The 72,089-nt window shown below is 47.4% G+C and overlaps 3 protein-coding genes across 3 annotated transcripts; 2 read left to right on the top strand and 1 right to left on the bottom strand.

Annotated features, from left to right (window-relative positions):
- The first annotated feature begins 45,885 nt into the window (after window positions 1-45,885).
- Window positions 45,886-48,446, top strand: LOC109750256 (uncharacterized). Its single transcript, XM_020309214.4, has 2 exons — window positions 45,886-47,999; window positions 48,290-48,446. Exon 1 carries the CDS (start codon window positions 45,951-45,953, stop codon window positions 47,994-47,996), a length of 2,046 nt encoding a protein of 681 aa, XP_020164803.1. The 5' UTR covers window positions 45,886-45,950; the 3' UTR covers window positions 47,997-47,999; window positions 48,290-48,446.
- Window positions 48,447-51,515: 3,069 nt separating this feature from the next.
- LOC109750252 (protein RKD1) lies at window positions 51,516-52,684 on the top strand. The gene is made up of 3 exons (XM_040396595.3): window positions 51,516-51,737; window positions 51,812-52,179; window positions 52,290-52,684. The coding sequence occupies exons 2-3, from the start codon at window positions 51,979-51,981 to the stop codon at window positions 52,497-52,499; spliced, it is 411 nt and encodes a 136-aa protein (XP_040252529.2). The 5' UTR covers window positions 51,516-51,737; window positions 51,812-51,978; the 3' UTR covers window positions 52,500-52,684.
- Window positions 52,668-55,201, bottom strand: LOC109750254 (ATP-dependent zinc metalloprotease FTSH 6, chloroplastic). Its single transcript, XM_020309213.4, has 2 exons — window positions 53,435-55,201; window positions 52,668-53,348 (listed from the first exon to the last, which is right to left on the bottom strand). Exons 1-2 carry the CDS (start codon window positions 54,898-54,900, stop codon window positions 52,766-52,768), a joined length of 2,049 nt encoding a protein of 682 aa, XP_020164802.1. The 5' UTR covers window positions 54,901-55,201; the 3' UTR covers window positions 52,668-52,765.
- Between the last annotated feature and the right edge of the window lie 16,888 nt (window positions 55,202-72,089).

The raw sequence follows: 72,089 nt of genomic DNA, 5'->3' as shown, positions 1-72,089 counted from the left end.
GATTTGGTGGTCCAGCAGTCATCTGGCGACTGGGACGCCAAGGACGCAAACATGGCGAGCTATCGATTCCTCGTCCAGCAAATCAGCGGATACTTTGAAGGGTGCGAGTTCCTCCACGTGCCACGGGCCGACAACGAGCAAGCAGATGCCCTGGCACGGATCGGCTCCACCCGACAAGCTATACCAACCGGCGTCTCTCTCCAACGCCTCCTCAAACCGTCTGTCAAGCCGTCTCCAGAATCGGACTCCATCTTCGTACCGCCTGCCCCTGATGCAGTCGGATCCGACTTGGTGAACCCAGCAGGCGGCTCGGGGACTTTGACAAGCGGCCCGGGGACTGCCATAGTCGCACCCGGCTCGGGGACTTCAGAACTCGGCCCGGGGACTGCAGCAGTCGGCCCGGGGACTGCAACGACACAACAGGCGGTGGCCGACTCCAACTCTTCACCACCCAACCCACCCACCCGGGTCACAGTAGCCGTAACAACAGAAGAAGTCACAGCTCCATCATGGGCCCAGCCCATCCTCAACTTCCTAGTAAACAGAGAGCTACCGATTGATGAGATCTTGGCAAGACTAGTTCAATGCCGAGCCGGAGCATACGCAATAATAAACAGAGAACTTGTTAAGCGTAGCATCACTGGAGTCTTCCAGCGCTGCGTCGAGCCAGAGAAGGGCATAGCAATCCTCAAGGATATCCACCAAGGCGAATGCGGCCACCACGCGGCCTCAAGATCACTTGTCGCCAAAGCTTTCCGCCGTGGTTTCTTCTGGCCGACTGCTTTGGAAGACGCCAAGGAATTAGTCAAATGCTGCAAAGGATGCCAAGTCTTCAGCTCCAAGCAACACCTGCCGGCCTCTGCACTCAAGACCATCCCCCTCACCTGGCCCTTTGCCGTTTGGGGGCTGGACATGGTGGGCCCATTCAAGACAGCCCGCGGCGGCATGACACACCTGCTTGTCGCCGTGGACAAATTCACCAAGTGGGTTGAAGCGAAGCCAATCAAGAAGCTGAACGGGCCGACTGCCGTGACATTCATCGCAGATATCACCACTCGGTATGGTATACCACACAACATCATCACCGACAACGGCACAAATTTTGCCAAGGGAGCACTGGCATGTTTCTACGCGACACAGGGCATCCGACTGGACTTAGCGTTCGTTGCCCACCCGCAGTCAAACGGCCAGGTCGAGTGAGCAAACGGCCTCGTCCTCTCCGGCATCAAGCCCCGACTGGTCGTACCACTGGAGCGTTCGGCCGGCTGCTGGCTCGATGAGCTGCCGGCTGTCCTTTGGAGTCTGCGTACTACCCCGAACAAGTCAACCGGCTTCACTCCTTTCTTCCTTGTATATGGTGCCGAGGCTGTCATCCCAACTGACATCAAGTTCGACTCACCTCGGGTCACCATGTACACGGAGGCGGAGGCCAAGGAAGCGCGAGAAGACGGTGTCGACCTGCTGGAAGAGGGCCGGGTGTTAGCACTCAGCCGGTCCGCCATCTACCAGCAGGGTTTGCGCCGTTACCACAACCGGAAGGTCAAGCCAAGATCCTTCCAAGAAGGCGATCTTGTGCTCCGGCTGATCCAGCGAATAGCCGGCTAGAACAAGCTCTCGGCCCCTTGGGAAGGCCCATTCGTCATCAGCAAGGCCCTAGGCAACGACTCCTACTACCTGATCGATGCACAGAAGCCGAAGGCACGCGAGAGGGATGATTCCGGCAAGGAGTCGGAACGACCATGGAACGCCAATCTCCTGAGAAGATTTTACAGTTAAAAGCAGTATGTATCACGCTACCTTTTTGTATTAAGTACAAGACAACGCCCCCCCCCGAGGCGCACTCGGGGACTACCCTCCTTTATCTATGAATGACGAGTGTCATACCCATGAATGTACTATTACATTTGATTTCCTATCTGGCACCGGGTTCAACTAGTCGGCCTGGGGACTGGCCGCCTTGAGTTATATTAAAAGTTCTATCTGAAGTTAGACAAATAGTGTGCCGGCACCCGAGCCCTCTCTTATTGAAAGTCGCAGCTCGAAGAACCAACTGCCCGACTGGCAAGAGCCAAAGGCAGGAAAGGATGCCCACACGAAAAATGGCTAAGGACTAATGAACCTATATAACACAAGCCGGGCTCCCAGCACGCCTACCGGCTGTCAGAACAGCCGGCTGGCCGGCTTCCCAGTCACTTCGCTACAATCCAAGAAAGCTAGAGTACTTGCCCTCCCAACCGGCCAAGCACTTCTCCAGCCACAGACTGCAGAGCAGCTGTCCGGCTGGGAAGGCGGCAACCAAGAGAGGGCGGCAAAGGAAACAGCCAAAGGATGAAAAGCAAGAACAATGAGAAGCCAAACACATGCATGATTATATTTACACATAAGGCCTTCAACAGGCCGGCAGTTAACATAGTTTGAATACACCCCCAGTGGGTGGAACTGCGCAAATTTAACAAATTGTTCAAAGAGTAATAAAACAGGAAAGTAAAGGCGGCAGATTAGGCTAAGGGCGCAACAGGCGAGCCGGGCTGGTCGGTGGAGACGGCAGCGCCGGCTGGAGGAGTGGCTGGCTGGCGAGTCTCGGCTTGATCATCGCCGGCTGTAGGCGGTGCGCTCGCACGCGCCTTGTTGCTGGAGGCACGGTCAAGCTGAGGCTGGCCGGCTGCTCCACCATCTGGCACGGCGTCTTCACCATCCTCCTCCTCCTCCTCGCCCTCGTCGCTGGAGTCGATCTCCTCCGCCGAGTCCTCGCCATCTGCTGGTTCAGCCCGAACCACTCCTCCGGCTGAGCAACGCTGTTATCATCCACCTCAGGAGCAAAGGCGCTGGTGTAGGTGTAGTCGGCGATCGCCGAGGCACGCTGGATGATAGCCGGCCGCGCCGGCTCCAGCTCCGTGTCGGCCTCCTGCCGCCAGGTGGCCAGCTGGTCCAAGCTCAGCTCAGGATACCAGGCTTTGACGAACTCCAGCGCCCGCCTGGCGCCTGACCGAGCTGCAAAAGCCTTCCAGGCCTCGAAGCGGCCGGCCGCTACCTCCAGCCAGTCGGCAGTCCGAGTGGGGGTGTGGGAATCACCTCGCTGGGCCAAAGAGCGGCCAGCACTTGCGCCCCAACACGTTGAAGCCGGTGGAGCATGCGGTGAGCCGGCTGGAGGCAGGCTTGAATCGCCAGGAGCTGTTCCTCAAGCGACCGGCGAGCGTTCGGCGCGATCTCAGCGCCAGCCTGCCTTTGCGCCTCGCGGTGGGCCTCGACGACCTGGTTGGCGGCAGTAGAGTAACCAGGAAAGTACTCTGCACAAGAAAGAAAGAAAGAAAGAGAAAGAAGACAAAAATACAAAGTTAGAGAATGAACCAAACGGCAAGCGGCAAGCAAGGAACGAAGAAGAAGAAGGCCTACCGTCAACTAAGTTTTCGATCTGGCCGTAGCCGTTGATCAACGACTGCCTCACCTCAGCCCAGCTCGCCGCCTCGGTCTCGTACTCGGCTTGGAGGGCGGCCTCGCTATCCTGCACCGCCTTCAGGGCCGCCTTGTGGCTCTCCTCCTGGTCGGCCAGCTTCTTGACCAGGCGGTCACGCTCCTGAGCCAAGGCGTCGAACTCGGCTTCCTTAGCGCGAAGGGCGGCCTGGGTCCCACCCAGCTGCTCCCTCAGTTTGGCGTTGGCCGCTGCAGATATGGCAGAGAAGAAAAGAGCAATAAGAAAGAAGTCGTCAGGAAAGAGCCGACCCGACTGCTCAGCAGTCGGCCCGAATCTCGGGGACTACACCCAGTGGGTGCGCTGACGCGCCCCCACATGAGATAAAAGATGAAGCACTTACTCCGGCTCTCAGTTAGATCAGCAGTCTTCTGGGTCAGCTCCCGAGCCTGGGAGTTGAAGGCAGCCGCACGGAGGTTGTGGTAGTCCTGCAAGTCGGACAGAGAAGCGAACAAGATCAAGATAAGCAATCAAAGTCTACTAAGAAGTTCCAAGCCGCCTGCTCAGCAGCCGACTCGGAACTCGGGGACTACACCCAGTGGGTGCGCTGACGCACCCCCACGGAAGAGAGCAAGATCAAGAAACAGAAAAGCGGGAAGGCTCACCCGAATGGCCGCCCGTGTCGCGAGGAACTCATCATTGTACTGCCTCAGCATGGCGGCCTGGGACTGAAGCCGGTTCCGGACTTCTTGCGCCGCCACATTCACCACGGCCGTCCCGCCACCCGGCGTCCACCCCGAGCTAGCGCTGGCCGTCTCCACGTCCTGGGCCGGCGAGCTGGAGCCCGCGGCCTTCTGCGGGTCCGGAGCCGAAGTTGCCTTCCCCGCGCGCTGGCGCGATGGCGACCGGACCACCAGGTCCGTCCTCACAGCCGGCTCGCCTCCAGCCGATTGCGCAGGCGGCGCGTTAGGCCGGCTGCCTTGTGCCGCCCCAGTCGGCGATGGCGGTGCCGCCTCCCTCTCCTGGACGACGACGTCGTCCTCCTCCCTCTCCATCCCCGGCAGGTCGCCGCCGGCTTCCTCCGGCGGGGGCTCCGGGATCTCGGGCGCCGTGACACGCAGGGGGGTGACAAGCAAGGCCCCCTCCGCTGCGGCTGCGGCTGCAGCCTCTGCCTGGGCCTTGGCCGCCGCGTCGGCCTGTGCCTTCGCCGACTCCTCCGCCTCCTCCTGCGCCGCCTTGGCAGCAACCGCCCTCAGCTCTTCCGCCTCCTGCTCCTCCCGCGCCTCCTGCGCATTTCGCTCTGTCGCCGCTTAATGCTCGGCACGGGGGTCCATGCGGCGGGTGCTCCCGGATCCTCCCGGCGATCCAACCACGGAGGCGGCAGCAACCCGCTCAAGAGAAAGCGGAGCCCTGTTTTTTTGAGACAAGACAAGGATTCAGAAATCGACAAGAAAAGAAGAAGGAATATGCAAGAGAATCTACACTTACGCCGAAACCGTTTGCGGCTGCTTCACCACCTTGCGGAAGTGGGCCGCCTTCGCGGCCGCCTCATCCCGCCTGGTCGCCGCCGACCCGCCCTTGGGCTTCTTCGGCCGACTGCCGAACAAGCCCGACGCGGCCTGGCGCTTCTGCGCGCCGCCTCGAGCAGGCGGCGCGGCGGAGGAATCCGCGCCATGGTCGGATGCCGGCTGGCGGCGCGGGACGATTTCCGCCTCGTCGTCATCCGGCCAGTCGTCGAAGCTGGCTCCAAGCCCGGAGCCGCTTGCTTCGCCGCCTCCCGCCTCGGTGTTGTCGTCCATGGCGGCCGCCCCCAAGTCGGGGTCCGCCAAGTCATGCACCGCCCGGTCGAGGAGAAATCGGCGATCCACCCCCGCTGTCCCGGCCGCAGGTCGAAGGAGAGAGCTCTGCAAAGACGTGCCGACTGGTCAGAGTCGGCCAAGAAAAACTTGGTGACAAAACTAAAAGAAGAGAAGATAAAGAAAGCATACCGTAGGCGGGGGATTGGCACGGGAGTACGGCTACTTGCCAAACTGCCACTCTGCGAAGAGCTTGCAGTTCGCGAGATAGTTCACCATATGAGCCACCTCGTCATGAGGCATCTCCTTGGTGCACATCCGACTCGGATCGAGTTGGCCGCTCATTTGACTGATCAAATGAGGGCGGCTTTGAAGCGGGAGCACCCGGCGCACCATGAAGGTGGCCAGCAGGTCGGACCCAGTCAGGCCCTCCGACTGGATCATTACCCGGAGTCGGGCGACGGCGGCGGCTCCAGCCGGCGACAACGTCCTGGCCCGATAGAACCACTGGGGCCGCCTCCCAGCCGGCGGGCCGGCTACGTAAGCCGGCAAGTTGACGTAGTCGCCTTGCGGGGCGACGTTCTTCATGTAGAAGTACGATTTCTGCCAGCGCTTCACCGACTGGATCAGCTTGATGACAGGGAAGGGGTTGTCGGCTGCCGGCCTCCGCATCGCGATGAAGGCGCCGCTCTAAGCCGGCACGCCCTGCATGCGGGTGTCGAGCTTGGATTGGAAGAATTCCCCCTAGAGCTCGAGGGTGGGAAGAAAGCCAAGAAAGCCCTCGCACAGAGTGACGAAGGCGGACAGCGGCACCACCGTGTTTGGAGTGAGGTGGTGCGGCTGGAGCTGATAAAAGTCGAGGAAGGAGCGGAAGAAGGCGCTCGCGGGCAGACTGAGGCCGCGCAGGAAGTGCGAGCGAAAGATTACCCGCTCGCCTTCCTCCGGCGCCGGCGTGATCTCCTTCTCTGGCGCGAGACGGACCTGCACCTGGTCCTTGCCGGGCAACCGCCGTGTCTTGCGGAGGAAGTCGATGTGGTCCGTGTGGACGTTGGAGCCGTCCCAGTCTCCGCCGTACTGCATGATGGCAAGAAGCTGACGAGAAAGGGTGCGGCGGCGGAGAAACCACGGCCCCGCGGCGGCGAGGTTGTGGGGTAGTGCGAAGATTGGTGGGACGGCACGGCGGCAAGAGGCTGCTGCGATGGGAAGGAGGAAGAAGATGGCGGAGAGAGGATGAGCGTGCGAGCGTCTGCCGCTCCCCCTCCTCCCCTACTTATAGCCTCGTGCGGCGAAGCCGAGGAGGCGAGGCGTGGGGGGAACGTGGGATTAACTGCGGCCACTCCCCCACGTCCCGCGATTATAGCGCCCTAACGACGTGCAGAAACTGCCGTCGGAAGGCGAGCGGCCCGCTTTGGGCCACAGAAAATCGGCGCCTGGGCCTAGGCGTGGAAGTGGTGGGCCCCGGCCTGCGGCGGCGTCCCGTCGCGTGCGTGGGTTGGCAGGCTTTTTTCAGCCGGAAGGTGCCACGTGGCGCGCGGAAGGCAAGCGGCCGTCCCGTAGCCCGGCGAGCGCACCGGCTGGCTCCCGCCTTCAGACTTCAAAAAATTTGCCAAGACGGCGCACCCAACCGAAGCCGGCTCCTAGCTGCTGGCTCGTCAAGATAAGAAGCTGACCGAGCTTCTCGACCTCCTCTCAGCCTCGAAGCCCAACCAGCTTCGGGGACTACTGTCGGAGTAAATGGCCACGGGTAGCCTAACGGACTCCCCCTGGCTCTTCGAGAAATTACTAGGCCAATCGAGCCTTCAAGCATCCAGAGCACGGGGCCGCCTTCCTCTGGCCGGCTATCACCAAGGCCGACTACCAGAAGGCGACCTGGCCTCAAAAACCTTCCCGAAGAGAGCTACGAGATGGCCGACTCCAGGAAGCTAGCCCCAAGAGGACCGACTCCCGGAACCCGGCCATGAAGAAGGCCGACTCCCAGAAGCCGGCCAAGACTGCACCCACCAGGGCTGCACCCACATAACGTGATAAGACGGGGCGTGGCCGCAGTACAGCCTGCCACCCCCGAATCCCGGAGCATGCATGGCCACAGTGCGCTGTACGGGTCAGCCATCCGCCGTCCAGCGCGGCACTGTAACCATGTTGACCGTGATGTCACCCACGACAGGCGCCAGTACGGCCCGCAGGCGGCGGGCCCCTTCAGCCAGAGAGACGCTCGAAGGCGGCCCGGCCACCCCTAGTCGGCCTGGGGCGTAGCCGGCTCCCAATAGCCGGCTACCTCCCTCCCTCGAAGTATGTGCATCATTAAGGAGACAAGACGAGGTGAGGCTACAGTGAGAGCCCGCCAGGCCGCGGCACTGTAGCCATGCTTACCTCGACAAAGCCCTCGTCATCAGGGGCGAGGCAACAGTAACCAGCCGCCGACAAGGCCCCAAGGCGGTGGGGCCGGCCTGCCGGCCAAGAGGCCGGCAGCCAGCGGGCCCCAACGGCCGGCGGAGAAGCCGCCGAGCACAGACACTGACGGCTGGGACCCGCACCCAGCCGGATTACGATTGTACCCCTGGGGGGTAGGCCTATATAAACCCCCCAGGGCACCCATGCAAAGGGTTGTTCTCTAAGATAGTTTTAGCCACCACATAGAGGGAAGAGGAGAGCTAGCCTTGCCTTTCTTCCTCCTCTAGCCAAACAGCTCAAGGAGCACTTGTAGCTACTTGTGTTGATATAGTGATCATGCGGAGACCCCGCAGAGCAGGACTAGGGGTGTTATCTCCACGGGGAGCCCCGAACCTGGGTAAGATTCGCCGGCGTGCATGTCTTCGCCTTATCCCGTTTTCAGGCACCGGCGATGTCTTACTGGCTCCCACAATGATAAGCCACCCGTTGGCATATGTCGCACCTACCACCCGACACTTATGCAGCAAAATAGTGGCCAATATTGTAAAGAAAACAAGCAGTTTTCTGATAGATCCATGCTAATTATCTGTAGGCCTAATTAATTGTTGCCTAATATTAGTTGCATTAATGATTTAGTTTTTAAATTGATTTGGCACGAAAATCCCTATTTAAATGTACCTTTCTTTGGAGTTGTATTTAAATGTACCTAATTAATTGCACATGTAATTAACCGTCTGACTAATTGATTGTATTAATAGCTTGATTTTCAAATTGATTCGGCGCTAGATTTTTAAATTGTTTTCACATTAATGTCTGGGTGGTTGATTCGGTGTGACTAATTTTCTGCCTAATTAATTCGGCGCCAGTTTTATGTCGATTCTGATAGTATCCCGAGTACGAAATAATAGTTTGGTCATAGAAAAAATAAAACATAGAAAAGAAACGAAAAATAAAAACGCGTGCACGCGTCAAATGAGCCGGTCAACTTTGATTATAGTTGATGTGTTGGCAAGATTTTATTTGAATATGAATAGTGGAAGGCAAGGAAAGTTTAGATTTAGTTGAGATATTCGTAAGATTTGATTTGAATGAGTTAATGCATGACGTTGTTTTGGGGAAATGCCGATTTGATTGAGTTAACGCACGCGTCAAATGGGGCGGCCCATATTGGTTGCGCTTGAGCGAAAGGTCGCCTGTAAGACGCTTGTGAGCGTAATATATGGTTGGTGGGAGGTTGAGGCGACGTTACCAACTCTTCTTTAAGAGTAAGGACTAGTAAATGTGTACGTGCAATGCACATTATTATTATTAGGCGATGCAAGTTGACAGTAGGCAAATAATAATTGCACATTGATATTAGACAAATATTAATTGCACATCTCTACTATTAAAGGAGAATCGAACGTCGTGATGGTTCGACCTCGTACTCCCACCTACGATCGATAGTTTCTTTCTCCCGCTCGTAAAAAGGCAGCCCACCCGGCATAGGACGTGGCTCGGAAACCAGCCCACACTTCCTCCCATCCCCGACCGAATACAGAGAGAGAAAAAACTGTCGCTAACACGTACTCACGTCTTCGCCTCCCACAACTCCCAACTCGCTCCCAGTTCCAATCCCGATCCCATCTCTCTCCAGGAAAAGTCGTTGCCGACGCCGACTGTGCTCGTCGCCCCACCACCTCTCCATCCGCTGATGCACGCCTTCTGGATCAAGGTGAGGGATGCCTCCCGTCCCTTGTGCCCGCCTTGGAAGAGAGAGGGGGGAGAGAAAGAGAGAGGGAGGAGCGGCCAGCGGTGGCGCTGGCCTAATCACCGATAGAGGAAGATGATGTCATGGTTCTTCGTGCTGGTGCGCTCTCCCGTCGGCCTCCTCTCCCCTTTGCTCGGGCACGCACTAGCCAATCATCGACCAACGGCAGAGTGTCCGAGGAGTCTCCAGACGCGTGCTATAGGCTACAGCCTTAGGTTTGGTTGTCTCTTCTACCTTAATCATGTTTAGACCATTCCATTAGTGGTAGTAGTTATCACGAGGAATCCCTCATATCTGGAGTGAGAATTTGCTACTATGGGATTTTCATCCGTGTGGTGCTCTGCTCAATTGGCATATTAGGCAACCTGTACATGGCCAAAAAAGCGCTGAGCGCCGAACCCCGTCCTGGAGCAGGCATACGAATTGAAGATACCTAGACTCCCATGAGTTGAGTATCATCGGGTAAAGCTGTGTTATGAACAGCGTCAACTCATATGAGGATGCCAATGAGATCAATTGGATTCCTTTATTGCTATTGTTGCACGACAATATCTATTATTCGCTATTGTTAGAAAAAATATCCCAGTGTACACACTGTATTTGCCAATGTAACAGCATGATTAATCTCAATCTAGGACAATGCATTATTTTCTAAATATAGTCAAACATCACAGGATATATACTTTGAACAGTCAATGGAACATGCTGTTGGGGAACGTAGTAATTTCAAAAATTTCCTACGCACACGCAAGATCATGGTGATGCATAGCAACGAGAGGGGAGAGTGTTGTCCACGTACCCTCGTAGACCGAAAGCGGAAGCGTTAGCACAACGCGGTTGATGTAGTCGTACGTCTTCATGATCCGACCGATCAAGTACCGAATGCACGGCACCTCCGAGTTCAGCACACGTTCAGCCCAATGACGTCCCTCGAACTCCGATCCAGCCGAGTGTTGAGGGAGAGTTTCGTCAGCACGACGGCGTGGTGACGATGATGATGTTCTACCGACGCAGGGCTTCGCCTAAGCACCGCTACAGTATTATCGAGGTGGACTATGGTGGAGGGGGGCATCGCACACGGCTAAAAGATCAAACGATCAATTGTTGTGTCTTTGGGGTGCCCCCTGCCCCCGTATATAAAGGAGCAAGGGTGGAGGCGGCCGGCCTAGGAGGAGGGCGCGCCAAGGGGGGAGTCCTACTCCCACCGGGAGTAGGACTCCTCCTTTCCTTGTTGGAGTAGGAGAGAAGGAAAGAGGGGGAGAGGGAGAAGGAAAAGGGGGCTGCACCCCTTATCCAATTCGGACCAGAGGGGGGGTGCGCGCCTCCTTCCTTTTGGCCTCTCTCCTCTATTCCCATATGGCCCAATAAGGCCCAATACTTCTCCCCGGCGAATTCCTGTAACTCTCCGGTACTCCGATAAATACCCGAATCCCTCGGAACCTTTCCGAAGTCCGAATATAGTCGTCCAATATATCGATCTTTACATCTCGGCCATTTTGAGACTCCTCGTCATGTCCCCGATCTCATCCGGGACTCCGAACTACCTTCGGTACATCAAATCACATAAACTCATAATATAACCGTCATCGAACTTTAAGCGTGCGGACCCTACGGGTTCGATAACTATGTAGACATGACCGAGACACGTCTCCGGTCAATAACCAATAGCGGAACCTGGATGCTCATATTGGCTCCCACATATTCTACGAAGATCTTTATCGGTCAGACCGCATAACAACATACGTTGTTCCCTTTGTCATCGGTATGTTACTTGCCCGAGATTCGATCGTCGGTCTCTCAATACCTAGTTCAATCTCGTTACCGGCAAGTCTCTTTACTCGTTCCGTAATACATCATCCCGCAACAAACTCATTAGTTGCAATGCTTGCAAGGCTTAAGTGATGTGCATTACCGAGAGGGCCCAGAGATACCTCTCCGACAATCGGAGTGACAAATCCTAATCTCGAAATACACCAACCCAACAAGTACCTTCGGAGACACCTGTAGAGCACCTTTATAATCACCCAGTTACGTTGTGACGTTTGGTAGCACATAAAGTGTTCCTCCGGTAAACGGGAGTTGCATAGTCTCATAGTCATAGGAACATGTATAAGTCATGAAGAAAGCAATAGCAACATACTAAACGATCGAGTGCTAAGCTAACGGAATGGGTCAAGTCAATCACATCATTCTCCTAATGATGTGATCCCGTTAATCAAATGACAACTCATGTCTATGGCTAGGAAACATAACCATCTTTGATTAACGAGCTAGTCAAGTAGAGGCATACTAGTGACACTCTGTTTGTCTATGTATTCACACATGTATCATGTTTCCGGTTAATACAATTATAGCATGAATAATAAACATTTATCATGATATAAGGAAATAAATAATAACTTTATTATTGCCTCTAGGGCATATTTCCTTCAGTCTCCCACTTGCACTAGAGTCAATAATCTAGTTCACATCGCCATGTGATTTAACACTAATAGTTCACATCACCATGTGATTAACACCCATAGTTCACATCTCTATGTGACCAACACTCAAAGGGTTTACTAGAGTCAGTAATCTAGTTCACATCGCTTATGTGATTAACACCCAGAGAGTACTAAGGTGTGATCATGTTTTGCTTGTGAGAGAAGTTTAGTCAACGGGTCTGCCACATTCAGATCCGTATGTATTTTGCAAATATCTATGTCTACAATGCTCTGCACGGAGCTACTCTAGCTAATTGCTCCCACTTTCAATATGTATCTAGACCGAGACTTAGAGTCATCTAGATTAGTGTCAAAACTTGCATCGACGTAACCCTTTACGACGAACCTTTTGTCACTTCCATAATCGAGAAACATATCCTTATTCCACTAAGGATAATTTTGACCGCTGTCCAGTGATCTACTCCTAGATCACTCTTGTACTCCCTTGCCAAAATCAGTGTAGGGTATACAATAGATATGGTACACAGCATGGCATACTTTATAGAACCTATGGCCGAGGCATAGGGAATGACTTTCATTCTTTTTCTATCTTCTGCCGTGGTCGGGCTTTGAGTCTTACTCAATTTCACACCTTGTAACACAGGCAAGAAACTCTTTCTTTGACTGTTCCATTTTGAACCACTTCAAAATATTGTTAAGGTATGTACTCATTGAAAAAACTTATCAAGCGTCTTGATCTATCTCTATAGATCTTGATGCTCAATATGTAAGCAGCTTCACCGAGGTCTTTCTTTGAAAAAACTCCTTTCAAACACTCCTTTATGCTTTGCAGAATAATTCTACATTATTTCCGATCAACAATATGTCATTCACATATACTTATCAGAAATGCTGTAGTGCTCCCACTCTCTTTCTTGTAAATACAGGCTTCACCGCAAGTCTGTATAAAACTATATGCTTTGATCAACTTATCAAAACGTATATTCCAACTCCGAGATGCTTGCACCAGTCCATAGATGGATCGCTGGAGCTTGCATATTTTGTTAGCTCCCTTTGGATCGACAAAACCTTCCGGTTGCATCATACACAACTCTCCTTCCAGAAATCCATTCAGGAATGCAGTTTTGACATCCATTTGCCAAATTTCATAACCATAAAATGCGGCAATTGCTAACATGATTCGGACAGACTTAAGCATAGATACAAGTGAGAAACTCTCATCGTAGTCAACATCTTGAACTTGTTGAAAATCTTTTGCGACAATTCTAGCTTTGTAGATAGTAACACTACTATCAGTGTCCGTCTTCCTCTTGAAGATCAATTTAATCTCAATGGCTCGCCAATCATTGGGCAAGTCAATCAAAGTCCATACTTTGTTCTCATACATGGATCTCATCTCAGATTTCATGGCCTCAAGCCATTTCGCGGAATCTGGGCTCACCATCGCTTCTTCATAGTTCGTAGGTTCGTCATGGTCTAGTAACATAACCTCCAGAACAGGATTACCGTACCACTCTGGTGCGGATCTTACTCTGGTTGACCTACGAGGTTCAGTAATAACTTGATCTGAAGTTCCATGATCATCATCATTAACTTCCTCATTAATTGGTATAGGCGTCATAGAAACTGGTTTCTGCGATGAACTACTTTCCAATAAGGGAGCAGGTACAATTACCTCATCAAGTTCTACTTTCCTCCCACTCACTTCTTTCGAGAGAAACTCCTTCTCCAGAAAGATTCTGAATTTAGCAACAAAAGTCTTGCCTTTGGATCTGTGATAGAAGGTGTACCCAACAGTCTCCTTTGGGTATCCTATGAAGACACATTTCTCCGATTTGGGTTTGAGCTTATCAGGATGAAACTTTTTCACATAAGCATCGCAACCCCAAACTTTAAGAAGTGACAACTTTGGTTTCTTGCCAAACCACAGTTCATAAGATGTCGTCTCAATGGATTTATATGGTACCCTATTCAACGTGAATGCAGCTGTCTCTAATGCATAACCCCAAAACGATAGTGGTAGATCGGTAAGAGACATCATATATCGCACCATATCTAATAAAGTACGGTTACGATGTTCGGACACACCATTACACTGTGGTGTTCTAGGTGGCGTGAGTAGTGAAACTATTTCACATTGTTTTAGCTGAAGGCCAAACTCATAACTCAAATATTTTACCTCTGCGATCATATCGTAGAAACTTTTATTTTCTTGTTACGATGATTCTCCACTTCACTCTGAAATTCTTTGAACTTTTCAAATGTTTCAGACTTGTGTTTCATCAAGTAGATATACCCATATCTGCTCAAATCATCTGTGAAGGTCAGAAAATAACGATACTTGCCGTGAGCCTTAACACTCATCGGACCGCATACATCAGTATGTATTATTTCCAATAAGTTAGTTGCTCGCTCCATTGTTCCGGAGAACGGAGTCTTAGTCATCTTGCCCATGAGGCATGGTTCCCAAGCATCAAGTGATTCATAATCAAGTGATTCCAAAATCCCATCAGTATGGAGTTTCCCCATGCGCTTTACACCAATATGACCTAAACGGCAGTGCCACAAATAAGTTGCAGTATCATTATTAACTTTGCATCTTTTGCCTTCATTATTATGAATATGTGTATCACTACGATCGAGATCCAACAAACCATTTTATTGGGTGTATGACCATAGAAGGTTTTATTCATGTAAACAGAACAACAATTATTCTCTAATTTAAATGAATAATTGTATTGCAACAAACATGATCAAATCATATTCATGCTCAACGCAAACACCAAATAACACTTATTTAGTTTCAACACTAATCCCGAAAGTATAGGGAGTGTGCGATGATGATCATATCAATCTTGGAATTACTTCCAACACACATCGTCACCTCGCCTTTTACTAGTCTCTGTTTATTCTGCAACTCCCGTTTCGAGTTACTACTCTTAGCAACTGAACCAGTATCAAATGCCGAGGGGTTGCTATAAACACTAGTAAAGTACACATCAATAACATGTATATCCAATATACCTTTGTTCACTTTGCCATCCTTCTTATCCACCAAATACTTGGGGTAGTTCCGCTTCCAGTGACCAGTCCCTTTGCAGTAGAAGCACTTAGTCTCAGGCTTAGGACCAGACTTAGGCTTCTTCACTTGAGCAGCAACTTGCTTGCCGTTCTTCTTGAAGTTCCCCTTCTTCCCTTTGCCCTTTTCTAGAAACTAGTGGTCTCGTCAACCATCAACACTTCATGTTTTTCTTGATTTCTACCTTCGTCGATTTTAGCATCACGAAGAGCTCGGGAATTACTTTCGTCATCCCTTGCGTACTATAGTTCGTCACGAAGTTCTACTAACTTGGTGATGGTGACTAGAGAATTCTGTCAATCACTATTTTATCTGGAAGATTAACTCCCACTTGATTCAAGCGATTGTAGTACCCAGACAATCTGAGCACATGCTCACTGCTTGAGCTATTCTCCTCCATCTTTTAGCTATAGAACTTTTTGGAGACTTCATATCTCTCAACTCGGGTATTTGCTTGAAATATTAACTTCAACACCTGGAACATCTCATATGGTCCATGACGTTCAAAACGTCTTTGAAGTCCCGATTCTAAGCTGTTAAGCATGGTGCACTAAACTATCAAGTAGTCATCATATTGAGCTAGCCAAACGTTCATAACGTCTGCGTCTGCTCCTGCAATAGGTCTGTCACCTAGCGGTGCATCAAGGACATAATTCTTCTGTGCAGCAATGAGGATAATCCTCAGATCAGGGATCCAATCCGCATCTTTGCTACTATCATCTTTCAACATAATTTTTCTCTAGGAACATATCAAAAATAAACACAGGGAAGCAACAGCGCGAGCTATTCATCTACAACATAATTTGCAAAATACTATCAGGACTAAATTCATGATAAATTTAAGTTCAATTAATCATATTACTTAAGAACTCCCACTTAGATAGACATCCCTCTAATCCTCTAAGTGATCACGTGATCCATATCAACTAAACCATGTCCGATCATCACGTGAGATGGAGTAGTTTCAATAGTGAACATCACTATGTTGATCATATCTACTATATGATTCACGCTCGACCTTTCGGTCTCCGTGTTCCGAGGCCATATCTGTTATATGCTAGGCTCGTCAAGCTTAACCTGAGTATTCTGCGTGTGCAACTGTTTTGCACCCATTGTATTTGAACGTAGAGCCTATCACACCCGATCATCACGTGGTGTCTCAGCACGAAGAACTTTCGCAATGGTGCATACTCAGGGAGAACACTTATACTTTGATAATTTAGTGAGGGATCATCTTATAATGCTACCGTCAATCAAAGCAAGATAAGATGCATAAAAGATAAACATCACATGCAATCAATATAAGTGATATGATATGGCCATCATCATCTTGTGCTTGTGATCTCCATCTCCGAAGCACCGTCATGATCACCATCGTCACCGGCGCGACACCTTGATCTCCATCGTAGCATCGTTTGTCGTCTCGCCAACTATTGCTTCTATGACAATCGTTACCGCTTAGTGATAAAATAAAGCAATTACATGGCGATTGCATTGCATACAATAAAGCGACAACCATATGGCTCCTTCTAGTTGCCAATAACTCGGTTACAAAACATGATCATCTCATACAATAAAATTTAGCATCATGTCTTGACCATATCACATCACAACATGCCCTGCAAAAACAAGTTAGGCGTCCTCTACTTTGTTGTTGCAAGTTTTACGTGGCTGCTACTGGGCTTAGCAAGAACTGTTCTTACCTACGCATCAAAACCACAACGATAGTTTGTCAAGTTGGTGTTGTTTTAACCTTCGCAAGGACCGGGCGTAGCCACACTCGGTTCAACTAAAGTTGGAGAAACTGACACCCGCCAGCCACCTTTGTGCAAAGCACGTCGGAAGAACCAGTCTCGCGTAAGCGTACGCGTAATGTCGGTCCGAGCCGCTTCATCCAACAATACCGCCGAACCAAAGTATGACATGCTGGTAAGCAGTATGACTTATATCGCCCACAACTCACTTGTGTTCTACTCGTGCATATGACATCTACGCATAAAACCAGGCTCGGATGCCACTGTTGGGGAACGTAGTAATTTCAAAAATTTCCTACGCACACGCAAGATCATGGTGATGCATAGCAACGAGAGGGGAGAGTGTTGTCCACGTACCCTCGTAGACCGAAAGCGAAAGCGTTAGCACAACGCGGTTGATGTAGTCGTACGTCTTCACGATCCGACCGATCAAGTACCGAACGCACGACACCTCCGAGTTCAGCACATGTTCAGCCCAATGATGTCCCTCGAACTCCGATCCAGCCGACTGTTGAGGGAGAGTTTCGTCAGCACGACGGCGTGGTGACGATGATGATGTTCTACCGACGCAGGGCTTCGCATAAGCACCGCTACAGTATTATCGAGGTGGACTATGGTGGAGGGGGGCACCGCACACGGCTAAAAGATCAAACGATCAATTGTTGTGTCTTTGGGGTGCCCCCTGCCCCCGTATATAAAGGAGCAAGTGGGGAGGCGGCCGGCCTAGGAGGAGGGCGCGCCAAGGGGGAGTCCTACTCCCACCGGGAGTAGGACTCCTCCTTTCCTTGTTGGAGTAGGAGAGAAGGAAAGAGGGGGAGAGGGAGAAGGAAAAGGGGGCTGCACCCCTTTTCCAATTCGGACCAGGGGGGTGCGCGCCTCCTTCCTTTTGGCCTCTCTCCTCTATTCCCGTATGGCCCAATAAGGCCCAATACTTCTCCCCGGCGAATTCCCGTAACTCTCCGGTACTCCGATAAATACCCGAATCACTCGGAACCTTTTCGAAGTCCGAATATAGTCGTCCAATATATCGATCTTTACGTCTCGGCCATTTCGAGACTCCTCGTCATGTCCCCGATCTCATCTGGGACTCCGAACTACCTTCGGTACATCAAATCACATAAACTCATAATATAACCGTCATCGAACTTTAAGCGTGCGGACCCTACGGGTTCGAGAACTATGTAGACATGACCGAGACACGTCTCCGGTCAATAACCAATAGCGGAACCTGGATGCTCATATTGGCTCCCACATATTCTACGAAGATCTTTATCGGTCAGACCGCATAACAACATACGTTGTTCCCTTTGTCATCGGTATGTTACTTGCCCGAGATTCGATCGTCGGTATCTCAATACCTAGTTCAATCTCATTACCGGCAAGTCTCTTTACTCGTTCTGTAATACATCATCCCGCAACAAACTCATTAGTTGCAATGCTTGCAAGGCTTAAGTGATGTGCATTACCGAGAGGGCCCAGAGATACCTCTCCGACAATCGGAGTGACAAATCCTAATCTCGAAATACGCCAACCCAACAAGTACCTTCGGAGGCACCTGTAGAGCACCTTTATAATCACCCAGTTACGTTGTGACGTTTGGTAGCACACAAAGTGTTCCTCCGGTAAACGGGAGTTGCATAATCTCATAGTCATAGGAACATGTATAAGTCATGAAGAAAGCAATAGCAACATACTAAACGATCGAGTGCTAAGCTAACGGAATGGGTCAAGTCAATCACATCATTCTCCTAATGATGTGATCCCGTTAATCAAATGACAACTCATGTCTATGGCTAGGAAACACAACCATCTTTGATTAACGAGCTAGTCAAGTAGAGGCATACTAGTGACACTCTATTTGTCTATGTATTCACACATGTATCATGTTTCCGGTTAATACAATTCTAGCATGAATAATAAACATTTATCATGATATAAGGAAATAAATAATAACTTTATTGTTGCCTCTAGGGCGTATTTCCTTCGCATGCTATCAGCAGGAAGAAAAACATGTTTGCATTTTCTTGAATGGTATATAGGACCTGAATACTAATTGTCGGACTGTCGACGTACTATGGATATTGTAACAGAACTACACGGATGATAATATCGTTAGAAAAATTTGAAAGAATTACGGTGGATGTTAATTTGCTTGAAGTGAGAGTACTCTACAATGCTTCTCATAGCTTTATACTTCTATGATGCAAAGTTATGTATTCTGTAGTTTTTTTTGCTAGGGAACTCGGAAGCATGTGGTTGAAGTAAATCTACAGTCTGAGAAAGAATTTGCATATTCAGGAAATGGCCTACAAGCTGGTGAGACAACACAATTTGCACGACGACAGACAAAGCTTCACTACAGAGTTCCACATACGGACATGCATTTTGCAAAGGCAATTGAGGTTTTTTCTGGGGATGAAGCAATACTTATTGAGCGGTATTAAAAATTTGATCATTTTGTTTTAGAATCACGGTGCTAATTAGATAATATCTTGCCTGGTTGAATCTATGCCAATTGCTCAGTATCTCTTTTTTTATCACAAGGCCCCGAAGATATCATTCAAAATCTGCAGATGATTAGTAAAGTGTCAAACACATATGGCTTCCGCCATCTGGTAGATGAAACTGGATTGTAAAAATGGCTACTTTATTTTCAAATGGAGCCTGCTGTGCGCATATCAAGTGCATGTATAAATTAGTATCATTTTTCCTGCACATTGAGCTTATAATTTTTTTCTGAATAATGTGTCATATTTTGATTCCTACCAAAATGACCATTGCTATGTGCTTTCTCGACATTTTGTATGTCACCTATGGCGACAATAATTTTATTTTTTGGGGGGATTTGATTGTGCTCTGTCAGATCTATGTATCTATATGGGTGATAGTTATTTTTTTAATAATGTAACCTCTCAATTTCCAGTTGGGTACATTATGAGCATGTAAACTTCTCTGACAATCAAATTGCCACATAAACTGTTTATTTTGGTAGTGTACTATCTTAAGCACTCATCAAAGCAGCAGAGCTATCGCACAATTATTTCCCTACTTATACCTTTTTTACACTTTTATATGTGCACCTTCTTCTGGTATTTTTTTATGACATTCATTCTTGTGTCTGAAGTCTTGATGTGTGCAGAACTACTTCCGGTGGAACGATATTTGGTGAGCCAGGGTGTGTCACATGTTCTCACAGCCTGCCGTCATCAATCAAGGTGGGCATCGGTCAATATCGAGCTTGACGAGTACTTCCTCAAGGCTGATGTCCGCTCTCGACGTGTCACTAAGCTGCTACTTTTTTTGACAGATTGGCAAGGAGACACTTGGGTAGGAGAAAAGGAAACGGGAGGGCATGAGAGAGGAAGACGTCGAACACGTACATACATAAGAACCTTTCACTATGTTCCATTTTGCTACAAGATGTTCATAACCTAAGTAATGCAGACAGATTTACATATTTTGTGTGATGGTAGTATTCATCATAGTTTTATGTTAACCAACCATGTTGATTATCCTACTTCATGTTCGTGTCAATCCAAACTCATCATATCGCTCTCGATTTTTAGTCATGCTTGCAGCTTTGATCTTCAACTATACGCAGAAAGAATGTCTTAGGCTCAAGGTACCGTTGAAACTTGGACGTTATCCAAATCATATGCTTTTTGGGCTGTACGAGCTTAGACTATCTATTGCATTCATCCTGGCTCAAAATTTTCAGTTTGTAATTGTCCATGATGAAGGCACAACACACATAGTGCTTGCTTTGTTAAGATTTTTATGTTCTCAAGGATGTTAAAGGGTTCCTCCTGGGAACCAAGAGGACAGCCTTGAACTCAAGCTGCCTCTTCACAGAGAAGTGCTTGAACGCAAAGATGCTCCTCCCGAGTCATTTGACAGATATAGAACTAAGATTTTATGAAGTAACCTGAAGGTCAGATGTGTTTTGTAGTAACTATATCTCTTCTGTTATCTTTTTTTTCTTTATGATTGGGAGTAGTATATGTTGTTTTAGAGGGTCTAATTATTAGAAAATAAGATTTTGTTCTTTTGTTTCTGTACTCAATGTAATTCATGTTTCCTTTCATTTAGTTATGAGAGGAACTGCTTAAGTTTTATTTCAACTAATTCGTCGCAAAAAAAAGATATTAAAATAATATTTTGAATTGATAAAAACATAATATATATAAAATACAACATTTTGAATAGGGTTCAAACACAATGGTGACAAAAAAGGTGAAGGGAAAGGAAGGGTAAGGACAAAGATATGATGTGAGGAGGGAGTGGTTAAAGAAACACGACCATGCCTATGAAGAAAGAAGCGGAAGAAATAATTAATTTGTTGTTATAGGAATTGAAACAATCGTGCTTCACTATGTTTTCGGTTCACCCGTAGCAACGCACGGGCATTAAACTAGTAAATATTAATGTAATTATCATTTACATCAATATTTGGTGTGTAATTATTTGCACACTAAACAAGTTGAGTGCTCATCATTGGAACAATGTGGGTCATTGGGTTGACCTGGTTTGATGCCCGAGATTAGTTGGATTTGCCCCTCTATGTCTTTTTATATTGGTATATAGATATAGATGATTATTTTTGACGTCAATATTTGATAGCATGCTTGAGTGCTCATCATTGAAGCAATGTAGGTCATTGGACCGACCTGATTTGATGGCCTGCCCCATTGGGGTCATTTTATATTGGTATATAGTATATAGATGATTGAAAAAAACTGAAAAAACCTTATGGGTCAATTAACTTTTGTTCTGTTTTTTGATACATTTTTAAGGATTTTTTAACTTCCCCAAATCAGGGCTTTTCGGTGATATCATAAGTAAGAAAATCAGTCAACTGCATTCTTTAGAGACTGAAATATCAGGAACCCCTCCAAAAGAAAAGACTGAAATATGAGGCATAACTTATATTTCAGAAAAGAGGAAATACTACGCAGAACTATAAATCGTGTCGGTGCTAGTGTAGAAATTTTTCCAGGAGAAGTGCCTTTTTCCTACTGTGAGCGTAGTACTTTTCCTAAAGAAAACACCTAGCTACCTTTAATTGTCGGGTAATCATGCTCAAATATGTAGTAACTGTTTCATCTACTAACGCACCGCCCTATGCGTGCCAATACCGGGTCCGGAGAAGAAGAGCGAGACCCACGAACCTATACGGAAAGCAACATCACGTTGTCTCCCTGCAACTTTCAGAAAGAAGAAAAATAAGAAAATTACACTACTGTTGCACTAGTACTGTAGCAGCCGTGTTGGGTGAGATTTTTTCTGTTTGTTTGTTTGTTTGTTTTGAGAACAATGGCAATGGCCTATTGAACGCTCAGTGCCTCCAACTGCACCGCGACGCACAAGGACCCGGCCCATGTAGCAGAAGACATTGTAGCAATTCGCATTCTACTGTATGATTCGGTTTATTCTTGAGCCTTCATTCTAAAAAAACATCGTATGATTTGATTTACTGTAGGGATCGCTACACTGTAGCAACTGGTTTCTTCTTAAAAGAATGAATATTTTTAGAAATGTGAACGAATTTTGAAATTTCTGGACATTTTTTGGAATGCAGGAATCAAAATTGAAATTGTAAACATTTGTAATAATTCCCAAACATTCTTTAAATTGTGAAAAACATTTGAACATACGAACATTTTTTTGAATTGGTTAATACTTTTCTTAAACAGGAATAATTGTTTGAAATTCCAAAGAAATTTTGAAACCGCAAACATTTTCTGAAATTCCTGAACTTTTTTTGAATTTGTGAACAATTGATGAAAATACAGATATTTTCTGAATTTATGAATAAATTTTGAAAATGGGAACATTTATGAAAATTCCTACAGATGAAACCCGAACATTTTTAAAATTCGGAACAACTTTGAAAGTCTTGAACATTTTTTAAAATGGGAACGTTTTCAAAAAAAGGGAAATATTAAAAGAAACAACATAACAAAGGTAAAAACAAAAAAGCAGTAAAAACCGGACCGAAACCAACTAAGATGGGCCGACTCGTTTGGGTGCTAGCTCGAGGCTCCCGCGCGTTTCACCGGCGTTTCGCCACAATGTGCGGCAAATAGGAATTTGCTAGCCTGATTGTCGCACTCCATTCCCTTTTTCACCGATAACGGGCCGAATCAAGCCTTATGGGCTACGCGCTTGATTTGCGCTGCGTGTTGCAGGTGCTTCCTGGGTGCCCCTATTTCTTGTTGTAAGTGAAACAGAGGATAGCCGGAAATCACTATTTGAGGAGTATTTCTTTCAAAGAACATTCCCACCTTTCTAGGTCGTGACAAGTGGCATGCTGCATGTTTACCATTTGTCACAACATGTGAGTTTTCCTTTTTTTCGTAGATCTGTTTATTCAAAATGTTTTATCTCTTAAACCGTGCGTCCAAATCTCGAAACCGTTTTCATAGTTGGACTCCTCGCGTCGAGATCTTCAAACCTAGATCACATGCCTCTCACGGAAGTAAAATCATGCCTTTCCCGGGAAAAAAAAGAGAAAACACATTTTTTTCGTTTACGAAAGGCACTTGACAGTGCCTCTCACGAAAAAACAGAGAAAACGCGTTTTTTCCATTTCCGAGAGGCATGGGACGTGCCTCTCGCAAAAGCAACGACGTGCCTCCCATTGAAGAAGAAAAAAGAGAAAACTTATTTTTTTTTCTATTTTCGAGAGGCATGGCCGTGCCTCTTGCGGAAGCAAAAAAGAAGAAGAAAAAATGCGTTTTTTTTCATTTCCGAGAGGCACGGCCGTGTCTCTCGCGAAAGCAAACCCATGCCTCTCATGAAAAAAATGTGTTTTCCCACACATTTTTTTCAATATTTTTTGGTCGAAAAGTTAAGAAACACCGGTGGAAAACCTAAAAGTCGAAAAAAAAAATCGCTCACTACTGCATCAGGTTGAGCCGCTATAGTACCCAGCTTAAAATGAAAGCCGCTTGAAAGCCAGAATTGGAAAAGAAATATTACTAGAGTTCTCGGGGTCGTTACAGTGCAATCGATGTGGTTGCTTAATGTGTCGGCCCGGTTGCGCGCGTCCTATGTGGTCGAGTAGCATCTTGACACATAATGTGTTGTATAGGAGATCCCGCTTCCGGCTAGCTCGGATACACGACAACTTGGTGGCGGTCTTGCTCCTTGAGCCTTTCTTCCTAATTTAATTCCCAATTCCGTCCAGCTAACTTCTTTTAAGCATCAGAGCAGCTTGTTTGCGTGGTCGCGGCGTGATCCGGAGATAGATGAGAGAGCTGAGTTAGCTAAAGTTGAGGTTGTTCGTTGCAGGATATATTTTGCATGTGATGAATGTTTTTGGTTTTGGCAATGTGATTCTTTTACGAAAATGCCTCGGTGAAAGTGGACATCAATTTAAGCTTTGGGTTTTCGGTATTTCTCATTCATTCATCTGAAATGATGTTCGTGCGTTGAAACATTGAATGTTGTTTGTATGTAGTGGAACATTTATAATGTTATCTCTAAGGTTACCGCAAAACTATATTAAGGAGGGTGACAAGGATGCAGTGGAACTTTTTTTTTTTGAGAACCAAAGCATACAATCATGTGTTGGTGTTGTTACATTCCGACAACATTCTTTGTCTAACGTTGTCATGCACTTCAGCTAGGAAGAAGTGGTTTCCATATTCTCTAGCCGTCGCTGCAATCTCATGTGCTAGCTTGTTATGATTCCTCTTAACAATGCTAATCTGCACGCTGGCAAAGTGTCTCATCCGTTCCTTTATGTCTGTTATTACTCCACACCAGGGCGATCTGCTCCTTCCTTCTCTTTGTAGTTCATGCCCTACAGTAGCACAGTCTGTCTCTACAATTAGATTCCCATCAAAATACTTGCTCATTTCATCTAGACCCAGTAGAACAGCCGAGGCTTCTGCTTCCTCCACCGTCCTACACTGATGTAGTTGGCAGCCCACAGATAGGAATGGGGTTCCTTTGTGATCCCGGGCGACTACTCCACCCCAAGCTCTTGCAAACTCTGGTAAAAATGCTGCATCGGAGTTCAGCTTTGCTGACTGCCTTGGTGGGGGTGTCCATTGGTTTGTTCCAGACACGGCTGGTTTGCATATTCTCTCTGCATACACTGACAGACTACCTTTGCCTCCTGTTTTCTCATCGCCATTTGCGGCTACATCTAGGTCTTCATCCAGCTTTACCAGTTGTCTCATGGCCCCTGTCACTGTATCCTTTCCATCTCCATGTATAACATTATTCCTAAGTTGCCAAGCTTTCCATAGAATCATTAGTGTTCTATTCCTGACATGATCTGGAAGTGGGATGAGCAGACATTGCAGCCAGTCTTTCCCAGTTTTACTAAAGTCTTGCTCTTTTGGCAGATCCCAGGCTGACCTCATGCCATTCCGCAACGCCTTGCTGCGAGTGCATGAAATAACAGCGTGTGTGACACCCCAAAATTTTGGCCTCGTTTTATTTATTAAAATGTTGCCAGGAAGTAAAACTTTTCCAATTGTCAGGTTTTACCTTTTGTGATTTTGGATTTTTGCCTCTAGTGGGAGAAACCTTCAAAGGTATTGTTGGATTTGTTTACTCTCTTTTATAAAACCATTATTTATCAGTGGATTCAAATGTTGCAAGATTTATTTATTCAAAAAGCTTTATCTCTTTAAAATGATTCCTTTTTGCATTTGGGGCCTATTTGCACTACAACCACTTGACAAATGCTTTTAAAAATTCCACCAAAATTTGGGAATGTCATGTGATGTTTCCACATCACTTTTATGCAAAGATACCTTCTGGCCATTGGAGATTTTGAGCTCTACACCAATTTTTCCAATCTGGTCCAGTAGGCACTTTTACACTGCAACCCATTTAAATTCTTCTTCAAAAATTCTTCCAAGTGTTTGGAGATGACAGTGGATACATACAATTCATCTTCAAGCAAAAACCCAATGATGTTCTTTGAAAAATTTGAGTGGATCAACCTCTTTTGCATTCTGGTCCAATTTGGTGATTTGTACTGCAACCATATTTTTCCTTGCTCTAGTGACCCTGAGCTTTTTCCTACCTTTAGCCCTCCCTACCAAACTCTTAAGTCCAGGAGATTGGGCTCATTGGAGGTTTTGAAGTGCATGTTCTAAACCCCTTTTCTTTCTGCCCAAAACTGGAGTTTTGCAAAACTTGCACTATCAACTTTCTGTTTTTGCCAAACTAATCTCACCACCATCTCCTGTATCTAAAGAGACACTGATCTGGAGACTTTGGCCACTCCAAGAGTTGCCTAAGTGCACTTGACATTCTGTCGAACACCTGGGGTGCACAACCACTTTTGGCAAGCTCTCTGGTTTGCATTGTGGACTTGAACCCCTGGCCTATCAACCTTGTCCACTAAGTATCTTGCTTCCCCCACCGTCATCCTGTGCAGTGCCAGCTCCTCCCTCGAGCTCTAGAGCGCGCTGGCATTGCGTCGAACAGGTGCCGTGCGTGCTCTGGGCGCGTCCGGAGCGCACGTTTTGCACGCGCGCGCACTACGCCGACACGCCGCACTGCCGCGCTCGACGCGACCCGACCCTGGCCCGTTCTGCACCGCTGAGCCATGCACTAGTCGCCCCCTGCTCCACGATGGCTCTGGCACCCTGCTGCGCCGCTGGCCGCGCCCTTGGCGGCACGCCGGCGTCGGCAGTGGCCTCTGCCATGTTCGGCACCGCCCAAGCCACCAGCGCACGACAGCTGCCCCGGAGCACAGGCCGTGCTTATCCCCCCGCTCGTCGGAACGCGTTCGTCGCCGCCACGATGCCCTGCAACTACAGGAAAGCGGTCGCCGGCGATCTTATCTGCTGTCGCCGCGGAGCCCGCCTCGTCGCGCTATATAAAGGAACCCCGAGCCCCTCCGAGCGTTCAGGCGACATCAGACTTCCCCCATAGAGCTTCCTGCGCAGTAGATAGACCGGAGAAGACCGTTTCCCCCAACTCCGGCCAGCTCGGTCGCCGCCAAGCTCCGGAGCGATTCGTCGCAGCCAGCCACCCTTTCGCCAATCCAACGCCACCAGAAGCTTCCCCGTAGTCTTGCGGAGCTGCCCAGCTACCCAACTGCGGTCGGAGACCACCGGAGCACCTAAGTCACTTCACCACCGTAGCTTTTCCCCGCCGCGGAGCTCGCCGCCGGCGATTCCTTCCACCTCCGCCGACCCAACGACCACCCCGAGGACCGCCTCGGTCTTGCCGTTCCATTCCAGCCCGCAGATGCCCTCGAGGAGCCGCCGTACGTCGCCGGCGATCGCCGGAGCCCCGCTCCCGTCGGGCAGAAGAAAGGAGATGGAGGGAAGACCAGTCAAACCTGACCAGTGGGCCCTCTGGACCCACTGTCAGTGACCCGCGCAGCGCCCTCTCTCTGTTTAAGTGGAGGCGCAAAACCCCGAGTGCGCTTTCCCTGCTGCGTAAGCGTATTTCCCTCGAAGCGTTTTCCTTTTTTCTGGTTTTATTTAAAAACAGAGTTGACCAAACTTTGACTGGCTATAACTTTTAAAATAAAACTCCAAATGAGTTGATTCTTTTTCCTACCTCTCTCAAATTTCATCTAGTTTATTTTAAGATTTATTTCAAAAATATTTGAGACAGGTTTGGGTACTGTGTTTGAAATATTTGTATTTGTGTATTTTGCAAAATAGGATTTTTGGAGGAAAAGGAAAGCTTCCAATAAGTGCATCCTTTGCATACTCTTGAAGGCAAGCATTTCTGAACTCTGGCATAATATTTGTTGTGGTGTTTGGATACGATCACAACACCTTTTGTCTTGGAGTATAAGTGACAGTTTATGTATCGATGTAGTCTCGTGCATGAGTGCACTTTGGAGTTGTTTGTGGCCAGCAATGGATACCCTCAGGATTTGGATCGCCCTCGTGAGCTTCTCTTGCACACCGGTAGGAAGCGGGAAAGTCGTGGTCTTGGGTAGACACGAGCTTGTCCCTAATCCCTCGTTGTGATGAGTATGCCCGGCATAGCATGGTGAGGCTCGAGGAGTGGTGATTTATTTCACTAGTGGTAATATTGTTGGTGGATACTTGGATCACCTGAGTCGGTTGTAGACCGAGTCTTGTTCAGTAGCTTCCTTTTGTCGGTACCGCCACTTGTCCCTGCAGGGGACAGGGTATGGTTCAGTAGGTTGTCAACCCCTTTCCAAAGCACACACCGTACAGAGAGGCCGTGATGAAGGTCCCGTGGCCACGGATTAAAGCCTGTCATTCGGTCCGGGGGCATGGGTGTTTTCGGTTGTAGCCGAAGGGGATAGCTTCCCCAGTTTGCGCGCGGTATAAATTTTGTGATCCCATGCTACGTCGAGGTTGTAGCCTCCCCACTTAGAGTTTTTCTTGGCAGGTGTCGTGGGTGATTCCAGGCACTGGTGAGTTAAGCTGGTGTGTGCAGGTCAGGCGTGTTTTCAATCAAAAGACCGTAGACGGAATTAGTCCCGAGGGACTAAGTAATCCCGTTACTCGTGGAAAATGGTACTCCCTCTGCAGAGGATACATCCTGTTGGATAGTCATGTTCTTGAGTATAGGACCACAGTCTGGGTTAAATCTTGATAACGGTATTCGGATGGAGAACGATTTAACTAGAACTCTGTAACGGTATTCGGATGGAGAACGATTTAACTAGAACTCAGTAACGGTATTCGGATGGAGGACGATTTAACTAGAACTCAGTAACGGTATTCGGATGGAGGACGATTTAACTAGAACTCTGTAACGGTATTCGGATGGAGAACGGTTTAACTAGAGCTCAGTAACGGTATTCGGATGGAGATACGACTTGACTGAATTATCGGTTTTCGGATGGAGAAACGACTGTACTAAATATTGTTTATGATTATGGCACCTTTGGATTATGATCTTTATTATTATGGACTAACCATTTATTTTATGTATATTATTGAGTATCCCTGGGACGGTTCTACCTCCTGGATATTCACTGTGATTATTCTCTTATAAGCCCTTTATGTGGTGTCGCCCCGACGCCCGACTGCGGCATTATTATTTCTGCATTTTCCGCTCGAGGAGTCATTCAGACACTCGTTTGGCACCAGTATTATTATTTCTGCATTTTCCGCTCGAGGAGTCATTCGGGACACTCGTTTGGCACCAGTATTATTATTTCTGTATTTTCCGCTCGAGGAGTCATTCAGACACTCGTTTGGCACCAGTATTATTATTTCTGCATTTACCGCTCGAGGAGTCATTCAGACACTCGTTTGGCACCAGTATTACTATTCCGCATTTTCCGCTCGACGAGTCATTCAGACCCTCGCTTGGCACCCAGTATTTTACTTTGAATCATTTTAACCACACGTGTGCGTTATGGTTTTTGGTATCTTTTCGTGACAGACGTGTGATCACATGATGTTCTGGAGCATGTTTGACATTTATTATACCCGTGTTCTTAATGTTTGCGAGTACATTCAAACGTACTCACTGGCTTGTCCCTGGCTATTGTCTTGGCCAGATTGCCTTGCATGGAGGTATGCATCGCGGTGACACCCTCGGAACCTACGCTGTTGACGTTTGCAGCCTCGCGAAGATAGGAGTTATCCTGGTCAGCTGTTCTTGTGGGAAATGGAGTCCCATAGACGCAGATGTTTCCAACCGCTTCCGCCCTCAACCATTAGAAACCAAGTGTTGTACTCCCAGGCCTAAATGGTCTTGTACTACATAATTTTGTTCCTTGCTTGGAATTCTTGTATCAAGTTGGTACCTCATCAGCTAACAGTAATCCTGGGGCTGGTGAGCACACAGGCCGTTTTTCTGGGAATTTATATCCCAAAAATCCGGTCGTGACAGCGTGGAACTCATCTTCTGGTTCAGTTCCACAAATGTCGCATATATCCTCAGGCACAATTGTTCTTCTGTGTGTGTTGTGTTTGGTTGCAAGAGACTGAGTGGCAACCCTCCACCCAAATATCTTAATTCTTTCCGGGATCTTCGCTTTCCAGATCACATCCCAAACACTTCTATCTCCTGGTTCACTAGTTGAGCTTGATGGACCCTCTGTACTGTTTCTTTCCAGCATGTCTGCAAGTTTGTAAGCGCTTTTTACAGTGAACACCCCTGTCTTTTCATAGTGCCAGGCTATACAATCTTCCACTTCTCTCGCCGGGATCCGAATCTTACAAATTTCGTCTGCATCGAAGGAGTGAAAGATTTGTCTGATGAGGTCTGTATTCCACTCTCTAGAATCTGGTAGTATCAGTTGGTTGACCCATCTTAACCTTGATCTCCGAATGTAGCTAGCAGTTTTGAGTCCAGAACTCCTTGGGATCCACTGGTCTCTTACAATTTGTATTTTCCTTTCGTTTCCAACGCGCCAAATCAGTCCTTTTTTTAACAGCTCCAAGCCAAATTAGATCCCACGCCAGGCAGGGGAGGCATCTGAGGCAAAGACCGTGTCCACAAGTTCTCCGTTGGGATAGTACTTAGACTTAAGTACTCTGGCGCATAGACTGTCTGGGTTTTGTAGTAGTCTCCATCCCTGTCTCGCTAAAAGTGCTTGGTTAAATAGATGCATATCTCTGAAACCTATACCCCCATCTCTTTTTGGTTTAGTCATATTCTCCCACGCCATCCAATGCACTTTCCGGTGATCATCTTTATCCCCCCACCAGAAATCCCTTATGATTTTCTCATAGCTATCATAGAAGCTTTGATTCAGTTTAAATGCCCCCATAACAAAAGTTGGCAGTCCTTGAGCAACTGACTTAACATGAACTTCCTTTGCTGCTTTGGACATAAATCTCTCGTTCCAGTCATTGCATCTCTTCCCAAATCTATCCATTATCGGCTGGAACATCTCATCTTTCATCCTTCCTTCCGGTGTGGGTAGCCCTAGGTATTTGCTCTCAAACGTAGCTGACTCCACACCTAGTCTCCTCTTGATCGCCTCCCTCTCATGTTCACTGGACACTTCACTGAACAGTAGGGAACATTTACTCTCGCTCAAGAGTTGACCTGTACATTTTTGGAACAGAACCAACGTCTCTTTGACCCGTATGCTTGCTCATCGGTAGCCTTGAAGAATAGGAGACTATCATCAGCAAAAAGTAAGTTGGATATACCCGGGCTTCCTCGTGCTACCTTCAGAGGTGAGATTTCCCCGCTATCCACCTTGTTTTTTAGAAGTGTGGCAAGTCCGTCTACCACAAATAGGAAAAGATAAGGGCTTAAGGGATCTCCCTGTCGTAGTCCTCTGGTCAGTAAGAAAGCTTCCAGTAAAGACCCGTTGCATCTGACTGAGAAAGTAACCGATCGAACACATGTCATCACCCACTTGATCCACTTCTGTTCAAAGCCTAACTTCCCCATTACCCCTTCCAGGAAGTTCCAATCAACTCTATCATATGCTTTTGCCAGATCCAGTTTATACGCGCAGTGATTGTCTCTCTGATTTTTACTGTGTTGAATTTTGTGGAAGCATTCGAAGGCAATGAGGGAGTTATCCGTGATCATCCTCCCCGGGATGAAAGCACTCTGTGTTTCTGATATGAGATCATCAAGGAAAGGGCGTAGACGGTTTACTAGGATTTTGGAGATCACTTTATAAAGGACATTACAAAGGCTGATTGGTCTGTAGTCCTTGATGCTTGACGGGTTCTTTCCTTTCAGAATCAGCACAATAACGGTATTGTTTACACCTTCGGGCATTACTCCATCTGCAAAAAACAATTTAACTCCTCTCGCGACATCTTCCTTCAGAATCAGCCAGTTTCGTTGATAGAACCGTGCTGGAAATCCATCCGGCCTGGGGGCTTTGAGTGGGCCGATTTGGAATAGTGCATCTCCTATCTCCTCATCCGTAACTTCCTTTGTGAGGCTTGCATTCATCCGTTCATCCACTCTTTGGGGAATCAAATCCAACAGCTCGGTGGGTTCAACCTGCTCATCTTTTTTGTACAGTTCCTTAAAGAAACTATTTATTTCTTGGTGTATCTCCTCTTCCCTCTCCGCCCAGCTTCCGTCTCCTTTGCGAAGTTTTGTAATCTTATTCTTTTTCCTTCTCCAGGTGGCCCTTCTATGGAAAAACTTAGTGTTCCTATCTCCTTCCCTCAACCAAGTTATTCGAGAGCGTTGTCTCCACATCATTTCTTCCCTATAGAGCCATTCATCAATCTCACTTTCTGTTCTTTTTATTTTATCTTCGACCTCTGGTGTAAGCTGCAGCGAGTACAACCCCTTCAATCTATCTCGGAGAGCCCTTATTTTACTCTGTACAGAATTGAATTCTCTGCTCGCCCATTTGCTCAACACATCCTGCATGTTTCTCAGTTTCTTTGTGATATCAGCTAGTGAACATCCCTTTCCACCCCCTGTCCAGGCTTCACTTATCACCACCGGCAGGTCTCTTGCTCGTTCCCACATACACTCATACCTGAAATTTCTTTTGATTGGTCGCCACTCTTTTCTTGCCCCAAAGCGGAGCAGTAGGGGTACGTGATCAGATCTCGATGTGACTAGATGCTCTATCGTAGCCTGTTTAAATAAACTGCTCCAATCTGGGCTTGCTACTCCTCTATCTAGCCGAACCTTCACATTATTCTGGCCATGTTGTTTGTTATCATAGGTCCATACTGTACCTTTGTAACCCATATCATGCAGATTACAGTCTGACAGCAGCGATCTAAACTCAGCCATACCTTTCTCTGATCTCTTAGCTCTGGATAGATGCTCGCTTTGCCACATAGCCTCGTTAAAATCCCCTATCATTAGCCACGGTTCAGCTGCATTATTTCGGATTCTTCTCAGGAGTTCCCACATATGGTGCCTCTCATGTGTTTTCGGCTCTCCGTACACAAAAGTACCCCTCCATTGAACCCCGTTTGGACACAGGCGGATCAACACATCGATGTACCTCGGGCCAACGCCAAGTTCTTTTATTTCAACACTCTCATCATAGAAGATTGCAATGCCGGCACCTTTACCGGAGCCCGGTTGCACAATACAATGCTTGAGGCCAAGCCTCCACCTCAAATTATTCACTCTCTCACTGCTTTGTCTTGTCTCCGAGATAAAAACTAATTTGGGCTTATGCGTGTGCACTAGTTGCACTAGTTCATGAACCTGTAGGAGATATGCCCTAGAGGCAATAATAAATGATATTATTTATCTCCGAGTTCATAATTATGTTTATGTTCCATGCTATAACTGCAATGATTCTCGAGTCTGCAATATCCACGAGGCTCGGAGGAAGACTCATATGCACGTGTGGAATAATAAACGGTAAGAAGTATTCCTAGTCTGGCCTCTAAGACTAGCTCAAGTGTTGCATGATGGTTCTGTTTTCCTGATCATGGGCATGTCTATGCCAGCAATTTTGAGGGCACAATGTTAAGAGAACATTTGCGTTGAATCGACCCGGATTGATGTTATGCTAAGAGATTCATTCGTCACAAGTTAATGGTTTATAACACAGAGATAGTTAATGTTTGCATAATTCCTTAGACCATGAGAGTATCGAGTTTCTTCATGCTTGCTTCATGAACTTTGGGGTTTGTTAAACGTCATCCGTAACTGGATGGCTATTACGGCGGCTTACGGGTTCATGGGAAAGTATGTTAAGTAACTTGATAGCTCAAGATTGGGATTTGCTCCTCCGACGATGGAGAGATATACTCGGGCCCACTCGGTGTTACGGTGTCCATCATTGTCTGGCCAGACACTTTGTGATTTGATCACGGGGATGCCGGAACACGAAATGAGAAAAGAGAACAAAACCGGTAACGAGGTAACTCGCATAGTGGACAAAGTGTTGGCCCACGAGGATGCAATAAATCTCACCTCAGGTGTTTGTGATATATCGTGAAGCAACAGGAATAGCTCACCTCAACTGGAGGTTCACTCGAATATTCATTCGTGTGGGTATAGGGGTCAATATGGGTGTCCACGGCTCCGATGTTGATCATTGATCGGAAGGGGTTCCAGGTCATGTCTATACTTCACCGAACCTATAGGGTCACACACTTAAGGGTCATCTATCTGCTGAATACTAGACAGGGAGTCTGAGAGAAAATCACCGAAAAAGTTTCGGACAGCGGAATCGTACCGCAGAGAGTGGTCACCGGATGAGTTTCGGTGAAACCGAAAAAGTTGTTTCGGGGTATGCCATTAAGTCAAAATGGTTTCGGCACATGCCTGATAATTCTTGGAGGGTGCCAGAATCATTCTGGAAACTTTTTGGAATTTTCAGAAAATAAAAACCGAAAATGTTTCGGAGCTGCTGGTACCGCTTTGGCTGTTTTTCGCAGATGAAATTCACTAATCTGAAATTGTTTCAGAACGAATCCAAAATCATTTTAGTGGGTACTGGAATTATTCTAATACCCACAGAAATATTTTCGGATTTAGTGGACGCGAAAAATTGTCTTCATGAATAGTGAAAACGCATTCTTGTTTGCTTTTCGCAGATGAAAATCACTAAACCGAAATTGTTTCGGAACGCGTTGAAAATTATTTTAGTGGGTACTGGAAATGTTCTAAGCCCACATAAGTATTTTCAGTTCGAACGGACGCTGAAAAATGTCCTCACGAATAGTGAAAGTGCTTTTTGCTTGGCTTCTTGGAGAAGCCACCTTGAGGGCCTTTTTGGTATTTCCCCCCTTGGCTTCTTGGAGAAGCCACCCTTGGGCTTGGCCTATAAATAGGGGTGGAGGGGGCTGCCTAAAGGATCATCCCTTCTCACATACAAGTGCCATGCATGATCTGGCTTCTCTCTCCCTCCCAGCGAAATAGTTTCTAGAGCCGAAAGGCTGTCTGGGTTCCGGTGGGAACTAGTTCTGGATGGCGAAGCCCTGCCGGATAGATGACACCGTATGTGTGCAACTCTGTAGAGAGATCGTAGTTTCGGTCTTAGTTCGTGAGTGCCTCCCGAAGGGCTGTCCGTGTGACCGTTCGAGTTTCGAAGATCCTCCCGAAGGGCTGTCCGAGTGACCGTTTGAGTTTCGAAGGTCCTCCCGAAGGGCTGTCCGCAACACCATCCGGGGGGGTTGTTCGACCGCCTCCCGGAGGGCTGTCTAAGGAGCAGATGAGGGTATACATCCTCGCGGTTGGGAGGTTGTAAATCCTAGCTGCGGGGATCTGCACCGCCGATCGTCATCGACTCTACTTCTCGCTGCGCTACGAGTCGGTAACGAAAAAGATCAAACCATGTATGCAGTCTCCATAGTGGTCCTGGGCTGGTGCGTAGGTCGGAAATTTTTTGTTTTCTGCTGCGTTACCCTACAGTGGCATCAAGAGCTGTGCTATGCGTAGATGCAGGTTTCGATCTAGAATACATGGAGATGTATGGGTATTACATAATATAATTAGGTAGTAGATGAGATCTATTGCTGAAAATTATTTATGCAGGCGACAGATGAAATCTGTTACCCGAGGTTCTTGTTGCTTCCCTACAATTTGCGTTTGCTCAATCTCGAGACAGCATGGTGGAATTTGACAAAGTTATGGCAATCCGTGATCCTGATTGATCATGGAAGTGCTATCAGTTCTTTGGGTTCTGCCCTAGTCAAAAGAAAGATGAAATTCGCAGATGAAAGGGCATTGCAGATATGATCTGCACGGGGGTCATGCGTATGACGAAGTTTAGTATGGGGCTCGAGATTTAATTATCCCGTGTTTCATACACCCCGAGATGTTAATCTAGCAACCTAAATAATCATACTTGATGATAAAATGTTGGTAGCTGCGGTTTAAGTCAAAACCTTAGAAGCCACGTAAAATAAATTTTGCATAAACCGATTAGAGGCGTCTAACTTGGTTTTGCAGGATGTGCATGTGATGTGGTATAGCAGTGCTCATACTAATTCGATTATGTATGAGATGACTATATGATGTAATTTGATTAACATGACCTGCGTGTCATGATTCGGCATGATGGCTGGAGCCATATGATTGCACTTTAATGACCTGCGTGTCAATCTTGTTGTAATGCATTATTTTGTTAGCTATAGAGATAGCAATATTATCTGGTGCATCGACAAGGTGGTGGCAATCTTCGTGAAGGTGAACACCGACGCGAATGCCGAAGACGAAGAAATGAAATACTTCTCCGTCAGAAAGGGCTATACCATATCATGCTATTATGAATTGCCTGAGATGTTTATCCCTTATGATGCACCCTTCTTGATTGCGCGGTAGTCGCTTTTTATTAGGGTGATCTCTCACTTAAAATATCAAAGTAGTTAGTGTTCACCCAAGTGTAGCACCGTCTGAAATTCGTATCTTTTCGGGGTGCGCCATGTACACATGAGCACGAACGAATCGAGAGGAATGAGGCGGGTGAGGTTAGACCTCGCAGCAAGATCACTTGGTTGTCTTTGACGTTCAGGCAGGAGAGTCCTGAGCTCAGAACACGCCCATCGAAAGATGAACAAGAATCACATAGAGATGTGATCGGCAAGTTGGCCTACCGATTGAAATTCGTGTCATCAGTGATGAACCCGTCAATGGCATCGAATAGAAATATGGATCTTGAATCACTCTAAATCAATTATGAGATATATTGATTTGAGTGGGAGCGCACTGTTGAATTAACATGTTTAATTCTCATTGCAATTAATTATGAACACTGTCTAAGTGTTTCTTGCATAATAGTTGTAGAATAATGGCTCGCATTTCCACCTTCCCTATTAAAATTGAATAGCTGTTAAATATCTGGTTAAAACTTTACGATTGGTAACGTAATATGAGGATTGTCCTCAAAAGTGCCAAGAAGGACTTTGTCCTATAGCATGCTTTCCGTATCCTCCCGCTAATGCTATGGATCATGTGACTCTCGTCCTTCGATCCAAAAGCTAGAATTATGTTACGGTCAAGTGGAATATGTTTGCTTCCATGAAACCCAAACTTCGAAAGTTGGGATAGTTATATGATATTCATGGAACTGAAAATTATTTTCAGATACAAACAAAGCAATGTTTGTTTGCAAGTATTAGTAAAAGTGTTTACTATGCATTTGACTGTTGGGAAAGGGATCCAGAAGAACGCCTGTCATATAATGAAAGGTGAATAAAACAACAACTTAAAGAGAAAGGAAGTGTCCAAAGGGTGTTAGTATGACTTACACGCCTAGGAAGTCTGGGGCTAATGCCACTCTTAAGTTGGGTGCTTCTTCTGAGAGTAGGAGAAATACTAAAAGTTAAACTGCTAGAAGTATAAAGGCAAAAGGAAAGAAGACTGGAATATCCAGCTCATGTATGAATGTCATACAAGTTTTTGATGTATAGAAGGCTGGTCAAAGATATAGTTCTTGCGAATTATGGTTAAACATGTTAATCACTAATTCTTGGGTATTGTGAGTTCATCACAAAAATGCCCGCTCGATTGCATTCTGTTGCAACTCGATGTAAGAACTACTGTGGCCTGAAAAACTAGCTAGAAATGAGGTTAAGGTATACACAGGGAACATAGTAAATGTTACTATACCTTCCATCGGTGTATTGCCGTCTGTATTTATTTTCATAATTCATTTAAAGTTTTACAAACTCTATCCCATTGCATAAGGTATCTTGCAAGAAGGTTGTTCATAAGAGAACTTTTTATGTTCGATGTTATGAATAACACAAGGGCCATACTTTCATTATGAATGAGATGTATGTTATGAATATTGATAATAATACAATACCTCTGGATTTACTTTCATAATTCATTTTAGAGTTTCATACACTCTAGCCCATTGCACAATGTTTGTTGCAAAAGAGTTGTTCATAAAAACAACAATTGTTGTTAAGTATTATGAATAACATGAAGGGCCATGCTTCCATCCAAGATGGCATGTATGTTATGAATATTGATGGTAATATGATACATCCATAACACTGACGCTAAATGTCGCAAGACTAAAAGAATACCACACAAGTGTGGCACTACATTTGGTCACATTGGAGAAACCCGCATGGAAAATTCCATTATGATGGATTTTGAAGTCTTTTTTATTTTGAATCATCTGACACTTGCAACTTTCCTCCGAAAAGTGAAGTGACTAAAATACCGATCACAGGCCATAAGGAACGAACAACAAACTTATTAGTGATCATACATTTGATGTGTGTAGTCCGATAAGTGTTGTTAGTGGTGGATTTATTTATCTTCAGAAATGACTCAAGTAGATATATGGATATTTACTTGATGAGACGTAAGTCTGGATCTTTTGAAATTATTCGAAAGGTTTTCAAAAATGAAGTAGAAGTTATTGTAACAAGAAAATTATGTTTCTGCAATTTGATTGCACAAAGGAATATTTGAGTTACATGTTTAGCGTATGTCTGATGAGTTGTGAAAGGGGTTTCATAACTTGCACCTCCCGGAACACCACTGCAAGTGGAAAGTCCGTGGAGATGTAATCAAACCATTTATGACATGGTAAGGTCAAAGATGACATAAATAAATTTGCCATTATCCCTTTTAAAGTGATGCTTTAGAGACTGTGGCTTTTACACTGAAAAGAGCTACATCGGGTCTGTTGAAATGAAGCCATGGTATGGTACGCCCAACCATGTTATATCTTTTCTTAACATTTGGAATATGGGGCTTGTGTAAAAGGTTACAAACCTATTCCAAATCAGACAAGTGCTACTTGTAGGTTATACCAAAATGTTGGGTATTCCTCCCTCACTATACCGAGGCAAATAGTTTTGCCGCGAAACGGTGTGCTTTTAAAGAGAAGGGTTCTTTCAAAAAGGTGAGTGGGAGAATAGTGCAACTCGACAAGATAAACAGTATCTACGTCATTAGATCAAAGGAAAGAGACCTTGGAAGTAATTCTAGAGTTTCCTACTGCGACTGATACGGAAGTCTCTACAATAAAATGTATGAACTTCGGTCGAACTTGCAGCTGAACCACGTAGGCAAGGCTCGTGCAAACCTCTCAGGTGCGCAAACGAGATATTGTTGTTAGACAACATTATACCTACGATACACAAGGAAGCGTTGATGGGCCCTGACTCCGGAATTGGCTAAATGCCAATACAACCCGAGTTAGTTTCCATATAAGTGATTCAAGATTAAAACCTTGATACACCTTTCGGAAGACTTAGAGTCTAACGAATATTTATGGAACTTAAAACTGATACGGATAAAATGTTTTATCCATAAAGCTCGACTTGTTGAAATAACAAGTTCAAGAGTTGACTACGATGAGGTTGTTTTCATCGTAGTGATGCTTAAAGTCGGTTCGGGTTGAACTAGCAACTAATACATATTTCAATCATGAGATATGAAACATGGATGATAAAAGGATTTCCATCTGATGGAAATGAAAGCTAGGACTTGTATATGATACAGTCCAAAGTAATTTGTCGATCCAGAGGATGCTAGTAGGTATGCAAACTTCAGAGTTCCAGCAATGGACAGAAGAGAGCAAAATGGAGTTGGAATCTTCGTGTTTTGATGAAATGGTCAAAGGGGTTTTGACTTCATCAATGGGTAACGAAGATGCTTGTAATTCAAGAAAGTAAGTGGGAGCGTAATAATATTTCTAAAAACCTTATGTGCTTGGCACATTGGTAATTGGAAATAAATTTCTTGACACAAATTAGGACTTCATTTGAAAATAGTTTTTCGATGAAGTGCTTAGGCTAAATAGCCTCAATATTAGGCATGATGATCTATGGAGATAGATTTACCTAATGGGGCTAAGCAATGAATACATATTGACAAGATGCTAAAACTTTTTAGCATTTGAAACGCCAAGGAGTGATTCTTGCCAAAGTCACATGGAAAGAGTTTTTGCAAGACTCGGTGTCCCAAAACACTGATGAGTAAAATACATGATGCAGATTCCACACACTTTTGTGTTTGGATTAATCATGTATTCCATGGTATGTAAAACAACCAGATATGTCCGATACTCCCAAGGTGTTGCGAGTATGGATACCAAAGTGATCAAATTACTGATCATGGGACAACAGTGAAAGATGTCACAGAGTACTAGAGTAAGTACTGATGACATGGTTTTCTCGCAAGCAGAGATCATGAAGAGTTCGTTGTAAAATGTTACATCGATACAGTCTTCATCTTTTCTCCATGCGATTTTCGATTTAAATTAAGGGTTTTGTGTAACACACAATGTGGTGGCACAGTTAGTTGGAATTTGTTCAAACTAGTTACTGTGGCGAATTCTATAACAAGGGCTAAGTATGTTGACGCTTTAGAAGCGACAAAGAAAATGTTGAATCATATAGTTCATTCATGAACTTAGTATAGTTCCAAGATGGCTTTTGACACTGGGACACTACTGCAGGTAGTTGCTCCATAACTCAGTCTGAGGAATCCAGGTTCGACCTGTGATTCACATACATACAAAGCCAAGTCCACACAAAATATGAATTTTGTGAAAACGTGAAAACGCGAGGACATGCAAAGATACACACGGAACTGAAGTCGTCAGATCCGTTGGACATCAGGCTATACCACAAGCGAAGCATATTTACACCGGTGTGCCACAGGTGTGAAGTGCATTAGCATAAGCTAGATTATTGACTCTAGTGCAAGTGGGAGTCTGTAGGAGATATGCCCTAGAGGCAATAATAAATGATATTATTTATCTCCGAGTTCATAATTATGTTTATGTTCCATGCTATAACTGCAATGATTCTCGAGTCTGCAATATCCACGAGGCTCGGAGGAAGACTCGTATGCACGTGTGGAATAATAAACGGTAAGAAGTATTCCTAGTCTGGCCTCTAAGACTAGCTCAAGTGTTGCATGATGGTTCTGTTTTCCTGATCATGGGCATGTCTATGCCAGCAATTTTGAGGGCACAATGTTAAGAGAACATTTGCGTTAAATCGACCCGGATTGATGTTATGCTAAGAGATTCATTCGTCACAAGTTAATGGTTTATAACACAGAGATAGTTAACGTTTGCATAATTCCTTAGACCATGAGAGTATCGAGTTTCTTCATGCTTGCTTCATGAACTTTGGGGTTTGTTAAACGTCATCCGTAACTGGATGGCTATTACGGCGGCTTACGGGTTCATGGGAAAGTATGTTAAGTAACTTGATAGCTCAAGATTGGGATTTTCTCCTCCGACGATGGAGAGATATACTCGGGCCCACTCGGTGTTACGGTGTCCATCATCGTCTGGCCAGACACTTTGTGATTTGATCACGGGGATGCCGGAACACGAAACGAGAAAAGAGAACAAAACCGGTAACGAGGTAACTTGCATAGTGGACAAAGTGTTGGCCCACGAGGATGCAATAAATCTCACCTCAGGTGTTTGTGATATATCGTGAAGCAACAGGAATAGCTCACCTCAACTGGAGGTTCACTCAAATATTCATTCGTGTGGGTATAGGGGTCAATATGGGTGTCCACGGCTCCGATGTTGATCATTGATCGGAAGGGGTTCCAGGTCATGTCTATAGTTCACCAAACCTATAGGGTCACACGCTTAAGGGTCATCTATCTGCGGAATACTAGACAGGGAGTCTGAGAGAAAATCACTGAAAAAGTTTCGGACACCGAAAAGTTTCGGACAGCGGAATCGTACCGCAGAGAGAGGTCACCGGATGAGTTTCGGTGAAACCGAAAAAGTTGTTTCGGGGTATGCCATTAAGTCAAAATGGTTTCGGCACATGCCTGATAATTCTTGGAGGGTGCCAGAATCATTCTGGAAACTTTTTGGAATTTTCAGAAAATAAAAACCGAAAATGTTTCGGAGCTGCCGGTACCGCTTTGGCTGTTTTTCGCAGATGAAATTCACTAATCTGAAATTGTTTCAGAACGAATCCAAAATCAATTTAGTGGGTACTGGAATTATTCTAAGACCCACAGAAATATTTTCGGATTTAGTGGACGCGAAAAATTGTCTTCATGAATAGTGAAAACGCATTCTTGTTTGCTTTTCGCAGATGAAAATCACTAAACCGAAATTGTTTCGGAACGCGTTGAAAATTATTTTAGTGGGTACTGGAAATGTTCTAAGCCCACATAAATATTTTCAGTTCGAACGGACGCTGAAAAATGTCGTCATGAATAGTGAAAGTGCTTTTTGCTTGGCTTCTTGGAGAAGCCACCTTGAGGGCCTTTTTGGTATTTCCCCCCTTGGCTTCTTGGAGAAGCCACCCTTGGGCTTGGCCTATAAATAGGGGTGGAGGGGGCTGCCTAAAGGATCATCCCTTCTCACATACAAGTGCCATGCATGATCTGGCTTCTCTCTCCCTCCCAGCGAAATAGTTTCGTAGAGCCGAAAGGCTGTCTGGGTTCCGGTGGGAACTAGTTCTGGACGGCGAAGCCCTACCGGATAGATGACACCATATGTGTGCAACTCTGTAGAGAGATCGTAGTTTCGGTCTTAGTTCGTGAGTGCCTCCCGAAGGGCTATCCGTGTGACCGTTCGAGTTTCGAAGGTCCTCCCGAAGGGCTGTCCGAGTGACCGTTCGAGTTTCGAAGGTCCTCCCGAAGGGCTGTCCACGACACCATCCGGGGGGGTTGTTCGACCGCCTCCCGGAGGGCTGTCTGAGGAGCAGATGAGGGTATACATCCTCGCGGTTGGGAGGTTGTAAATCCTAGCTGCGGGGATCTGCACCGCCGATCATCATCGACTCTACTTCCCGCTGCGCTACGAGTCGGTAACGAAAAAGATCAAACCATGTATGCAGTCTCCATAGTGGTCCTGGGCTGGTGCGTAGGTCGGAATTTTTTTTGTTTTCTACTGCGTTACCCTACAGAACCGTGCGGGGTTGCCCTAGGCCCCGACAGTTCCAACTTAGGAGTGTCATGGCTCCTGGTGGACGCCCTCCTTGGCATCCACCAGTTGACCGAGAGCCCCAAGCTCGGTTACTTCCTTTCCACCTGGCTTACCCTTGTCATCCTTTCCATTGTTCTTGCTGGCCCACTTCTTCTTCTTGTTCTGGATAGTGCCCTTTGTAACATCCCTAGCAGCATCAGTTAAGTTTGCTCCTATCGCACGTTCACCTCTTTTTCCCAGAACTGAAACTGTATCCCCCACTGCCATCTTCAGGTTCCTGCCCTGAACTTGCCCCTGGGTCTTCACTCTTCCCTGCATCGGATCCACCCTGTTCTCTTTTGTTCCTCCTCCATCCTTCTGCACCATCTCTTTGCCTCCATCTTGCATAAGTGTCCCGTTAACTCCATTCGCATCCGTTCCCCCAAGACCCACCTGCGACCCTGGTTCAAAACCTGGGGGGTACATAGGGCTTTGAGTGATTTGTTTCGTGTTCTCAGCTACCTTGGATTTGACAGCCTTCCCATCTCCGTTTGTTCCCCCAGCGACCTGGAGTGGAGGCGGTGGACCTTGGGGGAGGCTCATCTGTTCTTCTTTGGCCTGATATGCTGCTGGATCATGAATAGGGGTGGTGGGTATAGAGCTCGTCCCGTCTTCATCTGTCGCCTTCGTTATAGCACCAGCTGCTTTAGCACCATCCAGACCAGCATACTGTGATACCAGCCCTTGCCCCGCTTGCCTGATCCTTTCTGCATCCAACCTGAGTGCGCTAACCGCTTCAATGATCTCTCGCATTAGGGCAACGATGAACTTCATTATGAGTACAGATCAAGCTCAGCATCCATAGATGGGTTGTAGCCTCCTCCTCCTTAGTGTTTTGTTATCTTGGTTATTTGTAGGCATGCGTGGTGTTCTTGTGTTGCCGGTTGTGACTACCGGTATTGTTACCCTATCTGGTTGGCTTATGTTTGAGTGCAAAACCTTTATGTAACGTTTGATGGCTTTATCTCTACTCCTAATGGACGAGTTGGTGAATCGTCTGCGCGGTTTATTTTCGCTGGTTTTTTTCGTCTCTCCTCCCACCACCCCCTCCCACCCTGGTCCGCGGTTTATTTTTGCTGGTTTTTTCGTCTCTCCTCCCACCAGCCCCTCCCACCCTGGTCCATCGGTTTATTTTTCTCTCCACTCTTTATTACAACCAGAACTTTCCTAACGTATAACAAATCACGGATCTAACTTCCTTAAATTATGCAAATCAATCGATTCCTTTTATTGGTTCAATTTGTCTTAGGAAACAAATAACAGATTTTCAGGAAACAAATAATACATTTTAATCTAACTTCCTTAAATTATGTAAATCAATCGATTCCTTTTATTGGTTCAATTTGTCTTAGGAAACAAATAACAGATTTTCAGAAAACAAATAATATATTTTAATCTAACTTTCCTAACTTATCTAAATCAATCGATTTCTCTTATTAGTGAAATTTGTTTTAGGAAACAAATAACAGACACGTCACAACTTTCCTCCCAATAAATAGTTTCTTAACATTTCCAAACTTTCCTAATCAGACACGTCACAAACGGGCAGGTACTGATATCACGTTACCAAACAATAAAACCCCATTTGCATAGAAATCGGTTCAAAAATCCTAACTTTCCTAAATTTTTACCTTTCCTTGATAACAACCAATATTTCCTATGTGTTTCCACATATTGAAGGAAATCACCCCTCCATCGATATTAGCATTTTTTTGAACTGAGATCTTCGGGTTATGATTTTTTTTTGCGATTCTTTCCAATTGTGACCTCTCCTTCCACTCCGGCTCCTTCTCGCATAAACACCTCCACCACCCAGGTGACACCGCCCCAGACCTCCTGCCTCTCCACACCTTCTCCGCCACCTCCTTCTCGTACTCCATTAACAATCCCTCCGCCACATTTGTCCACGGCGGTGTCGAGGGCATGGCTTACAGCGTACCAGCGGTAGAGCAGCGCATAGCAGCAGGAAGCAACACGCAGCAGGCGAGGCGAGCGGCCGACGGTGGAGGGCAGAGATGCGGCCGGCGTGGCTGAGGGGGCGGCCGACAAAAGATGGCCACGACTGAAGATGCCCACGGGGCGAGCGCAGCCAGCGAGAGTGTGGCGCGCGGCCAGGGTGTGTGTCGCGCGGGGCACAGTGGTGCGGTGGCTGCGGCGAGCGCGACGGCAGCGGCGGGCGCGACCGACACGGTGTAGCACGGGCGTGGGCATGGAGAGGGAGTGGCCCCGCGGGTGCGGAAGAAGAGCGGCAGGCTCGGGCATGGACGTGCATAGGAGCGGGCATGTGCCACGGGGTCAATCCGAGGAGCTCGGTGGCTACCCCTGCAATGGCCATGGCGGACGGCGGTTCTCGGCCACGGCGAAATACCTAACGAGAGCAAACGAGAGGGGAAATATGAGAAAGGCAAGAGGAGATCATGGCGGTGTCAATGGCGCCCTAGGGGAAGACATGGGAGCTCGGGGCGGCGCGGATCGAACGGCAATGTCGCGGTGGCCCAAGGTTGAGGAAGACGGCAACGACGTCGATGCGGGGGTGCTGGACTTGATCTCGTTGGCGCAGACGAAGTAACGAAGGCGTTCGGAGCTCCTCGACAAGCTCCTAGCCTGCAGGGAGGGCAGTGGCCATGTGGACGGGGTCGGTCATGGTGGCCGTGGCGTCTGACTTCGTCCAGATCGACGGGATCGAGCGAGCGAGGAGGAGAAGTGGATTTGGGAGGGGGCGTCGAGGAGGAGTGAGGCCATGGGGGCAGGGAAGGAAGGGCGTCACCCTTATCCATTCCCCTTCGATGCCAGCGAGGTGGTCGGGCGGGAGCCCGGCTCTGTAGCGACGCGGCTCGGGGAACAGGAGAAGACGACCGCGCGGGGACTGGACCGCTGAGCCGGTTCGGTGGCAAGGCCGGGGGGCAGGGCGAATCCCCTTTTACATCGTCCTTTTGGTTTTTCAATGTATTCTAATTTGTTTCTCCTTTTTAACACTGTTTTCTATTTATTCTTATCAACTAAAATGATCTCTACTCCTAATGTCTCAGTTGGTAGTCTCCGTTGCGGGTTTATTTTCGTCCCACCTCCTGAGTGAGGGAGAGGGGGAGAGAGAGTGAGGAAGAGGGAGGGAGAGGGTGTGTGTGTGTGAGAATTTGATGGTAAAAAAGGTCGTCAATGTCACTTAATATGTATGAGAATATTTAATGTAACATTAACATAATTGATATTGAACTTTTAAAGTTAACGTGGCCCCGTTACAACGGGCGTTCTTCTAGTTAATATAAAGTCGGACTAACATCTTTTATATGTAACAAGAATAGATAGATAGTAATCGTGGGTCATGGGATACAAAAGTCATATTAACACGTTTGTAATAAAAAACATTTCTAATCATAGTGCTTTTATGTATAACTTATCTTGCTGATTTAATAATTTGAAAATTTTAAATCTAGAATACTTTGAAAAGGTATACTCGTAGTTGGTCAAAACCAAACCACCTCAACGTCACCGGACAATCGCCGCGGCCGCGCACAGTTGAACTCACCACGTAGTCACGTACCCAAGAGTCCCGGACCGCCGGATCCTTTGAATCCTGATGCGGAGATGGCCGCCTCCCATCCAAGGCGTCGCCCACCGCCGCGCGGCGGCCGCGGCCGCAGCCGCGGCTACGGTTGCACCCCCCACCGGCGAGCTGGTCCGGCAACACAACCGCTCCCTCGCGGCTCTTCTCCGCCGCGGCCGCCTCGCCGCAGCCTGGCGCCTCTTCGACGCTCTCCCAGTCCGCGACGTCGTGACCTGGAACTCGCTCTTAGCGGCGCTAGCCCGCCGCAGCGACGTAAGCGCTGCCAGTGCCTTTTTCGCCTCCATGCCCGTCCGGGACGTTGTGTCATGGAACACTCTCCTCGCCGCCTACTCCCGCTCGTCGCACTCCCACCACCTCGCCGCCGCGCGCCGCCTGTTCGACGAAATGCCACAGCGCGACGGCGTCACGTGGAACACCCTCCTCAGCGCCTATGTGCGCCGCGGGCTCATGGGCGAGGCCGGGAAGCTATTCGACGAGATGCCGCAGAGGGGCGTCACTTCTTGGAACACGATGGTCACCGGGTTCTTTGCTGCTGGTCAGGTGAGCAAGGCCCTCGACATGTTCAATGCGATGCCTGTGAAGGACTCTGCGTCTCTGGGCACACTGGTGTCTGGGTTAGCCAAGAATGGCCGGTTGCATGAGGCAGAGGAGCTGTTGACAAAGCGCTTGACGGTGAAAGACATGGACAAGGCTCTTGATGCTTACAACACACTCATCGCTGCGTATGGGCAAGTTGGGAGGGTGGATGATGCCAGAAGATTATTTGATATGATACCCAGAGGTCAGAATCAGCACCAGATGAGCAATATGAGGGTGTTTCAGAGAAATGTTGTGTCATGGAACACAATGATGATGTGCTATACCAGAACTGGAGATGTTTGCTCAGCCAGGATGCTGTTTGATGAGATGCCGGCTAAGAACTTGGAATCGTGGAACACTATGGTTGCTGGGTATGCCAAGGTGTCCAATATGCAGGAAGCAGAGCAGCTGTTTTGGGAAATGCCAGACCCTGATATGGTGTCCTGGAATTTAATAATACGAGGATTCACACAGATAGGAGAGGTTGAGCATGCCCGTGGATTTTTTGATAGGATGCCAGAGCGTGCAATCATCTCCTGGAATACAATGATATCAGGTTATGAACAAAATGGGGACTATGATGGTACAATTGAGCTGTTTTCAAAGATGCTAGAAGTTGGTGGGACGCCTGATCGGCACACCTTCTCTTCAGTTCTAGCAGCATGTGCGTCGATCCCTATGTTGCCCCTTGGAGCTCAGCTCCACCAACTTATTGAGAAGTCGTTTCTGCCAGATACTGCAATTAGCAATGCCCTTATAACAATGTACTCCAGAGGTGGGGCAATAACTGATGCGGAATCCATCTTCAATCAGATGCGTACGCAAAAATGTTTAGTGTCTTGGAATGCACTGATTGGAGGTTATGAACACCATGGTCGTGCTACAGAAGCCTTGCAGCTGTTCGAAGAAATGAGGAGAGCCGGGGTTATGCCAACACACATAACTTTCATTTCTCTTTTGAGTGCATGTGGAAATGCTGGCCTTGTCTCTGAAGGATGGAGGGTTTTCCACACCATGGTCCATGAGTATGGCATTGCTGCTAGGATTGAGCACTACTCAGCACTTGTCAATCTCATAGGCCGACATGGTAAGCTTGATGATGCATTGGAGGTAATCAATAGCATGCCGATTGCTCCGGACCGATCTGTGTGGGGATCTTTCCTCGGAGCATGTACGGCGAAGAAGAATGAAGCACTGGCTCACATGGCTGCAAAGGCATTATCCAAGATTGATCCTGAGAGTTCTGCTCCATATGTTCTGATTCATAACTTACATGCTCGTGAGGGAAGGTGGGGAAGTGCATCTCTGGCAAGGGAAGAGATGGAACGGCAAGGTGTTCACAAGCATGCTGGGTACAGCTGGATTGATTTGCACGACCAGGTGCATGCCTTCAACGCAGGAGATACCTCCCATCCCTTTATCCAGGAGATATATTCAGTCCTAGAATGTTTTGACATGTCATCCAGAGATTGGAGCTAGACGGTACGGTGAGATTGTTGTAGTATTTATATGGAACAAAGAAAAAGATTGCAGTGTAGAAACAAACAAATATTTTCTGTCTTTGATTCTTCTTGACTTGTACATATCTCATTCATGTACTGTTTGTACCCTACCCAAATCAGCTATTTACAAACTCTGTTAATTGAGCTCTTATAGCCATATGTTACACTTGTTGATCTGTGTGCAATCTCTAATCAAAATAATCAAAAATTTGTGAGTTGATGCATGAACAGCTAAAGTAGACTATTTAAATGATTTATTTTTTTCGACAGTGGGCTTATTTTGCTGGCTTTGTAAGACGGCAGTTGCACAAGCCAAGAAACATGGGGATAAGCCAAGCAACTCAAGTGAGTTTGTATTACTCCCACTTATCTGGTACACATGTGTTTTGATACTCAAATAAACTTTAAAGTGTTGTTTCACATCTAATCACGAACCACGTTGTCACATTATCTCTCTCAACTCAAAAACACGTGTGCAAGGCCTGGCTGAACAGATCACACAACAGGTCCATTCAAAGATTGGCACATAAGTTACTCTCCTAGCATCATCATTTTGTTTATGCCTTCTAAATAAGCATATAATGTTGCGTGCTTGATTACCTGTTTATGAATCATCACCCCTCTGACATAACACTCGCTCCCCAAATTCTAAATCGTTTTTTTTGGAAACGGAGGCAAAAGATTTGCCTCATATATTAATTAAAGAGAGAATAGAGTTTTACAGATAGCCCTCAACTAAATCGGTATTTGACTTTGATAAAAATCCCATATTGTAGATCGTCGCCTGTAATTTCAACATGCTATTCTGAAACGAAGACATGCTTCCGTCGCACCACACGCCAGCTTTGATCTTTTCTTATCCGCTTGTCTACCACCGCTTTGTCTCCCTCCCATTTCATGTCTCCATCTATCTTCTCTGGTGCTACGCAGAACGCTCACCTCGGTTGGGCGAGGATCGGGTGCTTGACTCGTTCAACGGTGGAAAGGATGGATGTGATTTCTTCTCGCCTAGCTCTGCTTGAGGTCGCCATGGCCAGATGTGATGATTGGGCACCAAGATTCAGTCAATTACGCGGAGAACGGAGGTTATGACTGCACATCCGACTCGTTCGAGGGTGTCATGCCTAGAAGCGAGGTCTAGGCGCTCAACTTAGTTGAAGACGAGGATGATGAAGGTGATGACTACATGGCCACACTAACGGTGGCATGGCCAGAGGCGAGGTCTAGGTGCCACCAAATGAGTCGGGCGCCCAGCCCTCGCCCTCGGCCATGACACACTCAATCAAGTAGGGCGATCCATCTTCCCATGGCGCCAAAGAAGCTCAATTGTGAAAGGTGAGATGAGAGACGAAGCGGTGATTGTGAAAGATGAGACGAGAGATGAAGCGGTGGAGAAGAAAATTGAAACTACTGGATCGGGCGCTTAATTTGGTACTATCATTAACCACACAAAATGGGCGTGCAACGGAAGTGGAGTCGTTTTGGAAAAGCAAGGTGAAATACGGGGCGACGGTCTACTATAAGGGATTTCTTTTCCAAAACTAGATACACTTTAGAATTTGGGGAGGGGGTGCTATACTATTGCTATAATCCACCATCTAGATGAATGAATAAAAACCCTTTCCTAATTATCTGTTGGAATTTGATGAAATCTTGATTATCAACCAAATGGTCCAAAACTATTCCATGAACATCTCAAGCAATTAACTAAGAAATGGGTATTTTTGGCCAAAACTCTACACAATGTTAGGCTTATCTTTCGACTTTCTGACTGATTAAGGTAGTAGTAGTGGAGTACAGAGTATTCCTAGATAGTTTAAAGCCGAGTACAGAGTATTCCTAGATAGTTTAAAGCCGAACAGGAGCGAAAACAAGTTTCATGAATATCAATTCGATTAAATGTTATCTATGAGTGAATAGCATAAAACTACCACTTTTCGCGTTATGGTTCCAAAAAACTACCGAAAATTTGTTTGTGCCTGATAACTACCACTTTTGGCGTTGGCTATTTCAAAAAACCCAAAACGCACGTTGCTAAGAAATTAAACCGGTTTATAACAGGTTGGGCCCGCACCTAAACGAACCGTCAGTTCAACCGTCTATTTGACCGTTAGCTGACATGTGAGGCCCATGTGTCTCTTCCTCATTTCCTTCACTCCTCTCTGCTCCCTTCTCCTTCTTCGACGTTTCCTCTCTCAACTCCCCACCGGTGAAAGACCCAAAGTTGACCGGAGACAGCGGCGCGGCCATGGGCGCCGGCCACACTGCTGGCCCACGCGCACGACCGCATCCACCCTCACAACGGCGTTCTTGCGGACGGCGGCGTCCAGCAGGGCGACGGAGCAATGGCCGCCTCTCCTTCCACCAGCGCCAGCCGCCCCTTCTTCCACCTCGCTGGCGTCGGCGGGCCGCTTCTCCGCCTCCACTACCGCCTCCTCTCCCCAAATCCTCTTCTCCTCCCCGTAGTCTGTAGCCCGACGCGCTGTCCTCTACGGCCTAGAGCCCTAGAGCCATGGCGCCACTGGCCAGAGGCGCTGCTCCGCATTGCCGGCCAACCCCCGCAGCCACCGCTCGTGCAGGGTCCAGGCAGAGGTGGGTCGCGGCTGCGGGTGGCACTGGCGGCTAACTCTGGCAGGAGGCCTCCCTGGGTGCGGTCCTCCATGGCGGCGTCCAGCAAGGGGAGGGAGCCATGGCTGCTGGCCACGAGCTCCTGACGTACTCGACGAAGACCGCGCGACGGAAGGGAGCTCCACGGAAGGGCTACTGGCCGCGAGCTCCACGGAAGGGCTACTGGCAGGAGGCCTCCCTGGGTGCGGTCCTCCATGACGGTTTGTTTAGGTGCGGGCCCAACCCGTCATAAACCGGTTTAATTTCTTAGCAATGTGTGTTTTGGGTTTTTTAAAACAGCCGACACTGAAAGTGGTAGTTATCAGGCACAAACAAATTTTTGGTAGTTTTTTGAAACCATAACGCGAAAAGTGGTAATTTTATGCTATTCACTCGTTATCTATAGGCAATGGATAGTTAAAAAATGGAATGGATGGGTGATGAAAGTCTTACAGTTCCAAGAAGTATAAATATCATCTCTGGAAAACAGAACATGCAGACTAGCCGAAAAGTTTTGATTAGCCATACTCAGTGCACGAACCCCCAGGCACGTTTCGCCATTACCAAAACTAATTATTAATTACCACGCAACCCAATCACAGTATTTACTCCCTTTTCTGTAACTCCCGATCCATTAGCTACTCTTGGAATTAATTCCTTGCATGATTTCCGATATTATTAGCCGTTTCCATCTACCTAGTGATACAAGCATTTAAGAGCTGGGTTTGCCTTTCATCCGCTCCATATATACTCCCTCCGTCTCCCATACGAGTATTTGGCAGCCCATGTTCCAGATCTCTCTAGAAAGAATGGATTCCAATGGAGAGCATAGGTAACTTTTTTTCTCTGATTTCATACATCATATGGTTTGACAAAGTAAGATAGTGCACAGGCGTACATCAGAAAGTACTAAGTAGTGCCTTTGTTTTTGCCAAGTTGATTCAGTTCTTCTTTTCGTGTACCAGCTTCTGGCCTTATGGGCCAAGTGTTTGGCATGATAGTTACCTGCTTGAAGACGAGGCGCTCCTCTGCAGTCTACCCTTCCTGAGCTTCGGCTGCCAACCACTGTGCTCTAACAGCCCCGCTGTCGCGCAGAGCAGCAGCCTGCAAGGTACGTTACGCAAAACAACTTCTGTGGTATTTGATTTTAGTGGTAGTTTCTGAAGTTGTAGAGCTCGCATGCAGCTCCCTGTCTTGTTCCTTGCGACACAGGCGAGCTGGATACAAGCTTTGATGATGATCTGCTGAGGTGCTGGGAGGCTATAGAGCAATCTGATGACAGCACAGAAGACAGTGGGAAGGGGTTGCCACTACTGTGTTATGGCGAGGAGAGCGGAGCAGCTTCGAACGCCATGAGAGCAGACCGCGTTAGATCAGAGAGGGTGCTGACATTCGAGCTCGTGTCACAGTACTTCTACATGCCGATCACGCAGGCGGCTCGAGAGCTGAACGTCGGGCTCACCGTTCTGAAGAAGAAATGCAGAGAGCTTGGGATTCCCAGGTGGCCGCATCGCAAGCTGAAGAACTTGCAGACCCTCATCAACGACGTCGAGGTCCCCTCTTTGTCCATACTAGTTTTCCTATCTCTGAATCTGAATCTGCCAGCACTTTACATCCGTTGTTTCTCTGTGTAAATGCTCTGCGATGTCGGTCATGATCGCAGGTCCTGCAGGAGGCAGGCAAGGCGAACGACGGCGAGCAGCTGAGGGCGATGGTGGAGATGCTGGAGCAGGAGAGGCGGCTCCTGGAGCAGAGGCCGTACGTTGAGCTCGAGGAGAAGACGAAGAGGCTTCGGCAGGCCTGCTTCAAGGCCAGCTACAAAAAGAGACGTCTCTTGGTTCTTGAACCTGGGGAGGCATCCAAGTACTATTGATGCAGAGCCCAAGTGTTTCTTCCATGTTTTATTAGAGTCTGGTGCATTTCAGTTTCTACTATGCATCCCTGTGCTCTGGGTGAAGAACACAAATTATGATAGCAGAAGAATTGGGCTAAACACCTGCTTGTATGGCAAAAATTACTACTAGTAGTACTATCAGGCATGTGATGTGAGGCACCATATATACATTCATATTTACATCACGCTATATATGCTAGTATCCTACCACAGTCTGCACTACACAATTCTACTGTTGTGAAGTTTCAAGCAGTGACCATGTCCGTCCTCGCGGCGGTGTCCCTCTGCTCTCTGCCGATGTCGACGTACTCTGACAGGACCGCCCTGAACTCATCGCCGGTGAGCGTCTCCTTCTCCATGAGCACGTCGACCAGCTGGTCGATGGCGGGCCGCGTCCTCCTGACGTGCGCCTTGGCGACCTCGTACGCCTCGTCGATGATGGCCTTCACCGTCCTGTCGATGTCGGCCGCGAGCTTCTCCGACATGGCGTTCCTGGCCAGCATCCGCAGCACCACGTCCCCGCTCTGCGCCGCCTGGTCCGTCAGCGCCCACGGCCCGATCTCCGACATGCCGAACGTGGTCACCATCTGCCGCGCCACCTGCGTCACCTGCTGCAGGTCCCCCGCCGCGCCCGTCGTCACCTCCGGCTCGCCGAAGATCACCTCCTCCGCGGCACGGCCGCCGAGCCCGCCCACGATCCTCGCGAAGATCTGCCGCTTGGACACCAGCGTCGGGTCCTCGCCGGGGAGGAACCACGTCAGGCCCCGCGCCTGCCCCCGCGGGATCAGCGTCACCTTCTGCACCTCGTCGTGCCCCGGCGTCAGCGTCCTGCGGTAGAATCGATCAGTCTTCAGTGCAATCGAGAGAAATAATGGTGTGAGACGAGGAGAGGGATGATGTGCGTGTGTGCTTACGCGCAGACGGCGTGGCCGATCTCGTGGTAGGCCACGAGCATCTTGCTCTTGCCGTCGGTCATGCTGGCGCCCTCGAGGCCGGCGACGATGCGGTCGATGGAGTCGTCGATCTCCTTGACGGAGACGCGGTCCTTGCCGCGGCGGCCGGCGAGGATGGCGGCCTCGTTCATGAGGTTGGCGAGGTCGGCGCCGCTGAACCCGGGCGTGCGCATGGCCACCACGCTGAGGGACACGCCGGGGTCCAGCTTCTTGTTGGCGCTGTGCACCCTGAGGATCTCCTCGCGGCCGCGCACGTCGGGCAGCCCCACGGACACCTGCCGGTCGAAGCGTCCCGGGCGGAGCAGCGCGGCGTCGAGGATCTCCGGCCGGTTCGTGGCGGCGATGACGATGACGCCGCTGTCGCCGCGGAAGCCGTCCATCTCGGTGAGCAGCTGGTTCAGCGTCTGCTCGCGCTCGTCGTTGCCCCCGCCGATGCCCGTGCCGCGCTGCCGGCCGACGGCGTCGATCTCGTCGATGAACACCAGGCACGGCGCGTTGTCCTTGGCCTTGTTGAAGAGGTCCCGCACCCGCGACGCGCCCACGCCCACGAACATCTCGATGAACTCCGACCCGGACAGCGAGAAGAAGGGCACGGCGGCCTCGCCCGCGATCGCCTTGGCCAGCAGCGTCTTCCCCGTTCCCGGCGGGCCGACCAGGAGCACCCCCTTGGGGATCCTTGCCCCCACCGCCGTGAACTTGTCAGGGAACTTGAGGAACTGCACGATCTCCTGGAAGTCCTGCTTCGCCTCGTCCACGCCGGCGATGTCGTCGAACGTGACGCCCGTGTTGGGCTCCATCTGGAACTTGGCCTTGGACCGGCCGAGCCCGAAGGGCAGGCTCGGCCCGCCGCCGGGCGCGTTCATGCCGCCGGACGACCGCAGGAAGAGCGAGGCGAGGAAGAGGAGCGGGAAGCCGAGGTTAAGCAGGAGGCCCAGGACGTCCAGCCCGACGTTGGGCTCCACCGGCTGGGCCGCGAAGTCGACGCCCTTCTCCCGCATCTTCCGGACCAGCTCGGCGGGGAGCCCCGGGAGCTGCACCTTGACGCGGTGCACCCTCGCCAGCGCCGGCTCGTCCACCTCGGCCACGGCCACCGTGCCGTTCTGGAACAGGTCCACCTTCTTGACCGCGCCGGCGTCGAGGTACTCCAGGAACCTGGAGTAGGACATCCGGCTCGACGTCAGCTCCTCCGGCGCCAGCACCGGCGGCTGATCAGCCCGTGCCGGCCTTGCCACGGCGAGCCCGAGTCCCAGCCCCAGCCCGGCGGACTGGAGCAGCCCCCGCCTGCCGAGGAGCCCGGCAGCGTCTGGCGACGGGGGCGTGATCTTGGCGGGAGAGGCCCGCCTCTGCGGCGCTTGCTTGGCGACGTCCTGCGCCTTGCAGACGGGCAGGTGGCTCGTCGTCGTCAGCGACATGGCCGTGGGCGACATGCCAACCTTACATACAAATCGATCAGGCTACCACTGTACTTGGCTAGTGGCAACTGAGCAGAGCAAAATGTGAGTGTGGTGTTGCAGTTCGCTTGTTTTGGAGGGAACGTAGTACGGCGATCCCTCCTGTGTTTAAATAGATTGAGGTCACGGTGACAGCACTGACGCGGTGGTGCTCGTGTGGATGAGAGATCGCTGAAAGTTTGGGGTTTCTCCGGTGGTTTCGTGAGCGTCTTGGTGAGGTTGTCGTGTTCGGCTTCTCGTAGGATCCAGAGACGGCGGTCGGATGGAGAATTCTGGCGCGCAATCCAGGCGGGGGCGGGGCGGGGCAGCCAGTTGGGTGGCCCGCGTCCGGTCACGGCGGCGCACGGTCGCTGTCCCCCGGTGCCGGTGGCGCTATCCACGTCGCGATGCACTCGCACGCACACTTGTTGGGCTCTCCTCGCTCATGGGCTGTACACATGCCCGATGATGGCTGCTGACACAACATGTTCAAGTGGCCTTATCCTAAAAAAAAGATGCTCAAGTGGCCTTTTCTATACAAAGGATTTTCATAAAAGAATTGGAGGATTTGAACGAAGTCTTAGAAAGAAAGGAAAAATCTATGTTTGGTCGTTTGATTAGTAGGTGTCGATCCTGTAGCAATTTGGAAATGTTTCTAAATAACCATTTATACTACATTTCATAGGAAATCTAACAACCACACCAAATTCTTGGAAATAATTCTTTGTTTTATGTAGTCATCAAATAGACTCGAATCCTGTAGGATTTGCATGCACATGACATTCCATTCATGTGTTTTTCATTCCTGTTTCATTTACTACGAAGCAAAGGGGCCTAAAGGCCAAAAACTACGCATAAACTGATACATAGCAGTGGAAAATCACAATCACACGCATAAGTGACAGAGATTTACCAACCAGAAAAAAATAACTTCTCAAGATTAAGAGTAAGAAATCATGGTCGTAGACCGATTGGTCGACTCGACTTGACTGAAAATCAATAGGCTCTTTGGAATATCAAGAGATTTACAGCACTCTCGTCATGTCGACAGCCGACAACAATGCAAACAACTACAAAAGACAATTAACCAAACATCTGTATAGCAAATTTTGGCTCTTCTATAATAAGCCCATCTCCGTTGAATCACTAAAGCAAACAACACAGATCTTCTATATCCAAATAGCTGTCTCCACTAACATATTGCAAGTAGGCCGTCTCAACATGCAACCATATGCATAGAAAATTGTTCATCTCAACATGTAAACATGCATGAAAAATTCTATTATATTGTGCTATTTACATTTGATAAATATTTTTAGTTCTCGTTTCATCAACCAAATCTCAATTAAAGCATATTGCAAAACATTCCTGCAACTACATGTGGGATATCATCTAGTTTTAGTAGACAGAGAAAATTGAGTTATCAACAAACCAAACATATTCTAACTCAATCCATCGTTGTTTGCCTATGCACCCCGTTCTTTAACTGAAATACACTAGCCTCTGATCGCCAACTCGAGGGCAATCTGTCTGGAGCCATCAAATACTAAAAAAAATCACATATCTTCTTTTCACCTTTCTTATGGGTTGTGGTTTTCCTTTTGTGTTCTCTCATCCTCTTACGGTGGCATCCGCTTCCTTCTCTCACATACCACTGCATGGAGGCTATGGATTTCTTCTTCTGCTTCTATAAAGATGTCATCTCAGTCATTAAATTTTTGTAAGACATCTCAGTCATTACATGCAACTGAAATAAATGGTTCACGTGTATTGGACTTGTGGGCTGAAGTTGTGCTCCCAACACACGTTAGCCCAACAATGTGAATGAATTGTTGTTTTTCCTGGTACGGGGTTTTGATTCGTGAGGATGGAAACTTTATGTACTAGATGATACCCCGCACGTTGTTGCGGGTATGTTTTGCAAAAATATTTCAATGAGAATTTGTTGTATGGAACATTAATATTTGAAAGAATACTATTACGACTATATAAATTTGAAAATATCATATGGTTTTATTGTGTTTGATTATTATATAATATAAATATCATCATACAATGGAGATTCTCATACATGTATGCATGTTGTGGTGGCTTCTTATGCATGGTTGCTTGTTGAGGTGAGTCTTTTCTATACATGTTAAATGTTGAGTATGTATGGTTGCATGTTGATAAAAATATGTTAGTGAGGGCTAGATATTTCGATGTATAAGGTCTGTGGGCAACGTTAGGCATCCATGAGGCGAAGAAGAGGAAAACTAACAATCACCTTAACTGTGTGTGTTCATTCAATTGAACCTCAGACATTCTATGTGTGTCTTACACTTGGCACTGCTATGTTTATCTAGTGTGTATCACTTTCCTTGTTGTTGCATTTGGTTGGCTTCAGGCCAACTCTTATCTTATGTAAGCCTCCATCGAAGCTCTCATGTTGCGCAAATGGCATACATGTTGGGTCCTATTGTAAAAAATAAAGTGTTGTCCTTGGTGGCAGAGAAGATGTAGCTCGTAGTGGATAGTTTCCCGAAACCCCACGCTCTGAAAATGAATGAGAAAGTTAGGAGCGGTTTCCAATCGTAACTAGTTTTCGAAACAATTTTGTAGTCATGTTCCTTCAGTCTAGTTGGAAAGTTATTGGCACTTGTATCATGGTTCTGTTTGCAATGATGATTGAAAAAATTACCGACACTTCATCCACCACAGAGATTGGTAAAAATAGTTTTGCGGTAACCTTAGAGATAACACTATAAATATTCCACTACCACTACTGCAGGATGCTGCTAACGCAACACTACGATCAGAGACCCTTCGACGAAACTTTGTGCGATGCAATAATCGCAAATGGTGGTGTAAAAGAACCGTAAAAAAAGGTGCAAAATGTTTGCGATGCCGGATGCATCAAACACAGTTCTGATTTTAATTGCGTGTGCGATGCAGGGCATACGGTTCAGTTCAATGAACTGTTTGCGATGAGGCAGGACAAAAGAAACGGGCAGCCAGATGAAGACGTGTGCGATATACATCATACAGTTCACTCGGATAAACTGTTTGTGATGAGGAGGAACAATTGAAGGAAATATGCCCTAGAGGCAATAATAAAGTTGTTATTTATATTTCCTTATATCATGATAAATGTTTATTATTCATGCTAGAATTGTATTAACCGGAAACTTAGTACATGTTTGTACATAGACATACAGAGTGTCACTAGTATGCCTCTACTTGACTAGCTCGTTGAATCAAAGATGGTTAAGTTTCCTGGCCATGGACATGAGTTGTCATTTGATTAAATGGGATCAAATCATTAGAATGATGTGATTGACTTGACCCATTCCGTTAGCTTAGCATTTGATCGTTTAGTATATTGCTATTGCTTTCTTCATGACTTATACATGTTCCTATGACTATGAGATTATGCAACTCCCGGATACCGGAGGAACACTTTGTGTGCTACCAAACGTCACAACGTAACTGGGTGATTATAAAGGTGCTCTACAGGTGTCTCCGATGGTACTTGTTTAGTTGGCATAGATCGAGAATATTGTCACTCCGATTGTCGGAGAGGTATCTCTGGGCCCTCTCGGTAATGCACATCACTATAAGCCTTGCAAGCAATGTAACTAATGAGTTAGTTGCGGGATGATGCATTACGGAATGAGTAAAGAGACTTGCCGGTAACGAGATTGAACTAGGTATTTGAGATATCGATGATCGAATCTCGGGCAAGTAACATACCGATGACAAAGGGAACAACGTATGTTGTTATGCGGTTTGACCGATAAAGATCTTCATAGAATATGTGGGAGCCAATATGAGCATCCAGGTTCCGCTATTGGTTATTGACTGGAGATGAGTCTCGGTCATGTCTACATAGTTCTCGAATCGTAGGGTCCGCACGCTTAACGTTCGGTGACGATCGGTATTATGAGTTTATGTGTTTTGATGTACCGAAGGTATCTCGGAGTCCCGGATATGATCACGGACATGATGAGGAGTCTCGAAATGGTCGAGACATAAATATCGATATATTGGATGACTATGTTTGGACATCGGAATGGTTCCGAGTGAGTTCGGGCATATACCGGAGCACCGGGGGGGTTACCGGAACCCCCCGGGGAGTATATGGGCCCTAATGGGCTTTAGTGGAGAGAGAGAGAGAGGGGCAGCCAGGGCAGGCCGCACGCCCCCTCCCCCTCCGGTCCTAATTGGACTAGGAAGGGGGGCGGCACCCCCTTTCCTTCCTCCCTCTCTCCCCCTTCCTTCTCTCCTAGTCCCACTAGGGAAGGGGGGGATCCTACTCCCGGTGGGAGTAGGACTCCCCTTGGGGCGCGCCTAGGAGGCCGGCCCTCTCCCCCTCCTCCTGTCCTTTATATACGGGGGAGGGGGGCACCCCATAGACACAAGTTGATCATTGATCTCTTAGTCGTGTGCGGTGCCCCCCTCCACCATAATCCACCTCGGTCATATCGTCGTAGTGCTTAGGCGAAGCCCTGCGCCAGTAGCTTCATCATCACAGTCATCACGCCGTCGTGCTGACAAAGCTCTCCCTCGACACTCTTTTGGATCGTGAGTTCGTGGGACGTCACCGAGCTGAACGTGTGCAGATCGCGGAGGTGCCGTACGTTCGGTACTAGGATCGGTCAATCGTGAAGACGTACGACTACATCAACCACGTTGTCATAACGCTTCCGCTTTCGGTCTACGAGGGTACGTGGACAACACCCTCCCCTCTTGTTGCTATGCATCACCATGATCTTGCGTGTGCGTAGGAATTTTTTTGAAATTACCACGTTTCCCAACAGTGGCATCCGAGCCAGGTTTATGCGTAGATGTTATATGCACGAGTAGAACACAAGTGAGTTGTGGGCGATAAAAGTCTTACTGCTTACCAGCATGCCATATTTTGATTCGGCGGTATTGTTGGATGAAGTGGCCCAGACCGACATTACGCGTACGCTTACGCGAGACTGGTTCTACCGACGTGCTTCGCACACAGGTGGCTGGCGGGTGTTAGTTTCTCCAACTTTAGTTGAATCAAGTGTGGCTATGCCCGGTCCTTGTTGAAGGTTAAAACAGCACATACTTCACGAAAAATCGTTGTGGTTTTGATGCGTAGGTACGAACGGTTCTTGCTCAGCCCGTAGCAGCCACGTAAAACTTGCAACAACAAAGTAGAGGACGTCTAACTTGTTTTTGCAGGGCATGTTGTGATGTGATATGGTCAAGACATGATGCTAAATTTTACTGTATGAGATGATCATGTTTTGTAACGGAGTTACCGACAACTGGCAGGAGCCATATGGTTGTCGCTTTATTGTATGAAATGCAATCGCCATGTAATTGCTTTAATTTATCACTAAGCGGTAGCGATAGTCGTTAGAAGCAATAGTTGGCGAGACGACAACGATGCTACGATGGAGATCAAGGTTTCGCGCCGGTGACGATGGTGATCATGACGGTGCTTTGGAGATGGAGATCAAAGGCACTAGATGATGATGGCCATATCATATCACTTATATTGATTGCATGTGATGTTTATCCTTTATGCATCTTATTTTGCTTAGTTCGACGGTAGCATTATAAGATGATCTCTCACTAAATTTCAAGGTACAAGTGTTCTCCCTGAGTATGCACCGTTGCGAAAGTTCGTCGTGCCGAGACACCACGTGATGATCGGGTGTGATAAGCTCTACGTTCACATACAACGGGTGCAAGCTAGTTTTGCACACGCAGAATACTCAGGTTAAACTTGACGAGCCTAGCATATGCAGATATGGCCTCGAAAAACTGAGACCGAAAGGTCGAGCGTGAATCATATAGTAGATATGATCAACATAGTGATGTTCACCATTGAAAACTACTCCATCTCACGTGATGATCGGACATGGTTTAGTTGATATGGATCACGTGATCACTTAGATGATCATAGGGATGTCTATCTAAGTGGAAGTTATTTAGTAATATGATTAATTGAACTTTAATTTATCATGAACTTAGTACCTGATAGTATTTTGCATGTCTATGTTGTTGTAGATAGATGGCCCGTGCTGTTGGTCCGTTGAATTTTAATGCGTTCCTAGAGAAAGCTAAGTTGAAAGATGATGGTAGAAACTACACGGACTGGGTCCGTAACTTGAGGATTATCCTCATTGCTGCACAGAAGAATTACGTCCTGGAAGCACCGCTAGATGCCAAACCCGCTGTAGGAGCAACACCAGATGTTATGAACGTCTGGCAGAGCAAAGCTGATGACTACTCGATAGTTCAGTGTGCCATGCTTTACGGCTTAGAACCGGACTTCAACGACGTTTTGAATGTCATGGAGCATATGAGATGTTCCAGGAGTTGATGTTAATATTTCAAGCAAATGCCCGGATTGAGAGATATGAAGTCTCCAATAAGTTCTACAGCTGCAAGATGTTAACATACCGATGATAAAGGGAACAACGTATGTTGTTATGCGGTTTGACCGATAAAGATCTTCGTAGAATATGTGGGAGCCAATATGAGCATCCAGGTTCCGCTATTGGTTATTGACCGGAGATGAGTCTCGGTCATGTCTACATAGTTCTCGAACCCGTAGGGTCCGCACGCTTAACGTTCGGTATTATGAGTTTATGTGTTTTGATGTACCGAAGGTACTTCAGAGTCCCGGATATGATCACGGACATGACGAGGAGTCTCGAAATGGTCGAGACATAAAGATCGATATATTGGATGACTATGTTTGGACATCGGAATGGTTCCGAGTGAGTTCGGGCATATACCGGAGCACCGGGGGGTTACCGGAGCCCCCCGGGGAGTATATGGGCCCTAATGGGCTTTAGTGGAGAGAGAGAGGGGCAGCTAGGGCAGGCGGCATGCCCCCTCCCCCTCTGGTCCGAATTGGACTAGGAAGTGGGGGGGGGGGGGCGGCGCCCCCCTTTCCTTCCTCCCTCTCTCCCCCTTCCTTCTCTCCTAGTCCAACTAGGGAAGGGGGGGGGGGAATCCTACTCCCGGTGGGAGTAGGACTCCCCTTGGGGCGCGCCTAGGAGGCCAACCCTCTCCCCCTCCCGCACTCCTTTATATACGGGGGAGGGGGCACCCCATAGATACAAGTTGATCATTGATCTCTTAGCCATGTGCGGTGCCCCCCTCCACCATAATCTACCTCGTTCATATCGTCGTAGTGCTTAGGAGAAGCCCTGTGCCGGTAGCTTCATCATCACCGTCATCACGCCGTCGTGCTGACGTAGCTCTCCCACGACACTCTGCTGGATCGTGAGTTCGTGGGACGTCACCGAGCTGAACGTGTGCAGATCGCGGAGGTGCCGTACGTTCGGTACTAGGATCGGTCGATCGTGAAGACGTACGACTACATCAACCGCGTTGTCATAACGCTTCTGCTTTAGGTCTACGAGGGTACATGGACAACACTCTCCCCTCTCGTTGCTATGCATCACCATGATCTTGCGTGTGCGTAGGATTTTTTTTGAAATTACTACGTTTCCCAACAACAATAGAAACGGGCAGCTAGATAAAGGTGTGTGATTGAGGGCATACGCTTCAGAAGGATTAACTGTCTGCGATTAGGCAACAGAACAGAAACGGGTCAGCTAGATGGATCAGATCTCCGGCAAGGCGAGGTTGCAGGACGACATGAAAGCCTCTTTTGAACAGGCTACCGGCGTCATCCAACAACTAAATGAGAGCAATGCGAAGCTCCTGGCCGAGCGCGACCTGCTGAGGGCGAAGATCGTCAGAAGTGTGGAGCAGCAGGATGAGACCACTGCCTTGTTGAAGAGGACCGGCGTCATCGTCGAGAAACTTATGGACGAGAATGCCATGCCGCGCATCGAGCGCAGAAGGCTGGTGGAGGAATCCGTGGATGCTCTCAAGCAGCATCTTGAGGACAAGAAAGAGCTCATCGCCACTCACGCGGAGACTAGTTCCCGCGGCCTGCAGCAACGCATCAAGAAAGTAGAGATCAGCGAGCCAGATTGTTGTCTTCCTTCTTCTTTTGCCCTTGTGTATTTCGGGTGTTGTCGCATTGTCTTTTTTTTAATTATGTTCCTCTAACGCCCACGATGCGGCTATATCTCCCACGTGTCGAGGCATGACTTGGAGGCATAACCGCATGGTGGTTTTGTCGCAAGAAGGGTCATCTTCACACAGTCCCATGTAATGAACAAGAATGGGATAAAGAGTTGGCTTACAATCGCCACTTCACACAATACATTAATTAAACATACATCATCCAAAATACACACATAGTCCGACTACGGACAAATCCAAATAAAAGAAGATAATCCCAAATGCTAGGTCCCTGATCGTCCCAACTGGGCTCCACTACTGATCAACAGGAAACGAAACATAGTAACGATCAAAGGTCCTCCTCGAGCTCCCACTTGAGCCCGGTTGTGTCACCTGCACTGGTATCATCGGCACCTGCAACTGTTTTGGTAGAATCTGTGAGTCACGAGGACTCAGCAATCTCACACCCGCGAGATCAAGACTATTTAAGCTTATAGGAAGGATGGGGTAATGAGGTGGAGCTGCAGCAAGCACTAAACATATATGGTGGCTAACATACGCAAATAAGAGCGAGAAGAGGAGCAACGCAACAGTCGCGAAGCTAGAAGTGATCAAGAAGTGATCCTGAAACTGCTTACGTTCATACATAACCCAAACCGTGTTCACTTCCCGGACTCCGCCGAAAAGAGACCATCACGGCTACACACGCGGTTGATGCATTTTAATTAAGTCAAGTGTCAAGTTCTCTACAACCGGACATTAACAAATTCCCATCTGCCACATAACCGCGGGCATGGCTCTCGAAAGTTTATACCCTGCAGGGGTGTCCCAACTTAGCCCATCACAAGCTCTCACGGTCAACGAAGGATATTCCTTCTCCCGGGAAGACCCGATCAGGCTCCGGATCCCGGTTACAAGACATTTCGACAATGGTAAAACAAGACCAGCAAGACCACCCGACTGTGCCGACAAATCCCGATAGGAGCTGCACATATCTCGTTCTCAGGGCACAACGGATGAGCAATCCGTACAACTAAAACCAGGCCTCAAGTTTCCCCAAGGTGGCGCTGCAAAGGGCTCTAGTTTGGACCAACACTCAAAGGAGCACTGGCCCCGGGGGGGGGGGGGGTTAAAATAAAGATACCCTTGAGTCTGCAGAACCCAAGGGAAAAAGGCTTAGGTGGCAAATGTTAAAACCAAGGTTGGGCCTTGCTGGAGGAGTTTTATTCAAGGCAAGCTGTCAAGGGGGTCCCATAAATCACCCAACCGCGTAAGGAACACAAAATCAAGTAACATAACACCGGTATGACGGAAACTAGGGCGGCAGGAGTGGAACAAAACACCAGGCATAAGGCCGAGCCTTCCACCCTTTACCAAGTATATAGATGCATTAATTAAGATAAGAGATACTGTGAATCCCAACATATCCATGTTCCAACATGGAACAATCTTCATCTTCGCCTGCAACTAGCAACGCTATAAGAGGGGCTGAGCAAAAGCGGTAACATAGCCAAACAACGGTTTGCTAGGAAAGGTGGGTTAGAGGCTTGACATGGCAATATGGGAGGCATGATATAGCAAGTGGTAGGTAGCGCGGCATAGCAATAGAACGAACAACTAGCAAGCAAAGATAGAAGTGATATCGAGGGTATGGTCATCTTGCCTGAAATCCCGCTAGGAAGAAGAACGAGTCCATGAAGAAGACAAACGGATGTAGTCGAACGAGTCCTCACAACTCCGGAACGAAACCAAAGCTAATGAGAGAAGCAACCCGGAAAGAAACAAACAACATAGTAAACAACCACCACATACACATGGCATGATGCACAAACAAGTATGATGCATGTCCGATTTAATGAGGCATGGCATGGCAAAGTACAACAAACAACACTACAAATTAAGTGGAGCTCAATATGCAACGAGTTGCATATTGACGAAACACCACATCAATTATTTAGTTCTCTCACGTTTATGTACCCAAAAATATTAAATGTTATTAAACATGGCAAGAGGTGAAGCATAACTAAACTGACTATTTAGGCAAGTTTAAATGAGGCCGGAAATAACAAACAACAATTCCGGAAAATCCCTATATGCAAATTTAGCAATTTAATGGAAACAAAAAATATAAACATTTTAAATGTTGTTAACATGATGCGGATGACATATGCAAGTTTTATGCAATTTAATGAAAATATTGACTTGAGCATGTTATGAAGCATTTGGTCACCATGATGAAATGAAAGGGTGCCACGGCGACGATAACGGACATGGTGCCACGGCAACGTTCCGGTTCCGACAACTCGTTGAGATATCGGTGCAAAAGAAGCAGGTGTGCGGATGTGCGGAACATGCTAGAGATGGTGGGGTGATCCCAGTTACCGGGTTCCCACGGTTCGACGGCATGGAAAACGAGAAGGAACGTGCAACGTCAATCGCATACGGTGAAAACATGCGGTTCATCTCATACAACAAACATGCATTCGGTCCACGGGCGGTAGTTCCGGTGGTTATACCTTCGAAGCATGCGTTCAGGACGGTTTGGGTTCGATGCGTCATAGATGTACATGGGTCGTAGAGGAACTTGGCGTATCCGGGGGCTCCGGATGTCGTGGTACTTGGTAAATCTGCGAAGTCGTACACGTTCAAGAAGAAACTTATGCGGCGTCGTGGAACTTGGCGCATCCAAAGGGTACTTAACGGGTCCGAGGTCTCCGGCCGTAGTGGTACTTGCTGTTATATGTAGTCGAACTTGAGGTGCTCCTGGCGTCGGACTTGCGGCGTTGGACAGAACCATGGCGAGGTTCAGCAGCTACCCCACGTCCATGACGAAAAACGAAGCTCGGGCAGGGAGTCGAAGCAGCAAGCAGGGCGTGTGTTGAGCAACAGCACAACATCAGCAGAGGCCATGGCGACATGGGGCCTTGGGCGCCATCGGGGTGGAAGGCGAACTCGGGGTCCGGCAGCAGCAAGGCAACAAGGACGAGGCTCGTCGGGGCAGCAGGGCGGAAGGCGGAGCAGAGGCGTGGCGCTGGAGCTTGAGGGCGCGGGGCAGCGACGGCGGTTTGCTGAGGAAGGCCGGCGAGGCATGGAGGTCGAGGTCGCCAAGGAAGGGAGGCAGCAGGGGCACGGCGAAGCTGATGGCCTCGCGGGCCATGCCAGGCGATGGGCGCGGCTTGGGGAGGCGCACGCGATGCAAAGGCCTTTGACGGCGAGGCGTCGACCCGGGGAAGCGGATCGGGAGGATGGGACAGGGAGGCTGGCGGCACTGGAGGAGGGAAGGCTGCAGGGGCCGCGATGGTTGACGACGAGGGCAGCAAGGAGGAGGTCAGGCGCCGGGGTCTCGCGGTGGAGGCGGCGAGGGGATCGGGTGCAGGGAGCTCCTCTCCCTAGCTCGATGTGTGCGTGTGTGTGAGTGGCGGCGGTGTGGGAGGACGAGAGGGAGAGATCGAGAGGAGGGGGGGGGGTCAGGGCTAGGGTTATAGGCGCGGCTGGGCCTTGGGCCAAATGGACTGCGGGGAAGCAGGCCAGCCTGGCTGCTGGGCTCTCTTCTCTCTCTCACTCTAAAGAAATAAGAAAAAACAGAGAAAAGAAAGAAAAGAAAGAGAGGTTAGGGGAAGAAGTTGGAAACGCGGATAATTTTCCCGGACTCACAAAAATGAGCTTGATCCAAGAAAATAGAAGTTGGCACGAATGCAAGATTTAAATTCAAACTCATTTGAATTTAATTCAAATGGTTTGACTAGGACAAGGTTTAGGAGTGGTCAAAATGTTGAGATTTTTTGGTGGAGCTCCGGAAAGTGAAGAAATAATTTAGGGCAAAGTTTGGAGACCAAACTTGAAGCAGAAAAGGCACGGAATTATTTTGCAAGTGTGTTATGGTTAATTCCAAAGTTAATGAAATATTTTAATATAGCTCCCTAATAATATTGGGAGACTTTTATATGTTGTAAAGAGAAATCACCATGTGCACTTCCCTCGATTTAAATGGATCGAAGATCCATGCAATTTATTTAGTTGAGTTTTTGAAAGGGGTGCAAGATGACATGATGCAATGCAAGAGATGACATGATGAATGCAACAAAGCAATTGAAACACACGGCGAAACTTGAAATACATGGAAGGCATCTGAAGCATCGGTCTCGGGGTGTCACAACACTCCTCCACTTACAAGAGATCCCGTCCCGAGATCTAGGATGGGATCGAAGAGAAGCGGAAGAGTAAGAGGTAAACAAAGTTGTTTCTTTGACAAAAGAGTGAAACCAATGAACCTTGAGAGGTTGGCAAAATTGAAAGAAAGAATACAACGGAGATGAACGAGATTGAAAAGCACCGTTAGAAAAGAGGAACAAGGAACATTATGAGAACCTTGTGGGTTGAAAGACATGAAACAAGGGCTTAATGAACCAAAAGAATATGAAACCACATCGGTATAACGAGATAGCCAAGGAACAAGAATGACATAATTTGACAGCACTCTGGTTGAACATGGAATGAATAGAACAATAACTTGAGAAGATGGAAAGAACTTGAATAGAACAATGCTCATGTTAAATGGATAAGCACGGAAAAGAACATGATCTTGACAAAATGAGACGATGTGTCAAAGAGAGCAATACAACAATGCCTCCGGTAGAAATGAAAGAATGCAATGAAAAGAACGAAGAAGAAAACAACATGTTGTACCTCAAGTGAATTTGAGAGAGCATCCTTAAAAGAAGGATAGAACGGAGTTGTTGGAAAACTCAACAGCGAAAAGAATAAGCTTGTTGTGGGCTTATGGAAAACAACTCAAAACTTAGAGGTGAATACATGCCACTACAGAAAACAATTGATTGCTTGAGAGCAACACGGAGATGAAAACTTGATTCGCCGAGAGAATAGGAGAAAAACTTGGATCATTGATAAGCACCACGAATAGCAACATTCCCAATGGAAGGCTTTAGGTGAAATATAACCCCAAGATAACTCCAATGAAGATATTGATGGGTTGCAAAGGATCTCCTGAACGAAGAGAAAAATGATGGGTTTAAATATCTCATTCTTAACAACTTGCGAATCATGAAACACGAAGTGAAATTGTCAAGAATGACATAAGACCACCTCAAGAGGTAGAAAGAATTGCACTTCGGAATGCGAGATGAAGAATGGTTGAACTCCTCAGGACAAAACATGTGTTGAACACCATCTTTATTTTAGAGTATAGCTTGGCGGATCTTAGCTTCGAGAGAATTCTTGAAGAACACTTGAAGAATGAAAGGAACCCTTGACGAACCACCATGTAGAGCCTCCATGAAGAACTCCGGTAATAAAGGATGATAAAAAGAAAGAAAAGAGAAGTTGAAAGAATAAGGTGAAGTCTTGCAATGATTTAGATGGAGCTTTAGGACGATATAATGAGAAAACTTTGAACTCCGGAAAGAAAAGATGAAGCATCTCGAACCGAGAAATTGATACCATTACGAACTCCGGAAGAAGGAATTAATCACTTGGATGAAACAAGAACAAGAATTATGTTATGCTTATCCTTCACAAATTTAGATTGATGACAAGCAACGGATTTGGCATACTACTTATTCTCGTAGAAAGGATTAAGAGAGACATAACGCAAACTTGAGAAGGTCTTGATGGAACCACCGGTAGGATTTGGAAACAACGAATGAATTGATATGATAACGAAGGAATAGAAATCTTGAATGAACCACCGTAAGAATTGAAAACGAACGAAGTAAAGGGATGAATCACTGGTAAGAATTTGAAAACGAACGAAGATACTTGGGGAAATTTAGATACAAGAGAATGAAAGAGTTGACTAGGGAATACTTGAGCGATGCACGGGTAAGATTTGGAGAACGAGAGCTGAAAGCTGAAATGAGTAATTCTGAGATGATGAGTTCCAGAGAATCAAACTGAAAAGACTCCTGAATTGCTTCGGATGGGTGAAAAGAATTCTCACAGTCAAAAACAATTATGAGAGGATGGCAACAAGTTAGAACCACGCATCTTCAAGAGAATGGACAAGATTTAAGGGAAACTCTTCTTCGGTCTTCAAAATCCAAGAATGACGACGAGAAACCACCATGAATTGTTGAGATACTCCGGGATGAAAATTAGAAAGGTTGAACCAACAATGAAAAGAATTTGAAAGCGATCTTGGAGAAGGAATATGACTGATGATACTTCATTCTTACATCAAGCTTCGAAAAGAATTTGGGAATAGCTCCGGGGAAATTAGAAGAGTCAGGTAAGGAAAAGACCTGTGGGTTAGGGCACACTCCAAAGAAACACCATTGAATGATTAAAAGAGAGATTGCACTAGTTGAATTAAATGGCTTGAATGAGATAACAACCTCGAAATAGCTTGGACGGATTAGGAATGAAAACATGAATCTCCTGAGGCATCTTCAGCACTCCGGAACAATTGAATAGCACGCGAAGAATGATTAAGAGTTGCACCGGCATGAGAAAACATTTGAAACGAGGAAAGGGTATGATCGACAAAGCTTGAATTGAATCCACCGGAGAAGAAAAAAGAGCGAAGAATGATAAACTTGAAGCTCCGTTAGTATCTTCATGGGAAATCACCGGATAAGAACATTGAAAGAAAAAAATGAAGAGACTTCGCATCAATAAAAAGGATACTTGATTAAGAAATCTGAGTCCTTGAAGAAAAGGGTGGGAGGGCGGGAAAACAAAGACAACTTGGGGCATATGGAACAAAGAACGTTGGGACAGGGAGGCTGGCGGCGCTGGAGGAGGGAAGGCTGCAGGGGCAGCGATGGTCGACGACGAGGGCAGCAAGGAGGAGGTCAGGCGCCGGGGTGTCACGGTGGAGGCGGCGAGGGGATCGGGTGCAGGGAGCTCCTCTCCCTGGCTCGATGTGTGCGTGTGTGTGAGTGGCGGCGGTGTGGGAGGACGAGAGGGAGAGATCGAGAGGAGGGGGGTCAGGGCTAGGGTTATAGGCGCGGCTGGGCCTTGGGCCAAATGGACTGCGGGGAAGCAGGCCGGCCTGGCTGCTAGGCTCTCTTCTCTCTCTCACTCTAAAGAAAGAAGAAAAAAACAGAGAAAAGAAAGAAAAGAAAGAGAGGTTTGGGGAAGAAGTTGGACACGTGGATAATTTTCCCGGAGTCACAAAAATGAGCCTGATCCAAGAAAATAGAAGTTGGCACGAATGCAAGATTTAAATTCAAACTCATTTGAATTTAATTCAAATGGTTTGAACTAGGACATGGTTTAGGAGTGTCCAAAATGTTGAGATTTTTGGTGGAGCTCCGGAATGTGAAGAAAGAATTTAGGGCAAAGTTTGGAGACCAAACTTGAAGCAGAAAAGGCACGGAATTATTTTGCAAGTGTGTTATGAATTCCAAAGTTAATGGAATATTTTAATATAGCTCCCTAATAATATTGGGAGACTTTTATATGTTGTAAAGAGAAATCACCATGTGCATTTCCCTCGATTAAATGGATCGAAGATCCATGCAATTTATTTAGTTGAGTTTTTAAAAGGGGTGCAAGATGACATGATGCAATGCAAGAGATGACATGATGAATGCAACAAAGCAATTGAAACACACGGCAAAACTCGAAATATATGGAAGGCATCTGAAGCATCGGTCTCGGGGCGTCACAGTTCCTAAATATGTAAGACAATTATTATCCGCTGTCATCGTCCTTATATTGATCATGCTTGCTATAAGTCGCAGTCGATGATATATAGGTCCGTCGGATCTTACATCAAGATCCGTGCAAAACTTTCTTTTCAGATTTTCATTTTTCTCTCTTAAATCTCAGTCTAGTGAGACATATAGCCACGCCATAGAACAGGGGCTCGGGTGCCATTAATGGAGACGTTGGGAGGGAGGTGCGCGGCGGGTAGAGGTCAAATGGCTCTCCTCCCGATGAGCACGCGCAGGGGTCTGATCGCACGCCTCCCATACTCAAATAGCTACCCCGCACGACACCTCCTAGCCAATAAAAAAGGAATGCGTGGCGGCACGTAATTGGTAAGTAGAACGCCCACGGTTTCAATAATACTTGTGTTTCCAATTTGTAACGTGATAGCACTTGTTCCAAAATGACTTTGTTGATTGTTAATGTGTGTGCCTTTGCAAATCGGACAGAAAAATTACCACAGCATGTTGGTGCCACGTCATGACACCATGCCAAGTTTCATGATTTTCAGGCGTGTTTTGGATTTACAGGAATTTAAAAACCAAATTTCCCAATCTTTCCGGCCGAGCCATGATGACCCAGAAGTATAGGGGATCTATCGTAGTCCTTTCGATAAGTAAGAGTGTCGAACCCAACAAGGAGCAGAAGGAAATGACAAGCGGTTTTCAGTAAGGTATTCTCTGCAAGCATTGAAATTATCGGTAACAGATAGTTTTGTGATAAGGTAATTTGTAACGGGTAACAAGTAATAAAAGTAAATAAGGTGCAGCAAGATGACCCAATCCTTTTTGTAGCAAAGGACAATGTCGGATGTGGGGTTCCGGCAAACCCTTAAGGTTCGAACACTGGGGTGCGCGCGAAGTCTTTCCCTCCTACCGATCTACGCCCTAGCTCGCTAAGATCTCGCGGACGAACTCGACGAACTCGCAACACAGAAAGACACGAGGTTTATACTAGTTCGGGCCACCGTTGTGGTGTAATACCCTACTCCAGTGTGGTGGTGGCGGCTTGCCTCTAGGGCTGATGATGAATAGTACAAGGGAAGAACAGCCTCCTGAGGTTGAGGTGTTCTTGTGGCTAGGGTCTCGATCGGGTTGGATCAAGCTAAGACGAGATGAGATGATATATCTCTACTATGGTGGCTAGCTCTACTTATATAGGCCCTGGTCCTCTTCCCAAATATCGAGCGGGAAGGGAGCCAACAACGGCTGGAAAATTTGAAGGGGGACGACTAGTACAAGCTATCCTGACAAAAGCGGTCTTCGCCTGCGAAAAGCTCTGGTGGTGACGCCGTCTTGGGCTCCACGATGACCTCCGTCTTGCCGTCCTCCTGGTCTTGGTCTCGTTGCACCAATATAGCAACCTTTGCCTGATGCCTCGGTACTCTTCGCCTGCGCTGGCCTCCTTAGCACCAAAGAGGAAATAAGGACGCTGCGCACGCTGGCGCCCGCCTGGTGCCCGCCTAGTGTCGTTCGTCATGGCTCACGTCACGAGAGCCTCGTGAG

Source organism: Aegilops tauschii, chromosome 7 (assembly GCF_002575655.3).
Source record: "Aegilops tauschii subsp. strangulata cultivar AL8/78 chromosome 7, Aet v6.0, whole genome shotgun sequence".
Taxonomy (NCBI): Eukaryota; Viridiplantae; Streptophyta; class Magnoliopsida; order Poales; family Poaceae; genus Aegilops; species Aegilops tauschii.
The sequence above is the reverse complement of the archived record's forward strand: the minus strand, read 5'-3'. Positions and strand labels throughout refer to the sequence as shown.

Excerpts from the sequence above, each read along its gene's own strand:
- LOC109750256 (XM_020309214.4), top strand. The coding sequence starts at position 45,951 with ATGCGGAGATGGCCGCCTCCCATCCAAGGCGTCGCCCACCGCCGCGCG.
- LOC109750254 (XM_020309213.4), bottom strand. The coding sequence starts at position 54,900 with ATGTCGCCCACGGCCATGTCGCTGACGACGACGAGCCACCTGCCCGTC. Across the intron at positions 53,349-53,434 it reads ATCGGCCACGCCGTCTGCGC|GACGCTGACGCCGGGGCACG; the intron begins GTAAGCACACAC and ends ATTCTACCGCAG.
- LOC109750252 (XM_040396595.3), top strand. The coding sequence starts at position 51,979 with ATGAGAGCAGACCGCGTTAGATCAGAGAGGGTGCTGACATTCGAGCTC. Across the intron at positions 52,180-52,289 it reads CCCTCATCAACGACGTCGAG|GTCCTGCAGGAGGCAGGCAA; the intron begins GTCCCCTCTTTG and ends TCATGATCGCAG.